At 34.1% G+C, this 56,974-nt stretch overlaps 5 protein-coding genes across 7 annotated transcripts in view; 2 read left to right on the top strand and 3 right to left on the bottom strand.

The window, feature by feature from the left end:
* Positions 1 to 13,906: 13,906 nt before the first annotated feature.
* LOC146911619 (BTB/POZ domain-containing protein POB1-like) lies at positions 13,907 to 16,728 on the bottom strand. Of its 2 annotated transcripts, none has more exons than XM_085725971.1 (5): positions 16,463 to 16,728; positions 15,073 to 15,155; positions 14,936 to 14,999; positions 14,566 to 14,845; positions 13,907 to 14,330 (listed from the first exon to the last, which is right to left on the bottom strand). In XM_085725971.1, the coding sequence occupies exons 1-5, from the start codon at positions 16,626 to 16,628 to the stop codon at positions 14,126 to 14,128; spliced, it is 798 nt and encodes a 265-aa protein (XP_085582097.1). In that variant the 5' UTR covers positions 16,629 to 16,728; the 3' UTR covers positions 13,907 to 14,125. The 2 variants fall into 2 exon arrangements, with proteins under 2 accessions (XP_085582097.1, XP_085582096.1); XM_085725970.1 differs by lacking the exon at positions 16,463 to 16,728 and adding an exon at positions 15,243 to 15,528.
* Positions 16,729 to 30,929: 14,201 nt separating this feature from the next.
* Positions 30,930 to 34,532, bottom strand: LOC146911618 (uncharacterized). The gene is made up of 2 exons (XM_085725969.1): positions 34,398 to 34,532; positions 30,930 to 33,047 (listed from the first exon to the last, which is right to left on the bottom strand). Exon 2 carries the CDS (start codon positions 32,910 to 32,912, stop codon positions 31,125 to 31,127), a length of 1,788 nt encoding a protein of 595 aa, XP_085582095.1. The 5' UTR covers positions 32,913 to 33,047; positions 34,398 to 34,532; the 3' UTR covers positions 30,930 to 31,124.
* A 10,554-nt stretch (positions 34,533 to 45,086) lies between these two features.
* Positions 45,087 to 48,599, top strand: LOC146911617 (putative serine/threonine-protein kinase PBL26). The gene is made up of 5 exons (XM_085725968.1): positions 45,087 to 45,480; positions 45,639 to 45,817; positions 45,938 to 46,127; positions 46,545 to 46,936; positions 47,292 to 48,599. The coding sequence occupies exons 1-5, from the start codon at positions 45,369 to 45,371 to the stop codon at positions 48,246 to 48,248; spliced, it is 1,830 nt and encodes a 609-aa protein (XP_085582094.1). The 5' UTR covers positions 45,087 to 45,368; the 3' UTR covers positions 48,249 to 48,599.
* Positions 48,600 to 49,245: 646 nt separating this feature from the next.
* LOC146911616 (putative serine/threonine-protein kinase PBL28) lies at positions 49,246 to 52,574 on the bottom strand. Of its 2 annotated transcripts, XM_085725966.1 has the most exons (7): positions 52,449 to 52,574; positions 51,612 to 52,208; positions 50,714 to 51,166; positions 50,494 to 50,609; positions 50,135 to 50,395; positions 49,839 to 50,039; positions 49,246 to 49,740 (listed from the first exon to the last, which is right to left on the bottom strand). In XM_085725966.1, exons 2-7 carry the CDS (start codon positions 52,165 to 52,167, stop codon positions 49,678 to 49,680), a joined length of 1,650 nt encoding a protein of 549 aa, XP_085582092.1. In that variant the 5' UTR covers positions 52,168 to 52,208; positions 52,449 to 52,574; the 3' UTR covers positions 49,246 to 49,677. The 2 variants fall into 2 exon arrangements, with proteins under 2 accessions (XP_085582092.1, XP_085582093.1); XM_085725967.1 differs by lacking the exon at positions 52,449 to 52,574 and having other exon boundaries at positions 51,612 to 52,238.
* A 3,649-nt stretch (positions 52,575 to 56,223) lies between these two features.
* The window catches only part of NPQ1 (non-photochemical quenching 1), a 4,056-nt gene continuing 3,305 nt past the window's right edge, over positions 56,224 to 56,974 (top strand). The window contains exons 1-3 of the mRNA XM_085725917.1: positions 56,224 to 56,313; positions 56,409 to 56,740; positions 56,859 to 56,974. The exon at positions 56,859 to 56,974 is cut by the window's right edge and continues 48 nt beyond it. Coding sequence (XP_085582043.1) covers positions 56,459 to 56,740; positions 56,859 to 56,974 — 398 coding nt within the window. The 5' untranslated portion in view covers positions 56,224 to 56,313; positions 56,409 to 56,458. The remainder of the gene's footprint in view (positions 56,314 to 56,408; positions 56,741 to 56,858) is intronic.

Below are 56,974 nucleotides of genomic sequence, written 5' to 3'. Positions count from 1 at the left end.
CATTAATTTTTATTCTCAATCCAGATAGTGTGATATTTGGTGCATATAATATAATATAACATAATAGAAAGAAACACTACCAAAAAAAACATAATAGAAAGAAAAAAAAAATGTTGATGTAAATGTTATTTGGTGTATTGTTTGTTGTACATGATATCTGGTGTATTGTTTTTTTTTTTTTGAGGATATATGGTATATTGTTGTCATTGTATCATGCATTTTTTTTTTTTTGGACTTGTCAGAATGATTTTTGTGTTGAATTGGCAGTTCTTTTTTGATTTCAAGTTTAAGGAGGAAAAGTTTCATATTCACATTCTGGTTATTGATCATGTTGACCATGGGAAGTCAACCATTGCTAATCATTTGATCAACAAGCTTGACAGAAACCCTATTAATCAAAAGGAAGCTTATGAAAAATTCACACTTATCGAGACGACTATGAAGTTTTAAGTGAGAAAGTGCATACAACTTTTAGCTGGCAAGGTCCATCCTCAACCACATTCCTCTTCTTCTTCACGTCGGACAATTCAGAATCGTAATCATAGCCACTGCCCTTCATCATGTTCATCATCATCTCTTAGGTATGGTAATCTAGCTCCTTCTGTTGTAAAATAATGACATAGAATCATCTCAAGTATTAATAACAAATAATCACAGCTAAAAGTAAATTAGAGAACAAGTGAAACTTATCGAATTTGGTTGCCGACACAGCTCCATCAAAATCTTCACAAATCAAATTGGAGGAAACCTGCAAAACACACACTGTTAAGTAACCTGAGGCGTGACATAGTCACTGTCCTTGAGGATTTTATCCGCCTCATAAGCGCATATCCTCCCAGGATACAACAGTTCTTCCCCGTTATGAATCATAACCGAAGGTGACAGAACAGCTCAAATTTATCTCAAAGATAACCGGAGATGTAACCCAGAAACTCAATATTTTGGATTAGAAAAAATAAGTTGTGTATCAGAAGCATAAAAAGTAAAGAGGGCCTTTTTCTATGTAAAAAGAAAACGTTGAACTACTAACTAATTAGCCTATTAAAGGAGATAATTGTTTTGTATTTATACTGCACAAAACCAAGTCAAAAACGTGTAACTCTCATTTAGTAGGTGAGTCAAAATTGTTTTGTAGGCAAACTGTAACTGCTGGGTTCAGAAAAATAATGCCTTAAAATTGGCAAATAAATAGGAACACGTTATAAATTGTGTTTGATTCAGTATGAAGCACATATATACAATTTCCTTTTGAAGAATTGTTAAATAAAATTACTGAAAATATTCTTTCATCAAAGCATATAATGGAAACGGTCAGCCACAATAAAATTGAGCAAAAACTCTTGATCTAAAATACTTTTGAAATATCCAATAATTACAACACCTTCTTCCCAAATCGGGAATGCTTTTTCACTTCTTCCTTTTGGCCCCCTTTGATAACCAAGTTGGTAAGTTACTGCTAGAGTCCAATGCATTGAAGCACTATGTAGCAAATCCAAGGTCATGACCACCCTTCTCCCTCCCCTTTTGAATTTATTTAACGTATCTCCTATATATATATATATATATATATATATATATATATATATATATATATATATATATATAAAAAGGCTGATTAGGTATGGCCTATTTTATTTCCTTATTGCTCTCCATATGCTGGTTACTCTAAAGAAATAACAAACACACTCCCACGGTTTCATCCTATTTTCTTTTAGTTTTTTACTTATGAAATCGCAGCAATGGAGGTTACCAAAACTTCTTCCTTACACAACCGTCCGCACAGAGGAAAGAGGGAAAACGATAGAAGAGGAGAGGAGCATATCATGTTGTGGCTGCATGACTCGCTTCACTGTACTTTTCTATTGATCCAAAATCTCAGTTTGTCATGTATCATAATCATAACACGAGAGGGAGATTTTTAAGAACTAATTAATTTCACAATTGTTGCAACTGGCAAAAGGAAATGTCGAAAATAAAAAGTAAGACGGAACATCGTTCCGATTTACTAAAAAGGTAAGACAGTGGACAAATAATCCAATTTTTCTGATTATGTCTACTAATTTCTATTTTCTTCTTTTTGGTATTTGTTGTGCTACGTACTTTGGCATTTAATATTGATTTTTTTTTGTTGTTGTTAAAGTGATGGAAATTTTTGGTGAGTCCTTCCTTCTTAGGTACTATCTCTATTTCTATTGTTCACTTACCCAGATGTCTCCGCTCTTACTTTTTGGTTGGTATCAGTTTATTACTTTTCAAGTGACTTTTTTTATTTTCTATATTTCCTATTAGTTTTCATAGTATGCGAGTGAAAATCAACTCACAAAGAATATTAAAGATAAATAATAGATAGAGTGTGGATTTGACAAATTTGAGAGATAACAACTTGCAATTGGTGGTTTTAAGTATCAAAAACACTAGAATCTTCCTAATTAATATTAGCTAGAATTGATGTAATAATACCTTTTTTACATCCTAATATCAGTTCTTTTTCGCTTGGTTCTGCACCGTCTTAAAAGTGGCATGGGGGATAAGGAAGAAATGTGTCTGATGCGGAAATTGATATGAAGTTAGGCAAACGGTATGAAGATTAGTCGAACACAGCATATGCATATATGTCATATGCAGAAATTTCAGATTCTTAGATGATGGTTGTGTTAGTGTTTATAGGCCTGGCACGATGGATTCAAACTCACAGAATCTGTACTCCAAAATGTTAGGACTGAACTTTGGTCAAACTACTATCTTTCAATTGTGTAAATAGATGTGGTAAAAGCAAGAGATATTGTGAAACTAAAAGCCTTGGAGAAGAAAGCATGTGATAGTGGAAGAGGGAGAAATTTATGGCAAGAAGAACATATGGGATGCTTAGCAACTATAGGGATTGCTCATTGTTTATTTCTAAATGGCTTAGTTTGAACGTTCTAGTTGTAATTTTCAGTTAGATTTAGTTTTGTATTATCATCAAATCAATAGTCCTTTTAATATACAATTCATTCTTATTCTTGACTGCAAATTTTTCTGCTATTCTTGAATCACTGCATATAACTTAACAGCAACAGAAAAACATTGTAAAGAGAAATTGGTGTGCTTTTCTTCAGGTTTTGGTAAGTGATAATGGTGACTGACAGAGGATTTTGGAGTCTTATGTAGTGTGTTTTGTCTCAGCTTATATTATGTAACTTCGATTTACTAAATGAAAACTTTTAATTTAACAGTCACATTGGTTAATTTTGCATTATACGAAAAGTTCAAGGTGTAAGCATGCCAAATTTGAAACTTTATTATTCTTTTGTACATACACTTCTCATTTTCTTCTTCTAAGAGCTAGTGTTTATGTTATAGCAAGAGCAGTGATGATTTTTTTCGATTGGCAAGAGCAGTGATGATTAAGACCATAAAGGAATTCATATGATATCTCCAAAATTAGATTCTTTCTTCTTGATTAAAACTGATGGGCAACGAGTAGAAAACAGACATCTGTCACATATGTGGTGTAACGTCCGTCTTAATTATTCGATTATTTAAAAATATATTTATATATATGATTTACGTGATTTTCATGATTGATATGTGTGAATTTTATGATTCATGAAGTTGAGTGGGTTACATGATTTATAACTGCATAATGTGGAGTATTTTGTTGTGGTGAAGTTGCTAGGTTGTTATGACTTATTTTATTATTAAATAAAATAAGATTTGACAAATAAAATAAAAATATTAAAAATTGGGCTGTGTGGTGAGATGAGCAATTAGTAGTGATAAGAGTAATTAGGAAAGATAAATAGACAGACATAAGAAAAGTAGTACGTACGTTTTTGGAGAAAAAGTCAGAAAGAGAGAAGAACCAAGGAGAGCTGCGATTCTGCTATTATCAGGTAAGGGTGAGACTAATTTTCAATATTATTAAGGGTATAATTCTATAGGATGAATTTAGCATGATTAGGTTAAGTTTTGGTGAGAATTGAGAATTAGGTTTAGGATCAATTTTGATGAATGAATCAAGAACAGATGTTAGATTGATGCAAAATTAGTGTACAGACCTTAGATATGACTTAAGATGATAATTAGATGCTATTTGGATGAAGGAATCATGAATATAGGTGAAAAGTTGTGATTTTTAGGTTTCTGGCCGTACTGACATTCATCGCTCGCACCTGCGAGCAAGAACACTCGCATCTGCGAGCTAGAACCCAGAACTCGCAACTGCGAGCAACACAACTCGCAACTGCGAGTGACCTGTGAGCTCGCAACTGCGAGCAGAATAACTCGCCACTGTGAGTAAATACGTAGGAACCCAGAATGCACACTTTGCTCGCCATTGCGAGTGAAGTTACTCGCAACTGCGAGTTAGGCTGTTAGTTGCCCAAAATTGTCCCGATGCGATCCTTTCGCACGTATAGTCTTGAGCTGACCTTAGAAGTAAGAATGGGGGTGATTTAGAATGTTTCCAGATGTTACAGAAGTCTGTTTATATGACTGAAATGATTAGTAATGTTGCATGAATAATGTTATGATGTTTTTATGATATTATGTTGATGTAATCCATTCCTTAAATGATGTTGAGATATTCCAACACTGTTATATGTTGTAAATCTGTTGCTGTTCATTGCTGCTGACCTTTAATGTCTTGAGATTGCATGAGTCGGTCTATGTTGCAAGAAATTAAGAAGTTGTCCATGATTATGAGTCGTATGAGTCGTTCATGATGTCGTCTAAGTTGCTGGAAGTTTGAGTCCATTGCATACTCATTAAAGTTGGGGGCTTTAGGCCCGGCAGCCTTGTGCTCATTAAAGTTGGGGGCTTTAGGCCCGGCAGCCTTTGTGCTCATTAAAGTTGGGGGCTTTAGGCCCGGCAGCCTTTGTGCTCATTAAAGTTGGGGGCTTTAGGCCCGGCAGCCTTTGTGCTCACACGTTGAAGAGCCTATTATGCTCATTTGTTGTTGATTGGTACCACATGCATTTGCATATCAAGAAGTTCATGATGTTAAGTTGTCAAGTTGTTGTTGAGTTGATAGAGTTGCATGGTCTAAGATGAGTTGTGTTGTCGAGTTGTTGTTGAGTTGATAGAGTTGCATGGTCAAAGATGAGTTGTGTTGTCGAGTTGTTGTTGAGTTGATAGAGTTGCATGGTCAAAGATGAGTTGTGTCGTCAAGCTGAGTGTTAAGTTGATTATGATTGTGATGAAAATTAGTAATGATATTTGATGATTGTATTTGTTATGAAATGAAATATATACTGATTGTTAATTGTTGACATGTTATTAATGTTTAAGTTGTTAAATGCATTTTATTGGATTATATGCTTAATGTATTGACTATGAAATCTCACCCCTTCTGCGTATATGTTGCCTCGACCGTGGGTAATGTGCAGGTAATAAAGATTAGAGGCGTTCATGAGTGGACTCTCAGTTGGTGTCTAGGTGCTCTGATACGTAACGGAATGGGGGCTTGCTTTTACTTCTATTCCTTACGTGTCTCTTTTATGAACTAATTTATGAGATTTTCCAATAAGGCCTGCGTGCCAAGACTTTTAGATGTTGAACTATTTTCCGCTGCAACAATTTTAAGATTTTCATGATGTTGAATTGAAAAGATAATTATTATTATCCGTTTTATGATTTAAATGAAGTATGTGACATTCCGTTGTGATCAAAATACTCTGATTTTAAATGAAATTTTTATGTTCGGAAAACGGGGTGTTACAATTGGTATCAGAGCAGGTCGGTCCGTCCGGCCAAGTAGTGAGTCGAGTTGTGTCCTTAGCAGTTGGAATACCACTATTATGATATTCTAAACGTTGTGTGTTGTGCAGAGAAGAGACCTGGAGGCTGCGAATCTTATTTGCTATAAGAGGACTAGAATGGCTGGAAGAAATGATGCTGCGATTGCTGCTGCTTTGGAAGCTGTAGCCCAAGCTGTGGGACAACATCCAAATGCTGGTGCTGGTGCGAATGCTGATGTGAGAATGTTGGAGACCTTTCTGAGAAATCATCCTCCTACCTTCAAAGGAAGGTACGACCCTGATGGAGCACAGACGTGGCTCAAGGAGGTTGAGAGAATTTTCAGAGTTATGCAATGTACTGATGATCAGAAGGTGCGTTTTGGAACGCATATGCTGGCTGAGGAAGCTGATGACTGGTGGGTGAGCCTCCAACCTACCCTAGAGCAGGATGATGCAGTTATTACTTGGGTTGTGTTCAAGAGAGAATTCCTAAACAGATACTTTCCTGAGGATGTTCGCGGGAGAAAAGAGATCGAGTTCCTTGAGCTAAAGCAAGGAAATATGTCGGTGACAGAGTATGCAGCAAAGTTTGTGGAGCTGGCTCAGTTCTATCCACACTACACGGGGGACAATGCTGAGTTCTCCAAGTGTATCAAGTTTGAGAATGGTTTGCGTGCTGATATTAAGCGAGCCATTGGTTACCAACAGATCCGTGACTTTTCTGCTTTGGTGAGCAGATGCAGAATCTATGAAGATGACAGCAAAGCTCATTATAAGATTATGAGTGAGAAGAGGGGTAAGGGCCAACAAAGTCGCCCAAAGCCTTACAGTGCTCCTGCTGACAAGGGAAAAGGAAGAGCTAATGATGAGAGGAGGTCTAATAAGAAGGATGCTGGTGCTGAGGTTGTTTGTTACACTTGTGGCGAGAAAGGCCATAAGAGTACTGCTTGTACTAAGGATATTAAACGGTGCTTTCGTTGTGGCAGTAAAGGACATACACTTGCAGAGTGTAAGCATGCGGACATTGTGTGTTTTAACTGCAAAGAAGAGGGTCATATTGGGTCTCAGTGTACGAATCCGAAGAAGACTCAGACTAGAGGGAAAGTGTTTGCTTTGACTGGTACTCAGACTGAAAATGAGGATCGTTTGATCAGAGGTACTTGTTATATTAACAATACTCCTTTAGTTGCTATTATTGATACTGGTGCTACACATTGTTTTGTTGCTTTTGATTGTGCTTCTAAGTTGGGTCTTGCTGTGTCTGATATGAGTGGAGAAATGGTCGTCGAAACTCCAGCTAAGGGTTCGGTGACTACTTCTCTTGTTTGCTTACGATGTCCTTTGTCTATGTTTGATCGTGATTTTGAGATTGATTTAGTTTGTCTGCCTCTGAGTGGAATGGATGTAATTCTTGGTATGAACTGGTTAGAGTACAACCATGTTCTCATTAACTGTTTTAGTAAAACGGTGCGTTTCTCTTCTGCCGAAGAGGAAAGTGGAGCAGAATTTTTGTCTACTAAGCAGCTGAAGCAATTAGAACGTGATGGGATCTTGATGTTTTCCTTGATGGCATCCTTATCATTGGAGAATCAAGCAGTGATTGATAAGTTGCAAGTGGTGTGTGATTTTCCTGAAGTTTTCCCTGATGAAATCCCTGATGTACCACCGGAAAGAGAAGTTGAATTTTCTATTGACCTTGTTCCGGGAACGAAGCCTGTGTCTATGACACCTTACCGTATGTCAGCTTCTGAGTTGGCTGAGTTGAAGAAACAGTTGGAGAATTTGCTAGAGAAGAAGTTCATTAGACCGAGTGTTTCACCTTGGGGAGCGCCGGTATTGTTGGTTAAGAAGAAAGATGGAAGTATGAGGTTGTGCATTGATTATCGACAACTGAATAAAGTGACTATAAAGAATAGATATCCACTTCCTAGAATTGATGATTTGATGGACCAGCTGGTGGGTGCACGTGTGTTCAGCAAGATTGATTTAAGGTCGGGTTATCATCAGATTAAAGTAAAAGATGAAGATATGCAGAAGACGGCCTTTAGGACGCGATATGGTCATTATGAATATAAGGTGATGCCTTTTGGTGTGAGTAATGCGCCTGGCGTGTTTATGGAGTATATGAATCGCATTTTCCATGCATTTTTGGATCGCTTTGTGGTTGTGTTCATCGATGATATTTTGATTTACTCTAAGACAGAAGAAGAACATGCAGAACATTTGAAAATCGTTCTGCAAGTGCTGAAGGAGAAGAAGTTGTATGCTAAATTGTCTAAGTGTGAATTCTGGTTGAACGAGGTAAGTTTTCTGGGCCATGTTATTTCTAGTAGTGGTATTGCGGTTGATCCATCTAAAGTTGAAGCAGTATCACAATGGGAGACTCCTAGGTCAGTTACAGAGATTAGAAGCTTTTTGGGTTTGGCAGGATACTATCGGAGATTTATAGAAGGATTTTCTAAGTTGGCACTTCCGTTAACACAGTTGACGTGTAAAGGTAAAACCTTTGTGTGGGATGTTCATTGTGAGAACAGTTTTAATGAATTGAAGAAGCGTTTGACGACGGCTCCAGTTTTGATTTTGCCAAAACCTGATGAACCTTTTGCAGTGTATTGTGATGCGTCCAAATTGGGCTTAGGCGGTGTACTTATGCAAGATGGTAAAGTTGTTGCTTATGCATCAAGACAGTTGAGAACTCATGAACGAAACTATCCTACTCATGACCTTGAGTTAGCTGCAGTCGTATTTGTCCTTAAGATTTGGAGATATTACTTGTATGGTTCGAGATTTGAGGTGTTTAGTGATCACAAGAGCTTGAAGTATTTGTTTGATCAGAAAGAATTGAATATGCGACAGCGGCGGTGGCTCGAATTGTTGAAAGATTATGACTTTAGCTTGAATTACCATCCGGGTAAAGCTAACGTTGTTGCGGATGCCTTAAGTAGGAAGAGTTTACGTATGTCTGCTATGATGGTGAAGGAATTTGAATTACTTGAACAATTTAGAGATATGAGCTTAGTTTGTGAAATGTCGTCTCGGAGCGTTAAGTTAGGAATGCTGAAAATTGATAACGATTTCTTGGAAAGTATTAGAGATGCACAGAAGGTTGATGTTAAGTTTGTGGACTTGTTGGTTGCTAGTAATCAAACTGAAGATGGTGACTTTAAAGTCGATGATCAAGGTGTGTTGAGGTTCCGAGGTAGGATTTGTATTCCAGACAATGATGAGATAAAAAGGATGATTCTGGAAGAGAGTCATAGGAGTAGCTTGAGCATTCATCCGGGAGCTACAAAGATGTATCATGATTTAAAGAAGCTGTTTTGGTGGTCAGGATTGAAACGTGATGTGGCACAATTTGTGTACTCTTGTTTGATTTGTCAGAAGTCGAAGGTAGAGCATCAGAAACCTGCTGGGTTGATGACACCGTTAGATGTACCAGAATGGAAATGGGATAGTATATCCATGGATTTTGTGACAAGTTTGCCGAATACTCCTAAGGGAAATGACGCTATTTGGGTGATTGTTGACAGATTGACGAAGTCGGCACATTTCCTTCCGATTAATATTAGTTTTCCTGTGGCTCAGTTGGCAGAGATTTATATTCGAGACATAGTGAAATTGCATGGTGTTCCTTCAAGCATCGTGTCAGATAGAGATCCACGATTTACTTCTAGATTTTGGAAGAGTTTGCAAGAGGCTTTAGGTTCTAAGTTGAGATTGAGTTCGGCTTATCATCCTCAGACAGATGGTCAGTCGGAAAGAACGATTCAGTCACTTGAGGATTTGTTGAGAGTATGTGTGCTTGAGCAAGGTGGAACTTGGGATAGTCATCTTCCGTTGATAGAGTTCACTTATAACAATAGCTATCATTCCAGTATTGGGATGGCACCTTTCGAGGCTTTGTATGGTCGGAGGTGTAGGACTCCGTTGTGTTGGTTTGAGACAGGTGAAAGTGTGGTTCTAGGACCAGAAATTGTTCAACAGACTACCGAGAAGGTGAAAATGATTCAAGAGAAGATGAAAGCGTCGCAGAGTCGACAGAAGAGTTACCATGATAAGCGTAAAAAAGACCTAGAGTTTCAAGAGGGAGACCATGTGTTCTTGAGAGTTACTCCAACGACCGGTGTTGGTCGTGCATTGAAGTCAAAGAAGTTGACTCCAAAGTTTATTGGTCCTTATCAGATATCTGAGAGAATTGGCACGGTGGCTTACAGAGTTGGCTTACCACCGCATTTATCAAATTTGCATGATGTATTCCATGTGTCGCAATTGAGGAAGTATGTTCCAGACCCGTCCCATGTGATTCAGAGTGATGATGTGCAAGTTAGAGACAACCTTACGGTGGAGACCTTACCCTTGAGGATTGATGATCGCAAGATGAAGACGTTGAGAGGCAAGGAGATACCTCTAGTGAGAGTTGTTTGGAGTGGAACGACTGGTGAAAGCCTGACATGGGAGCTAGAGAGTAAGATGATGGAGTCTTATCCAGAGTTGTTTGCTTGAGGTAAATTTTCGAGGACGAAAATTCTATAAGTTGGGGAGAGTTGTAACGCCCGTCTTAATTATTCGATTATTTAAAAATATATTTATATATATGATTTACGTGATTTTCATGATTGATATGTGTGAATTTTATGATTCATGAAGTTGAGTGGGTTACATGATTTATAACTGCATAATGTGGAGTATTTTGTTGTGGTGAAGTTGCTAGGTTGTTATGACTTATTTTATTATTAAATAAAATAAGATTTGACAAATAAAATAAAAATATTAAAAATTGGGCTGTGTGGTGAGATGAGCAATTAGTAGTGATAAGAGTAATTAGGAAAGATAAATAGACAGACATAAGAAAAGTAGTACGTACGTTTTTGGAGAAAAAGTCAGAAAGAGAGAAGAACCAAGGAGAGCTGCGATTCTGCTATTATCAGGTAAGGGTGAGACTAATTTTCAATATTATTAAGGGTATAATTCTATAGGATGAATTTAGCATGATTAGGTTAAGTTTTGGTGAGAATTGAGAATTAGGTTTAGGATCAATTTTGATGAATGAATCAAGAACAGATGTTAGATTGATGCAAAATTAGTGTACAGACCTTAGATATGACTTAAGATGATAATTAGATGCTATTTGGATGAAGGAATCATGAATATAGGTGAAAAGTTGTGATTTTTAGGTTTCTGGCCGTACTGACATTCATCGCTCGCACCTGCGAGCAAGAACACTCGCATCTGCGAGCTAGAACCCAGAACTCGCAACTGCGAGCAACACAACTCGCAACTGCAAGTGACCTGTGAGCTCGCAACTGCGAGCAGAATAACTCGCCACTGCGAGTAAATACGTAGGAACCCAGAATGCACACTTTGCTCGCCATTGCGAGTGAAGTTACTCGCAACTGCGAGTTAGGCTGTTAGTTGCCCAAAATTGTCCCGATGCGATCCTTTCGCACGTATAGTCTTGAGCTGACCTTAGAAGTAAGAATGGGGGTGATTTAGAATGTTTCCAGATGTTACAGAAGTCTATTTATATGACTGAAATGATTAGTAATGTTGCATGAATAATGTTATGATGTTTTTATGATATTATGTTGATGTAATCCATTCCTTAAATGATGTTGAGATATTCCAACACTGTTATATGTTGTAAATCTGTTGCTGTTCATTGCTGCTGACCTTTAATGTCTTGAGATTGCATGAGTCGGTCTATGTTGCAAGAAATTAAGAAGTTGTCCATGATTATGAGTCGTATGAGTCGTTCATGATGTCGTCTAAGTTGCTGGAAGTTTGAGTCCATTGCATACTCATTAAAGTTGGGGGCTTTAGGCCCGGCAGCCTTGTGCTCATTAAAGTTGGGGGCTTTAGGCCCGGCAGCCTTTGTGCTCATTAAAGTTGGGGGCTTTAGGCCCGGCAGCCTTTGTGCTCATTAAAGTTGGGGGCTTTAGGCCCGGCAGCCTTTGTGCTCACACGTTGAAGAGCCTATTATGCTCATTTGTTGTTGATTGGTACCACATGCATTTGCATATCAAGAAGTTCATGATGTTAAGTTGTCAAGTTGTTGTTGAGTTGATAGAGTTGCATGGTCTAAGATGAGTTGTGTTGTCGAGTTGTTGTTGAGTTGATAGAGTTGCATGGTCAAAGATGAGTTGTGTTGTCGAGTTGTTGTTGAGTTGATAGAGTTGCATGGTCAAAGATGAGTTGTGTCGTCAAGCTGAGTGTTAAGTTGATTATGATTGTGATGAAAATTAGTAATGATATTTGATGATTGTATTTGTTATGAAATGAAATATATACTGATTGTTAATTGTTGACATGTTATTAATGTTTAAGTTGTTAAATGCATTTTATTGGATTATATGCTTAATGTATTGACTATGAAATCTCACCCCTTCTGCGTATATGTTGCCTCGACCGTGGGTAATGTGCAGGTAATAAAGATTAGAGGCGTTCATGAGTGGACTCTCAGTTGGTGTCTAGGTGCTCTGATACGTAACGGGATGGGGGCTTGCTTTTACTTCTATTCCTTACGTGTCTCTTTTATGAACTAATTTATGAGATTTTCCAATAAGGCCTGCGTGCCAAGACTTTTAGATGTTGAACTATTTTCCGCTGCAACAATTTTAAGATTTTCATGATGTTGAATTGAAAAGATAATTATTATTATCCGTTTTATGATTTAAATGAAGTATGTGACATTCCGTTGTGATCAAAATACTCTGATTTTAAATGAAATTTTTATGTTGGGAAAACGGGGTGTTACATGTGGCCTCTTAGAAGTGCCTGCTTGTTAGGTTTGTTCGATTCAGACGCAAATTGGATTAATATTCGATCTTCTGCACCAAAAGCAGCGACATCATGAGAGATCATCAAAAGGTTCAATATTGCCTTGTTTATTCTCAATTTCTGTCAATTTATCATCCTTCATGACAGTTCCAGCCATACTCCTCATTAAGACATCACTTTCAAATGTCAACACTCAACACCAAACCATGGGGAAGAAAAGAGAAGAATGGCAGATAACTGAGATGTCAGGTTTAAAGAATTCCACAGTGGCATGTGGTGCCATGGCAAACATGAGAAGTTTGTGGCAAATAAAAAGAAGAGGCAGTAATACTGTAATGGGATTTTGCAAGGAAAGGTGTCAAGTGAGGTTTATGATTATTATGTTTAGCAAGATATATTATCAGTAGGATCCGTTTTTAAGTTAACAGTTGAGATTTGGTGTGTGTCAAATGACTTACACCTAGTGTCAACGGATATATACTAGCGTCAAGAGAAAATGAATTAATAATAATAGTAGAACAAGAACATGTATGACTTGCTCCTTTGACTGAATACCCTCTTGTTGTAGGTCATGTTTTCCAAACCAAGTGTCTGTCACAGAATCCTGCAAATTAATATTATCCAACACAGAGAAGAGCAACACTCCGCTTATTGTTCCTCCTCCCAACAAAAAGCCTCCTCCTTCATCTCCAACTCTAACCCTCAACCTAGTTTCCTCATCTCAGCCATTAAAATATTAGTATCTACCTATAATTCGAAAGGGCAGCTAAATCTAAAACGTAAATGTCCACAGTCTAACCAAGGATCAGTCTAAAATGAGGAACTTTCACCATCACCAAACCGCATAAATCTTTCCACCGTATAAAAATAGAACTCTCCGATCCGACCGCCATCTACCCCATATTCTGCTGACAAGACTTTAACCATAACCCTCATTCTCTCAATACACCTTATCCCAATGAATGCGATTAAGAACAATCACTAATATTCCTTTCAACCAAAAAAAGAAAAAAACAAGCACCAGTATTTGTTTCAGCCAAAGAAAAAAAAACAAGCACTAACAATAATAATTTTAGTCCTTTAAAAAATAATAATGATGATCTATACAATACTCCTCCTAAAAAAATTATATATATTTAGTACTCATAAAAAAATGATATATAATGGGGAAGTTTTCGCCGTTCCTCGTAGCATTATACATGTATGTACACATTAAAGTAAGTTAATAGCGATGATAACTATTAAAGATATCTGTTTCACTTCCTGTTTATGACCCTGGAGCACAAATATATATTTGTTTCTCTGTGTTAGGATCAATTTTACCTCTAAATATCCATTTAACCATAAGCCATCAAAAGTAACTTTAACATTATATTAAAAATTTACATTGAATTCAACATCGAAATTACTTTAAAACAATAAAACATCGAAAAAACTTTATTTCATTTCAAACTCAATTTTACAATATGAAATACATTCAACTATAGCCACCAAGTGCAATTTGCCAGTATATATTACAACAAAAGGAAATGAGAAACTATGCTACAAAAAAGTCACAAAGCTACCAACTAAAAAGACAACTCAATAAAGCAGATTCTGCAGCTAGTATCCGCCAGCGATGTGGTGCCTCAACCTTGAATGTGTGCGCAGCGGATGAAGCGGGCAAGCTTTGCTTCGAGGACTTCCCCCATCTCTTCCAGCTTTGGGTATTGGGCCCGTACCCACTTAAGCACAAAGTCGTGCACTGCATCCTCAGATGCAACCTGCAGCTCATCACCTGTGAGTATTGCCTTTACTCCAGCTAAAGGCATGTCCATCAGCTCCTCCTGATGCCTGGTCATTAATGAAACTTATTAGCATTCAAAGGTCAAAACGTCATTTGAGATTTAAACAAACTGAAGGCCTTGCATACAATGCAAAAATATTTTTTTGTTCAAAAAAAAAAATATTTTCTAAGTAGCACTTAAGCTTTTTCTCAAGTCATGTGATAATTTATTAAAAAAAACTGCATTAAGAAGATTATAACAAAAATCGTATCAGTAATTTAAATAAAGTGGAAAAAACTTACTTAGTTACATCTTTGTAACGGCCAGCAAGGTATTGCTTGGCTGCATCTATCAACGGCTTAACAGCATCAGCCATCAAGACACTGGAAGGAAGCTCTAGGTAGAGCAATGCAGTCTCCGGTGTCATGGGTATATTTTGCAATACCCTGCTGCAGTATGTCATGCACGACGCAACCTCGAATCTGTCTGCGGCCATCAAGACATCCAGCAATGCAATTGGTGAGGTCACGTTCAGAGTACCGTTGTACATAAAATTCAGAAGCTCCATGAGAGGAGCTTCCTCTGCAACATGCAAGAGAAACTGTAAGCAAACTATAGAGCAAACAAATCTGATTAGGCAAATAATTTAAAAAGTTATGTTTGTGTTTATACCAGATGCAGTGATTCTCACGGTCACATGTCTTTGCCCTGACTCCCTCATCCCATTAGAGAAAAGCTGCAACATATACATAACTAAGCAAACATTTTCAAAAGTATTCAAATCCAACCAATGAAGAAAAGACATCTACCTTATTAAAAAATGAGCTTTTCGCAGCCAGGATAGAAGAGCTAACATGCATAGTAATGTCTCTGACAGCTGCAGAGCCATCACCTGTACATTAATAATAACTCAAATCAAGACGTATTTCTTAAAATTCAAGAACAGATCACCAAAAAAGAAGCAATTATACATGACTACATGGGTAAACTGTTGGTGCTATAAAACTCCCGCCATAGCAGGGTTCAAGGAAAGATCGGATCCATTGTGAGTCCATTATGGAGAGCCCTGCATTTGTAAAACATCTGCGAGAAACTAACTCCACGACTTGAACTTGTGTCATTCTAATCACACAGCAACAACTCCGATCGTTGAGCCATGGCAAGATCAAATAACACATGACTATTGTTCAATGTACTTTCAGATTTGAAAGCGCCGCTAGGCCAAATTAAACAGGGGTTTTAAGAGAGAAAGATATGTGTATTACTTTGATGCCCCGGTTCTCCTCTTAAATACCCGAAATTGGGATGATTTGTCAATCATTTGTTGGTGGCAGATTTTTACAATAAATGTACAGGATCCGCTGCGCGCAACCAATGAATATTTGACAAATAATCAATTTACCGGATGGTCCGGTTCGGCAGCGTGTCACAAACAAGTGAATGTTTGACAACTAATCAATATACCGCTGAGTACGGTGTGGTATCCGTTGAAAAACCAGTTTAGTAATGTGTTACAAACAACAAACAAATACTTGACAACTAATCAACATACCATTTTGAAAAACTAATTCACATATTATTATGTTCGGTATGGTTTTCGTGAAAAAAAGGGCACCAGAGTAATCCAAAGCACTTCGGCACCTTTGAAAGACATATCTAAGTTTGATTGTGTTACATTTAACACAGAAAAATGTTCCTTTTCAGTTTGTGGAAACCTTAATACGGTTCATTTGATTTGAGTTTTACATTTCAACTCAATCTCATTTTTTCCCTCTATTTTCTAGAGAAAGTATCAAAGAAACAAAGAAGCCACACCAGATGAATCACAATAATTTTCTGTTTGATAAAAAAAAAAAAAACAAGTTTTGGTTTATGGCATACCTTATATCCCTAGAAAATGACATGAATATAAACAATTAAATGACAATTGACAATTCAGCCAAAAAAAATAAAAAATGACAAATGACATGAATACAAACAATCAAATGACAATAAAACACCATGTAAGGGTTTAGGAGAGAAACATGAGTGTATACCATAATGTCAAGTTATGGTATACCATTTTCATAAACACATAAAACAATGTAATGAACACCAATCAAGTTACATAATGTCTCACTTTTGAAAAGAAAAAATATATAATTTTTCCCTCTATTATCTCAAAAAACACAAAATGCAAGGGTCAGAATGAGTGTATACCATTTTCATTCTCGATGTCCTCTCTTATCCTCTTGTCGTGGCTAGCCCAATCTGCCCTTGTGGAACCATCCTCGGCGTTAGAATGAGTTTCAATTGAATCGTCAATGACTTCAATTTGAAGTATTCTATCCGAGAATGGATAGATACTGGTGTGAAGATTCTTCATTCTCTTCCTATAATAATTTATACACGCAAAGGAGATAAATGAACTCTTTTGTTATGCAAAGAGACTAAGAGAGATGATGGGAAAGAGATACTTCAACTCTATACAAAATTGTTGAGCACAATGCATCTCTATTTATACTAACAACAAATTGTTGAGCAAGAAATTGTGAGCAATAAAAAAGTTAATTTTTGATCTTATCAAAATAAAGTTGTATTTATTTTATGTACTTAATTAATATGAAATTATAACATTATAGAGATTTTTCCAAAAAATAAAAATTGTAGAATTATTTTATTTCATTTATTTATAACCGTTATATCGATAATTATTTGAAATTAATCAAATTTAATTTTTTTGGTGCAATTAATCATATCTACTTTGTCAAAAAAAAAAAAAAATCTACTTGAAAATTAGTATAACATTGTTTGACTGTGTAAAAAAATCTTACATTGATAGTGTACCAAAATTAATCTCGTATTTTATTAGTACTAGCGTTCAAATGAACAGTTCATGTTCGTCTGCATTATTTTTTTATTGCGCTAATACATATATATTACGAACAATAATGTTAATGAAATTTTGGTTTTGTTAAGATGGTATAGATATTTTTCACTTTTATATTTTAACAAATTATGTTTATCTTTTTCAATGACCTCATCAATATAACAAATATAATATAAGTGATTATCTTTTTGAATGACACAAATAACAATATATTATTTTTATAGACAAATTTGTTTAAGAGCATAATTTGAAATTAAAAAGTCATTCAAAATCATGTATTATCTCTGTATATAGTATAGAAGAATAGATATTATTTTTTATTGTTGTTTGGTTTCTAATAAATTTTCTCCAGAAGTAATTATGGAACACTAAATATTGAAACTTCTCTCGGTCGGTTTGAAACTCAATTGGCTACTTCAATCATGTTGGTTTTGTTTTTTATTCTTAAATATTTGTTGTACAAATCGAACCTAAACCTAGGTTTGGCTCAAACATCAGTGTAACTTTTAACCAATATTTCTGTAAATTATATTTTTATTTTTTTAGACTGTAGCATGGATTTTACATTTTACATACACGTAATTTAAAAATTGAATCTCTAACCATATGCTTAAGAGACTTAGTTGAATAGAATCGGACCACACATATCTTATGTGTTATAATTTCTTCTTCTTCGTTTTTTTGAGAGATCTTATATGTCATAATTTCTTATTTAGAAATGATAATATATCATTATGATTTTTTAGAACCTAGAACATAGATGTAAGTTGAGGAGGCTTTAACGTTTTGGGCGTGTATAATTGGAGAAACAATAATATGGCTGGCGTGATGTCATTCACTTTGTCCTTTGTGGTTTGCATGTACAAATTCGTGCTAACTTTTGTTTTATTCATTCATATGTCGTGATGTTTTTATTAATGCTGAGAAATGAGAATGAGAAGATAACGTTTCTGTTATTTCTTTACTAAGGTGTATTATTTAGTAGATTAGTTTTTTTTTTTTTTAGGGAATTTAGTAGATTAGTTAGTGATCATTCAAGTGGTAAGTTTCTTTATTTTTTGACCTTTTTTTTTGCCAACAAAAACCTAGATTTGTTTGTTTTTTTTTTTTTTGGGAAACCTAGATTTGTTTTAGAAGTTGGTAGATATGTGGGTGCCTTAAAACTTAATGCATTTGTCTTGGTGCCTTTAAGAGTAATTAATAGGGGACGATCTATATCTTTGTTTTTTCGACAGAAGATCTATCTTCTAAATACAAGCAGTTGCTAATAATAGATGCTAGATTTGATGGTAATAATAATTTAGTAGTATGAAGATATTTTTCTTGACTCCAACACTACGCGAAAATATATACTAAAATTCATAATTCAGTTTTCTTTATTTTTCATAGGTTTTGTAGATATTCAATCATATTTGAGTCATGTTTTTTTTTTAAAAAAAAAAAATCATAATTGAGTCATGTTAGACTTTTTTTTTGTAGTGGTCGGGATTTGAACCCCGGATCTTACATATTTTATGCATTGTTCAAACCAACTGAGTTAAGCTCACGACGACAGTCATGTCAGACTTTAAATGTGGATAGATATCTCTGCGATGAAATTTAAATACTCCCTTCGTTTCAAAATACATGTCCAAGTCAACCACTTCACATATGTCAATGCACAATTTTGACCGGTAATAACTTTAATTATCTAAAGTAAAAAATTATAAAAATTTAATATTTTGAAAATATTTGTCGAGACAAATCAAACAACATCTTACATGCTAATATTTGTATTTATACATTAGTTAAAAAATATGGTCAAAGTAAGTCAAGTGAATAGTGCACATTGCAAAAATTGGACATGTATTTTGAAACGGAGGGAGTATTAATTTGTCACATTGCATGAGTTTTTTTTTTTGGTTACATCACATTGCATGAGTTTGTCTCTTCATTTAAACCCAAACTTTTGTTGTTTTAAAATTAATAATTCCCGGAATTCGATCGACATTATTATAAAAAGAAATTCAAACATTAATAATATATTGAAAAAAAATAAAACTTCTTTGATCTTAATATTTAAATTTTTTTTTTGTGCTATTTAGAATTTGAATTAAACTATTTTACTATAATAACTCTTTTTATAGGATATTAGCTGTTTTTTACAATAAGAATATTAGTTTTTATTTTTTGACATTGGATGATATTAGTTATTTTTCCCATTTTTATTAGTATGAATCGTTTGACTGTAATCAATATATACACAAATCTACGAAAAATTTATACGGAATATCTAGTACTTTTATTTTTTTTCTAATTTTGAAATTACCATTTTATATTTAAATTGCCGTAAATCAAGAATTTAAGAAATATTTCACATATAATACTATCAAATTATTAATTTTTAAAATAGTCAAAAATGAAAATAAGGTCAGATTTGATATTTTCCTAATAGTTAAATTACCTTTCTTTTTATAATACAATAAGGAAATTAGTTATTTTTCCTCGTTTTATCCGTTTGAATCCTTTGAATCTATACACCATTTTACAGATTTTTTTTTCCCCATTTCTACTAGTATGAATGGTTTGACTGTATTCACTATATACACAAATCTACGAAAAATTTATACCGAATATCTAATACTTTTAATATTTTTTCCTTCAACAAAAATACTTTTAATATTTTTCTAACTTTGAAATTACCATTTTATATTTAAATTGTCGTGAATTTAGAATTTAATAAATATTTCACATATAATACTGTCAAATTAATAATTCTTAAAATAGTAAAAAATTAAAATAAAATCACATTTTAAATTTTCCTAATAGTTAAATTACCTTTTTTAATTTTTTATGCTAGTTAGGATATTTTTAAACAGGATGTATGGAACTTGATATAAGTTTTGTCCTTATTTTATAATACAATATGGAAATTAGTTATTTTTCCTCTTTTCATCCATTTGAATCCTTTGAATTTATACACCAATTTACAGATTTTTTTTCTTCCCATTTTTATTGGTATGAATCGTTTGACTGTAATCAATATATATACACAAATGTACGAAAAATTTATACTGAATATCTACTACTTTTAATATTTTCCTTATTTTGAAATTACCGTTTTTATATTTAAATTGCCGTAAATTAAGAATTTAATAAATATTTCACCTATAACACTATCAAATTAATAATTCTTAAAATAGTAAAAATGAAAATAAAATCAGATTTGATAATTATTTAAAAACAAAATGATTTAAATTCTAAAAAAGAAAATAAAATTGGATTTGATATTTTCTAATATTTAATTTACCTTTTAATTTACCTTTTATCATAGTATTTATAATTGCTTTTCTTTTTTTAGAGAGAAAGGTATATTTTGCTTCTTTTCCCTTTCTATCAAATTTAATCTAGAAACACACCTTTCTTCAAAAAAAAAAATCTAGAAACTCATCTGCGAAAAAAAAAAAAATCTAGAAACTCATCTACAATACAATACAAATTTCTTTTTTTTTTTTTGGTAGTGGCCGGGGGTTTGAACCCCAGACCTTGCATATTTTATGCATTGTCTCAACCATCTGAGTTAAGCTCACGAAGACAATACAAATTTCTTTGACAATATATCTAAAATTCTCTCATGTAACCAAAAAAATTTCTTTGACAATAGATCTAAAATTATTTTGTCAAAATAAAATTTCTCTAGTAGTGCTATAAAACTTTTTCTAAGTATGAAACAATATTTTTGTTTAAAAAAAGAGCAATGTTATTTGAACATCCATTTCATGAGACAACTTGTAGGACAACCAAAATATACAAAGAAATGTAGGTTTTGGCACAAAAACCAAAGCTATAGATAGAGAAAATGAGAATATAATGTGAGTATGAGAGAAAAAATTGTCATAAAATAGTTATTCAAATATTATTTCTCTAAAAAAAATACCTCGTTGTTTTAAGTTATCTAGCATCTTCAAAAGAAAAAAAAACATTTTTGTTAGAAAAAAAATCTAGAATCATAAATATTGATATTTTAATTATCATTTTATTTAAGGAATTAACATATCTATTAGGTTAAATTACACCTGAGGTCCTTTAAGTTTGAGGTTTGTAACAGATTGGTCCTTTAAGTTATTTTTGTCACACATAAATCCTTTAAGTTTGAAGTTTGTAACAGATTGATCCCTTAAGTTATTTTGGTCATACATAAGTCCTTTAAATTTGAAAACCTTTTCAATTTAGTCCAAAAATATGATGTTGCAGAAGGACTAAATTGAAAACTATTACAAACTTAAAGGACTTCTGTGTGACCAAAATATGTTAAAGGGTCAATCTGTTACAAACATCAAACTTAAAGGACTATTACTTTTCCCACCCTATGAGGTACTCACGCGCCTTGTTGAATTTCCCAAAATGCCCTTTGGATTATAAAATCCGAAAAAATACGAAATGCACTTCGGATTATACAATCCGAACTACTGCGATATACATAAGGAAAATCACCCCTTCGCCAGTTTGGGTACATGCAGACCGTCCCCATATCTCCACATGATAGTGCACCTGTTGAGATGACATTAGGTGAGATCAGCTACCGGTATGCGCACCATCTTGATCATGTGCTGAGAGCTCTGGGTCAACCTGCTATTCAGGGTGTGGAGGCTTCGTCGGGATGCATCAGATGGTTTTATATCGTCTCTCATCCACAGATGATTCTTCCAAACCATGAGGTTCAGGTTTCGAGGCCACTAGAGCAGAAGGCTCTTGATGAGATTGCTGCTGAGGAGGATGGAGATTAGGGGTACTTGGAGTTGTCCGGCAGGCTGAGCCGTATCAGAGACCATGTGTATGATGTGATGTCAAGTGGTGTGATTGTGCAAGGGTCTTCTGATTGGGTTCATTTGGAAGAAGTCTTGAGAGAGGTTCATGGAAGACAATTTTACCGCCGTAGGCTTAATGTTGAGGGTGGCAGAGGCAGGGGCCTGATTTTATCTTATTGTGTTGTAACCTCTGGATAATTTCTATTTTTATTTTGGTGTCTTAACATTTGGTTTGTAACATTTGGAATATTTGTGTTTTTAATTTAATGTTTGAAATTTGTGTTTTATTGTTAATTTCTGTTTTGGATATAATTTTATGTTAGGACTTTTGATCAATGCATGTTTAACCTCGTTTAGAAGCAATTTAAAGCGCAAAATGCATGTTTCAGCAAAAATATATCACTTTTGTCTGTGTGCTGATGCAATTCGGATTATATAATCCGGAATGTTTATTAGACATTTTGGATTATATAATCCGAAACACCCTATTTTCCCTCCAATTGTTGAATTTTCATGGGTGTTTGACACGTTTCATATTTTATAAATCAAACTGCCTTAAATATTTTCAGAATATATGATCTGAACCTATCTTAAGCATTTTAACTTCAAGATTCTTCAGGATGCTCCAAGTTACAAAAGTTTCGTAAAAGTTTGGATTATTGATGATAGTCGTTCTTAGCATCAAACAAGATAAGTATTTTTGTATCGTCTTCACAGGGAATAGTGTGTTATCAATGACAGTTTAACATCAATTATCATTCCAAGTATTAAGAGTACTTGTTTGTTTGAATTGAAATGTATCTAGCTAAACTAATTGCAAAAAGTAAAAGTTGAGATAAATAAGGATTGAAACTTGTTAGGAATAGCGTTCCTTAACCAAGCGTCGCACGTAACCTAATGATCCATACGAATTCTAGCTTTATAAACAACATTATCACAATCAATTCTAAACTACCCTTCGTGTCCAAAGTGATATAATTATTTCTAAGTTATCGTTTAAACATTCGTGTCCAAATCCCTTAAACGATAACAAAGTCGATCGGATAACTTAATCGACCGTGTCCAGCCTGATTAAGCATCCGAAAGCATTAAACTCTTGATTATGGTGATTATCACAAGATTAACAAAGTTGTCAAAGAAGTTAACCTAAGATATATTGCTACTCTAGCTCTAGATTCAAGAGTTTGTGTCCAAATCATCTTGAATCTTATTGAAAGCATTAACACAAGAATAACAACAATATTGAATATAAATTGCTAGAATCATATATTGCAAGATCAAAAGGATTACATGTTTAGCAAGATCAAGTACCTCACATCCCAACAAAGGGTATTTAGCTACACATCATCATGGAAGCCTTGCAAGGATGGATTGAAAAGGAAGGATTCATTACACTTGTGATGTCTCAACAAAGAAATAAAGATCCAACTTCCAAAATCACTCTCACTCTATATGATCTACCTTATTTCTCCCTAAGAAATATCTACCTATGAAAACTATGAGAAAAACTAAGATAAGAACTAACTTCATATCTTGAAATGAGAGAAAATGAGCTTTTATACAAATCTGCAAAAGTCACATTTCGCCTGGCAGAATTAAGCTCGCCATGGCGAGCTCAGTCTTCTTCACCAATGGAATTCTGCCACGTCACCAAAAATTGATCAAACCGCCTAACTTTCGCCTTTCAGCTCGCCATTGGTTCGCCTGGCGAAATTTCTCGCCATGGCCATCTCAGTGGCGAATTGGCCTGGTGCTCTCTGGAAGTCCTCGCCATTTAGCTCGCCCTTGGCTCGCCATGGCGAGCTGGCCTTTGCCCAAATTTGTTGTTTTTGCACTTGCTTGATGTTTGGACACTCAATTCCTGCACAAATGGGTAGAGTAAGATGACTAAAGCGTAATAGGTCAAAATTTCACTTTTCTCTCGGCTTTTCCCTGGATAACTTGTGAAACAAGTAACAAACGTGCCATAAATAAACATTAAAAGTACTACTTCCTGGCACTTATCAAACTCTCCCCAACTTAACTCTTTGTTTATCCTCAAACAAAATATCAAAAACATAACAAGCTACGCCGAGACACAAGTAAGAAAGACTTTGAAAGCTTTTACAGATGAATGATTTGACAAATATGCGCGGGCAAGTCTGAAGCTTCCGACTTATCTGGCAATCCACTGCAAATGTGAAATGAGTTCTAAACACAAAGTACATGTCAAATAGTTCAAAACAATAATATATTTATTTACGAACCACACCTAACACACTTCTATGAAAGTAGATAAACAATTGAAATCAAATGAATGAGGGTTATGAACACACATCCGGCAATCAAGTTAACATTCCAGTCAATTTATGTGTCCATCCAAAAATCGTTTCAAAAGGCATAAAAACATGGATCAAAAGGTCTTTGAGGGTTATAACTTGGCTTGGCTACAAAAGAAATGTCATATGTGGGGCAATTGAAATCAAAAAGCCTATCAAAGAGGAACATTCCTTGTATCAACCATTAAAATTCACAATCTTTCCTACCAATCATTACAAACCCTTGGTGCTTAAACATGAAGCACTTTGATCTTGACAACTTATTTTCTTTTTGGATTTTTCTTTCTTTTTCTCTTTTTCTTTTTCTTTTCATGTACACATTGTTTTTCTTTTCTTTTTGTATTTACAACAACATGTTGTCTTGATCAAAGATAAATTTACACCATAGTACTTGACATAAAATTTACATCTACCTTCTCTCCCCAACTTGAATCAACAAATACCCTAATTAAATGTTCCTCTACTCTAAGGCAAAAGGGACAAATAACAATGAAATTTTAGGGTTCAACAATTAAAAACATACCAGAGTCCTAAAATGCGTCAAGAATGAACTGAATTTTGAAAAATTTAAAGGCAACTTCATCAAGCATTGTGCTTATGAATTGACAGTTCATAATTGATGACTCCGATTCATTTGGCTCAAGTGGGTTAGCAAGTACTCGCTCTTCTCACAAGGTAGGCTATTTGTGGTCAAGTAAGTTTCACTCATAAACAAAAAATGTGCCTTGATCACTTCCATGCCTTCACACAATTTAAAACAATTATTGGATTTAACATAAAACAACTGAGTTAAACAATGAGTACCGGTCTCCTTGCATATGTACAAACATTTGAGGTTTCCTCACTTTAGGCTAGTACTACGTGGTTCACAAACAAATATATTATTGCGAAGAACTAAATTACGTGAAATTTGTGCAAAGTACCCGTTTCACATTCAAGTAAAAATCTAGAAAAACCGGAAACTTGTACCTTGGCTAAGCGCTTTAATCACAACAATGAATCATTATCAATCATCTGAGATATGCTCACTTTGGCTATCTTTCAAGCACATTGCAATTTGAAGTTTTGAGCATTTTTTCAATTTCTTTCAAACAAGCAATAGTAATAACCAAAATAAACTTCCACAAATTTTTAAAAATAGCTCAAAATGAAGTACATCCACAAAAATAAAATAACACAATACGTTACTAAAACAATACTAACAACCCGTAATTAAACACATTGTCTTAACAAACATCACAATACAACATCCCATAGTACGGAACAATACATAATTCAAAACATCACTACTAAAGTCATACATAACAAAGTAAACATCAACAGAAGCAAATAGTTCAAAGAGTAACTAACAAAAAGCAATAAAAGATGAGTTCTAGAAATAAAGAATATTCTTGGCCTGGCGAAAATGACATTTTTTAGACCAAAATTTTTAAGTTGCTTCTGCTTTGGATTGGCTTTGTTATGCATATGACTCTAAACTTATTTATGCAATAAAACAATAAATGGACTTACAAAGTTGGGTTGCCTCCCAACAAGCGCTTGTTTAACGTCGTTAGCTCGACGCCTTTTTCGTTAGGGTGGCCAAAATGAAACGGATAGCACATCATCTTTCGAAACCCTACGTTTTGGTAGGAATTCCATGAACTTTAGGAACAGATGATTTGGAGTCCATGACCTCCCTAGCTTTGGTTTATTGAACAAGGTGCAAATTTCATCAATTACCCGATCGATTTCTACCTTGTTCACTTTCTTCCCTCTTGCTTCCATTAAATCTTCCTTGATTAGTAACCGTTCCTTTTTCTCAACCACCATAACTTCTTCAATATCAACAGTTGTAACTTCCTTATTTTGAACAACAACTTCTTCAACAATCTCTCCGACTCTCTCAAACATGTTTGGATTATTTTCTTGTTCTCCAAGAGTGGATTGATTGTTGGCTTGGTTATCCATGATTTGTGCTTGAATCAACTCAATTTGAAGTGATAAAGTCTTCAATCTTTGGTTGGTATCTTGCATGTTTATCATGGATTGTTGCATGAAGATGTTCAAAGTATCTTCTATCACCTTGTATCTCTCATCTTCATAAGAATGTTGTTGATACTGAGGATAGGATTCATACTCGGGTGGAGTATAGAAGTTGAAGTAACCATGATCAACCATGATTTTGGCTAGGTGGTGATCCTAAAACGGAAACAACTAACAAGAAACTTTTCTTTGTTTATCAACAAGGGGTTAGTACAAACAACTATCAAATAAAGAAAACTATTTACGGATTATATACAAATGCTTAAAACGATATATCAATCGTTCTATCTATGATAACTAAACACCATTCCCCGGCAACGGCGCCATTTTGTTGATAGTCGTTCTTAGCATCAAACAAGATAAGTATTTTTGTATCGTCTCCACAGGGAATAGTGCGTTATCAATGACAGTTTAACATCAATTATCATTCCAAGTATTAAGAGTACTTGTTTGTTTGAATTGAAATGTATCTAGCTAAACTAATTGCAAAAAGTAAAAGTTGAGATAAATAAGGATTGAAACTTGTTAGGAGTAGCGTTCCTTAACCAAGCGTCGCACGTAACCTAATGATCCATACGAATTCTAGCTTTATAAACAACATTATCACAATCAATTCTAAACTACCCTTTGTGTCCAAAGTGATATAATTATTTCTAAGTTATCGTTTAAACATTCGTGTCCAAATCCCTTAAACGATAACAAAGTCGATCGGATAACTTAATCGACCGTGTCCAGCCTGATTAAGCATCCGAAAGCATTAAACTCTTGATTATGGTGATTATCACAAGATTAACAAAGTTGTCAAAGAAGTTAACCTAAGATATATTGCTACTCTAGCTCTAGATTCAAGAGTTTGTGTCCAAATCATCTTGAATCTTATTGAAAGCATTAACACAAGAATAACAACAATATTGAATATAAATTGCTAGAATCATATATTGCAAGATCAAAAGGATTACATGTTTAGCAAGATCAAGTACCTCACATCCCAACAAAGGGTATTTAGCTACACATCATCATGGAAGCCTTGCAAGGATGGATTGAAAAGGAAGGCTTCATTACACTTGTGATGTCTCAACAAAGAAATAAAGATCCAACTTCCAAAATCACTCTCACTCTATATGATCTACCTTATTTCTCCCTAAGAAATATCTACCTATGAAAACTATGAGAAAAACTAAGATAAGAACTAACTTCATATCTTGAAATGAGAGAAAATGAGCTTTTATACAAATCTGCAAAAGTCACATTTCGCCTGGCAGAATTAAGCTCGCCATGGCGAGCTCAGTCTTCTTCACCAATGGAATTCTGCCACGTCACCAAAAATTGATCAAACCGCCTAACTTTCGCCTTTCAGCTCGCCATTGGTTCGCCTGGCGAAATTTCTCGCCATGGCCATCTCAGTGGCGAAGTGGCCTAGTGCTCTCTGGAAGTCCTCGCCATTTAGCTCGCCCTTGGCTCACCATGGCGAGCTGGCCTTTGCCTAAATTTGTTGTTTTTGCACTTGCTTGATGTTTGGACACTCAATTCCTGCACAAATGGGTAGAGTAAGATGACTAAAGCGTAATAAGTCAAAATTTCACTTTTCTCTCGGCTTTTCCCTGGATAACTTGTGAAACAAGTAACAAACGTGCCATAAATAAACATTAAAAGTACTACTTCCTGGCACTTATCAATTATATAATCCAAACGTAGCTCGGATTATATAATCCGAACAAAGGGTATTTTGGAAGAAAAAAATAGGGCGTGCGAGAATGGCATAGGGTGGGAAAAGTAATAGTCAACTTAAAGGACTTTGTGACCAAAATAACTTAAAGGACCAATCTATTACAAACTTCAAACTTAAAGGACCCATGATGTAATTTAGCCTATTTAATATTTTTAAGTAGTTATTCTTTTTTATTTGGTACATGTATTATTCTTTTGAACCCTTTGAATCTAGAAATAAATCTAGAAATTGTAATATTTACTTGAATTATTAACATCATGATTATAGTTGTTAAAATGAATATGATTTTCCTTTTTAAAAAAAATGAATATATTTATTGGGCCGGTCCAATTGGCCTATATTTTAATAGGGTTTTAATTTTTCCACTCTATGTTATTCTCGCACGTCTTATTTATTTTTTTTTTCCGAAAATACTCTTTGTTTGGATTCTAAAATCTGAAAAAGATTGTTAGGTATTAACGACCCACCATTTTCTCTGTTGTATTTGATGTCAAAGGTCTCTGCTGACCGTCGTAGAATCCCCGCATAAACAGCAAACCAATTGCAGGGATTCTATGAACAGTCAACAGTGACTATTTTTTGGTAGGTTTTCATGGCGAATGACATAGGAAATTTTTTGAAAAAGATACAAAAATTGTTGGGGGCATTTAAAGCAGCTTTGTATGGACTAACCCAGGGGAAATCGAACATGAGACCTTGAAAGGAATCTATTTCAAAATACCAAGTCAATACCACTGGACCAACCAAGATGACTTCCATTCTAAAAAGATTTTTTTTATATTGATCTGCCACTTTTACAATGATTTTTAATACTGACCCAGGATTTGCATTATCATGTGAATGTGAAACTTTTTTCTAAATGTAACATCTTGTTTGAATTCACTCATAAATTATTAGTATCACCCTCTTGGAAATATGGTTCATGTTAGCATTGTCAAGTCCTCCCATATTGCCTAAAATTAGACATAATTGAGTCTTTATAAACCTCAAATACATTGGTTAGTGTGCCCAGTTTGGTAGCGTCAACTTGTGATCGAATGCTGTTACAGCAGGAAATCTGCTTCCCTATGAATTCTGCATCAGGCTGTGTGCCATCAAGCCTATGATTAACCGGAAGCAGATTTCCTGCTGTAACAGCAGGATGCTGTAAGGCATGTGAGCCGTCCGATCATAAATAAGTGGTTGAGATCAAACTGTGTGAAAACTAGCAGAACAAATCTGAGCCGTTGGATCAATGTTTTATGGCTGAGATTTACCACAGCGTGAAACTGTGTGTTGCTGTTACAGCAGGGAATCCATGTCCGAATTCATAGAGCAGCGAACACCTTTTTTTTCCTAACAATGGAGTAATCATAGGCTACTACATTACCAACCCACAATTCCCCTTGAACCATCATTTTTTAACAACAAATTCATGCTGCAATTTGATTAGATGCAGTTACAACTGAAAACCTACAATATTATAACCAATCTCTCTTATAAAAGTTAAAACCTCAGTACTAGTAGTTGCTAACAAGTGGTCGTCCAATGCTCACATCACTCTTCTTTATGCCTATGTGGCACAAACTCTACTAACAATAAGCAAGCAGTTGAAGCAAATAATGAAGTCATAAGTTAATGTATATCCATTTTGACAACATGTTAAAACAACATTCTAATACAGCATGTGGTAGATTGCAATCATACAATCTGTATCGTTTCAATTTTACTTTTGGTACAATGTGCAACATCACATCATTCATGGTTTTTCCCCTGCAACTCCCAAATATACCACCGAGTTAGATCATTTGATTTGATTCAAGCAGAAAAAACCATCACATCAATCAACCCCAATAATTTTGGATTACACAGTGTCAAATTCCATTGCAACAGACCAAATTCCAACCTACTGAAGACCTCTTGGATCTATTGTTCATGCTTAGCATTGACAAGTCCCACCTTGGTCCTTGGCTAAGAATATGACACAAATGAGTCTTTATATACTTGTAACACATCTGTCAGTATGCCGAGCTGGCTAGCACCAATTTGTGACCCAAGTTGGGGGCACGAAGTTGATGGAACACGGCTTTGGCTTCCCAGGTTGGGTTGGTAGTGCACCATGTTGGGCAAACAACTCCGTCTCTCGACACCTGATCCAACATTTTTCTATTCTCTTTTGCCCATCACAGTAATTATTTGATAGTATTTAATAAATACTATCAAATTCATTTGAATTAGCCGTTCTCGACACCTCTTTAATAAATAGTATAATACTATTTATACTTGAATGTTAAAGATTACACCCACTTTCTCTGCTAAACAAAAGGTTGTACCCACTTTCTATGTTAAATTTGAATATATATGTAACACCACTATCTTCCCCTTATTTTGAAAAGCATGATCCTATTTACCAGGGCCTTAAGTTGGGTCTCAGTTTAAACTAATTAGTAGATGTAAATCACTGATCTGAATCGTTATTTTGTAATAAGTTATTTTTAAAAAGTTGACGACTTAAAAATATTTGACTTACGTTCAATTATTCATACAATAGGAATCAAAATGTGGAAAGAAGATAAATAAATATAAGCAGACTTTAAATACTAAAACCTGCATTGAAGAACAATGTATACTGATCCAATCTTCTGGCAATAACAACTTTGACACCTTTGATTCACCAATAATATCAGTGCCTGTACTGCAGTTCTCAAGTCTCCCTTTGAAAATGATTTCTGCGGTACTCTCATTTTCTATTGTCAGTTTCTGTGGTACCCTCGTTAAAGTTGGTAAAAAAAATTATCAAAGAAAAGCATATATTACTGACTACAAGTCATTATTTAGAGAACAAAAGTTGTAAGACTTGAAAACCATGGCCTCATTTGAGGAATGATGATATACCAATTCAAACAATTTTGCCCAGCTTCAAGTCATCATGAAATAGTGATACAATTTCCAGAGCAGAGACAAACCAATAAGACAGTTTTCTGACATTAACTATTTGTTTTGTGAGGCAAAATAAAAACAGATCATATGTATCTTTACTTTGCCACTAACTGGTTCAGCACAAGTTAGACTTAAATTTAAATTACAATACAAACACAACATACATTCTATTAGCTGTAATGTTGATGAAATTTTAATAAGTAAACTAATGCATTCAAATGGGCATTGTGCATTTCTTTTGAGAATGTCCTAACATATGGCAGCGACCACATTGGACAACCCTTTTGGGTCGCTTAAAGTTCTCTACTCTCAGAACCTTCTTTTTCGGCCTTCCAGGGGGACGGCGAATTTTTGGTGGGTGAATTACGATATCAACTCTTGCACCTCCTCCACCTTCTGCTCCTTCTCCATGTTCTCTCCATTGACTTTTGTCTGGAATGGGATTTATCATCTGTGAATAGGCCATTCTGTAACTTTGTACAGTGAAACATGGTTCAGCAAACATATGGGCATTATGTCCACAAGAAATAAGTGCAGCTGCAGCATGAGCACAAGGTAAACCATAAAGCTGCCATCGGCGACAAGAGCACTCACGACTTCTTATATCAACAATATTGGTTCTTTCAGTCGAGACAATTTCAAACTCAACTTCATTTGCCCGGAGTACTTGGTAGCAATGAGCATCAGCTATTGCCTCCGAAATTCGCTTCTCAGCAGATGGTACAAGAATTGAAGTCCACTCCATGCCCACTTCTCGCCGATCATTAAACCAAGATGTCATCTGCTGGCGGATGTATTCCATCATCTGCACTACAGGGAGCTCATGACATTCAAGGGCCCAGTTATACAACAATTCAGTTACCCCGAGGGTGAAATGGCCATATCGAACACCATCAAAGTATGCAACGGCCCAAAGAAAGGGAGGGAAGTGTTGAAACCATGATATAACATCCTGAGAAACCGCTATCATCTCAGTAATCTTGCTTTCAAATTCAGCAGCTGTAAGGGCATAGACAGCGTTCCAAAAGATGTTCACCAACTTTGTGTTTTTAAATGTATCGCGAAAACTTTCGCTAACATAACGCAGACAGAAACCATGTGAAGCACTGGGAAAATGTGTTTCTACTGCCTCCACCATGCCTCTTTGCCTTTCAGATAGTATTGTAAGTCTAGGCATGTTGTCGGTGTTTACTCCAAGAAGTTTCCGTAATTCTGACATAAACCACATCCAGTTTTCATCGCTTTCAGTATCAACAACAGCAATAGCCAAAGGAAACAAAGCATCATCAGCATCAACAGCTGCAGCACAAAGTATTGAACCAAGATATTTTCCTTTAAGATGTGCTCTGTCAAGCTCTAAAAGAGGCCTACAAGCATTTATAAACCCATAAATTGATGCGCGGTAAGAAATAAATAGGCGTTGAAAACAATTTTCTTGTCCAGTGGCACCAACAGATGCAATGCTACCAGGGTTTGTTTTCCTTATTTGCTCACAGTATGCAGGGAGAAGACGGTAACCTTCTTCAAATGTTCCATGAAGGGCAGCCATGCTTCGTTCCTTCCCTCGCCAAGCTTGCATGTAAGAAACAGCAACTCCGTGCTGATCACGAATATCTTGCAAAATTTCCCTTGGTTTGACTTGTGGATTATCTCGAATGCGTGATTCTACAGACCTTGCAACCCAACCTACTGACGCCTGCTGATGGTGAAGGTTGCGAACTCCTTCACAAGTGTGGTCTGCTTGCAGGGTTCTGATAGTAAAAGTCGGAACACCAGGACATTTGGCTACATGGACACGCCATGGGCACCCTTCTTTGGAGCACTTTGCAATAAAACGACTGCGATCTGATTTAACTATCCGAAGATCGAAATGCATAGCTATGGCAATATCTTTCAATGTTCTTCGACAGGTTTCCACATCTGGAAACTCTTGACCAATGACTAATGGTTGTTCTGCTATAGGAACAGAAGTATCATCTAAAACTAAAGAATGATTATCCATATATATCTCCAAAACAAGAAACCAGCAATTTCACGTGACTTTAAGGGTCTTCATCATATTCATGAATTATCAAGAACTGCCAAGGATAGGCATTGAAAAATGCCACCATATTAAACCTCCTCCCAATAATAGACTCTGCATTACATAAAAAAAATGGATGGTTAAATCCTACACAAGTACACATAGTTCAGAACAGAAAGCCACTTAAACAAAATAGAATACAGAGTTATCAAGCGGACAAGAAACATAAAGCTCTAAATAAAGTATCTGATAATCTATGTTGCCAATAGAGTGATAGTGGATCCTAAATAGTTGGATTATTCAAAATGTAAAAAATGAAAAAATTGCAGTGGAAGAAAATGAAACTCAAAAAAGTAAAAGGACCCCTCGGTAGACTTGCAATATAAATCTAAATCTACAAACTTAGACACGAAAATAAAAGTTTGTGAATAGATTATTGCTTGTTCATCCAAAACATTATACATAGTTCGGCCACCAGAAGGGAACTATGTTAAAAAAGAACATTCACCTCTTGCAAAAATTAATGCTTTGGATAAACATGTCCAAATTTTATAAGGAGCTCAAGAAACATCATTCGAGATAAGATATTTTTTATTTTCAAGGAAAATCCATTGCTTTGGTCAATCTAATTACACCAGCTATGATTTTGAATAAGCTACGAGTATAATACTATTTAGATACAGGAATCATATTTTTTAGAACTTGATCTAGTTCTTACTTCCTATGGAACTTGTCCAACTGCAATCCACAATCTACATTTACAGTTACACAGGTCTCTATAACCTACACATCACCATCTAATTTCTCATAGTTCATAGGAAATCATTAGCTACGAAAAATATGAGTTCACGAATAAGATTTTTGTAGCGTGCAATTGCCTAAACTACCCAGATGGTCTATTTATTAATCAGCCCTTTGCGCAAACTTACTACCTTCGAAGCAAGAAATGACATCACAGTAAATGCAAGCTAATTTTTTCATACAAAAACCTAAATAGTTAATCCCAATCAGTGTGCTCTCATATCCATTAAAACGACAAAAAAAAAAAAAAAATCATCTTTCTACCTATTTTGATCTAGAAACAGAGTTCAGGGTTCAATTTTCAAAAAGGAAAGCAAAAAAAACACAATATTAAATATTTTGATAAGATAATTGAGGAATTGATATTGAATGTTGAAATCATAGAGTGACATTGACATTGAGAGAACAAGAACAACATTGGTCACTTAGGTCAAACAACCTCTGCAACACAACAAGTGTTAAAACACAGTTCGGATCCAATAGAATTATTCCGAATCTGGAAATTTCAATTTCTGAATCTACAATTTAAATAATATTTGTAAACTACGAGGTCGGAATTTTCTCATGATTAAAATCGAAAAATCTAGAAGGTTATAGGAATAGAAAATTGGGGGGGTAAGATGCGGAAGAAGAGGGTTTGATCGAAAAAGAAAAAGAGTGTACCTTAGTTTAGACTACTAATTGTTGTCGTTGGTATTTGAATGTAATGTTTGACAGTAACGTTTTCTGCTACTGTTGTCGTTGTTTCTTGTTCTTTCTTCAGCTTCCGCTTCTGCAATTCCACGAGAGATGTAAACCAACTTTTTTATTTTTATTTTTTTATTTATGTAGATGAAAGACTTAATTTCTGGAAGAAAAAAAATAAAAATAAAAATTAGGCTGTGATATTTTATGAATTTATGTACTCCCTCCGGTCTCATATGTAAGAAAAGATTTTTTTTTTAGGTTCATTGAGTAATTAATGTACATAGTCTATATTATATGTAAGATACATTCATTAATCTATGAACCTAAAAAAAGAATATTTTCTTACATTTGAGACCGGAGGGAGTAGATGACAAATTAATTATGACTCATTATATTATTATGACTATTTTTAGTCAAACCCTCTTTTAAAAAAAAAAATAGTCAATAAATCTTAGTTACACCTTAAAATTAGGAGTGGCAAAATGGGTCTGATTCACCAGGCCAACCTGTTTAGCCTGGCATTTTAGGCGGGCTAGGCTGAGGTTTTGAGCTCATCTCTTATAGTTGTTCGGTCCCATTTAGCCTGCTGAAAAAACTACTAGCCCGCGGGCTCTTAAAAAATATTTATTGAATTTTTCGTACTAATAAATAGTAGAATTCTGCTCTTCCCCCAGCACAAAACACTCGCACCCTGCAGTCATGCCCAAAATGCCCCTGCGCTAGTTAAATAGCGCAAGTATAAACTAATGCGCAATTTAAGTTACGTTGCGCAAGTTAAGTGGCGCAAGGTGGAATTTTTTTTTATTTATTCACTATTTTCAAATTACGTTATTTACTTTATTCTAAATTATTTATTTTCTAAATTATTTGTTCAATTTATTCTAAATTATTTATTTATTTGCTATATTTTAATTTAGTTATTATTGTATTGTATGAATTCTATTAATAAAATAAGATGTTGTTATATGCCTCAATTTTGTTCATTCCTTTTTATTTTATATTTGCTTTTATTTTCTATTTTTGTATTTAATGAATAAATATTAATTTAGTTCATTTCCTATCAATTATTGTATTATATGAATTCTATTAATTAAATAAGATGTTGTTATATGCCTCAATTTTGTCCATTCCTTTTTATTTTATATTTGCTTTTATTTTCTAATTTTGTATTTAATGAATAAATATTAATTTAGTTCATTTCCTTTTATTTATATTTGTATTTATTTTAAGTGCGTTGATACAATAATTTATTGGAATTCACTAAATCTACTTATTTTCTCCCTCTTGGGGTAAAAAGTGACCAACCTTCTTGGGGTAAAATAGTGAGCAGCCTTTTTGGGGAAAATACATCATCAACCCTTGGGCTAAATTTAAATCTGGTTTTTTTTTACCCCAAGAAATTCTTTTTACCCACGGTAAAAAGTTTTTGGGGTTAAAAAAAGCAGATTTAAACTTATCCCAAGGGTTGATCACTTCCCCAAGTCGGCTACTCACTATTTTTCCCCGAAGAAGTTTGATCACTTTTGCCCCCAAAGAGACTATTGACAAAAAAAAAACAAAGAGAAATAGAGGGAGAGAGTGAGGAGGGAGGGAAAGTGATATGGTGTGAGGAAATAGGGAAGTATGGAGGGGTATTTATAGGTGGGAATGGTAGTATAGGTTGTAAATATCATTAATGTGGTAAAAAAAACGTGTATAATGGGTAAAAAAACGTGTAGATTGAATGTTGAAAAACTGACCAAAGACCAAAAAACGTTTGTTCTTCAGCTCTGACCACCGGCCAACGTACGTGAGTTAACTCGCGCACATGCCAGTGGTGCGTGAGTTAACTAGCGCACATGCCAGTGGTGCATGAGTTAAATCACGCAGCGTGACTTAACTCACGCAGGGGTATATTTGGCAACACTGCAGGGCGCGAGTGTTTTGTGCTGGGGGAGAGCAGAATTCTAAATAGTAAGTGATCCTCCATAACAAAAAAAAAAAGTAAGTGATCCAATTTTTAAGATTTTTTTCCCAAAATGTAATTGCACAATTCGTTATTAAATAATTGTTTTTCTCTTTACATGTGATTAGAATGAGAATAAAATAATTATGAGAATGTGATCAAAAAAAATTATGAGAAAATAAAAATGACTTTTTATAACGTCAACATACTTTTTTAATAACATTTGTCACATAAAAAGGATTTTGGAAAGAGAAAAAAAATGTTAGATGGGTCAGCCAGCCAACCCGTCAGTCTGCCTCTCGGTGGGACGAGATGTGTGTTTGAGCCCGCAACCTCAAGTTAGCCTGCCCCGCCTCATCCTGTTTTTGGCGGGCTAATATCAGACTGGGACTAAACAGAGAAGGTTGGCTTGCAATGTCATCCCTATTTAAAAATAACCAAAATACTCTTGACATAAAATAAATTTTCAATTGTATACGAAACATTTGTATACAAGGAAAACAAAGAAAAAAGAATCACGTTTACAAAAAGAAAAAAAAAATAGAAGGATGTTTTTTTTCCTTTGTGAAGTAACATGATAGCTAAAAATTTATCTCTTAAGATGAATGAATGAGATGTTTGATGTTCAAACCTTTACTCATATATATATATATATATATATGCTTCTGGTCAACTTATTAATTTGGACAAATCTGAAATCTCTTTTAGCCGAAATGTACCTGATGATCGTAAAATATTGTTCCAAGGTTGGATGCAAATTAAGGCTGTTGAGTGTCATTAAAAGTATCTGGGACTGCCTGCTTTTGTTGGTAGGTCTAAGAAACAGGTTTTCAATTTTGTCTAAGATAGGGTGTGGAAGAAGCTGAAAGGTTGGAAAGAAAAATTTCTATCAACTGCTGGGAGAGAAGTTTTGATCAAATCAGTGGTTCAAGCTATTCCTACGTATGTAATGAGCTGTTTTCTACTTCCGATGGGTTTATGTGAGCATATTGAAAGTATGATTAGTAAGTTCTGGTGGGGTAGCAAACAAGGTGAGCGTAAAATTCATTGGATTAAATGGGAGACATTATGTGATGAAAAAAAAGAAAGGTGGAATAGGTTTTCGAACATTTCATGAGTTTAACCTTGCAATGTTGTTGTCGCGTCATTTTTCGGAGATCAAGGCTATTTGATTAGCGTTTGACTCACTAGTTATTTCACGACTGAACATTTTAATTTTTAAGAAAAAGGGAAAAAAAAAAGTTCAAACTACCCCATTTTGAAAAGATGATTTAGGGTTCGGGGGTTACTTACACAAAGGGAAGGTGTTAGCACCCTTTATGTCCGTAGTACTCTACGGGAACCTCTTGGTTTTATTTAATTAGTGCGCTATAACTTGCTTATTTTTTTGAAAAAAAAGAAGGGAATTTAAAATGGAAGAGGGAGGACCTAATTATCTACATTTTATTGATTTGGAAGAACGAAGTCCTCTGCCTACGTACCCGTGAGGGATCAAAATCACATAGTTCGTGGTAAAAATTGATGTTTGATTGGTTGTGTGTTTTTTATTAGTTTGAAAAAGGTTTTAAAAGGGAAAAGCCAAATGGCAAAATGAATTTGTTTGTATTTTTTATATTAAAGAAAAATGACTTGAAATATGATTAAATTGATTGAAGTTTGATTAAGGAAAGAAAATAAAAAAAGACGTCACTTGATTTAAGATCAAGGTTTATTTAAAAAATATTTTTTGTGTTTTGTTATTTGCATGTTTTTGTTGTTTTTGAATAATTGGACTAAAATTAAACTAACGGAGCTGAAATGTAAAGCGTAGGTACCTTATGGTGATGTTGGACCACCACAAGGACCTTCTACCTAAACTAGCAAGTATAAAAAGTAAACATGCACACACACACACACACGCACCTAAACTATTACAAAGAACCTATTAATACATTCTATGGTCTGCGAGAAAATAAATATGCATGATTTACATTCTAAAATCCGTGTCATAAACTACAAACTAAGTTAGAATGCGAAATGCTAAAACTAAACTAGAAAATGCATAAATTATTTACATTCAAGCCTAATGTACAAACTAATTACTGGAAAATAAATAATGATAATTAAAATGCTAATAATAAAAATGAAATGTAACGAATGGATTAAAATGACCTAAAATGCGGTAAAATTAAAATGCCATAAAAGGAAAAAATGCATGAGAAAAATTAAACAAGATAAAAATAAAAATGAATGCAAGGGTGCCACCGGTTCTCTTTATGATGGACTCTTTGATTTGGAGAGCAGCCACGGCAACACTACTAAAGAGAGTAGCACGGCAATTCAAAGTGGTTGGAAGAGCCACGCTGCAGAAAATGACTATATATAGAATACGGCACAAGTTTGATAAATTGAAAATCAATAATAATAATAATAATAATAATAATAATAATAATAATAATAACAGCAGCCAATGAAATTATGTAACAGGGCAGCAAGCAACCAATTAACAAGATTACTAAAGTAGAATTAATGGTGCATCACAGAAACTGGACATAAATAAGTAGTATGTAAAGACATGGCAATAGTGTTCTCAAACAATTAAAATTGAATGCAATACCTATTGTAAAGACACGCAGCTATAGAGAAATAAAACGAGTGCAGCACCAACATAGAATAGCCAGTATAAACATGCAGCAATGGTGAAAAAGAATTGAATAGATACGACACAAGCAACAACAGCCACGCAGCAGTACATAACAACTCCAATAAGCAATTTCTTTGAGAATTTTACCACACAAACATAATTGAATGGATAGCAACAGCAACAACCGTGAAAATAAAAAGGAAGCTAAAACTAAAACATGGAATAATTAATAGCAGCGTGAATTCAAATGGAATTTGGAATGATTAATAACAATGAGGAAATGGCAATTGAAATAAGAAATAAAATAGAATAATCACTACTGAATTAAAAATGCAAGGTAACAAAGGTTTTTGTATCGGCAAGCTATGAATGAAAAAAAGAAGCTGAAAACTTGACTACGACAGACACCTAAACGTGAAAAGTAAAATGTTTTTAAATAATGGAATTTCTCTTTAAAAAGCTAGGTTTAGGCTGCGATGAATTTTTGGCCGTCCCTTTTCATTGTGCAGGTCTTACCTTTTATAGTGACATGGTTTGGGTTAGGGTTTGTTGAGAAGAAGCACAAAAGCTGTGTTTTTGGTTTGCGATGAAAGCAATCCGCGTTTCTGTTGTTGGCTTAGGGAAGGAGGAAAGTGTGCTTGTTCCTGAATTTGGGACTTGGATATTTATCATCTAATAATAAAAAATAAATAATAAAACAAAAAGATAATTATGCATATTTTTGGATTTGGACTCTTTTTTGGATATGGACAAATTTTGACTTATCACCTAATAATATAAACACAAGTAAATAAAATTAATAAAAGGATAAATGCTAAAATTAAATTAAAAGATAATGAATAACAATAATAAAAAATAAATAATGAAAGATGGAAATTAATAAAAATAAAAATTAAAAGGACTAATAATAATAATAATAAAAATGAGAAGAGGGTCCGACTCGGAACCCAAACATGAGGTATTTTAAAAAATACCTCTCTGCCGAATTTTTCACTGAAAAGTCAGAGACCGATCAGGATCGAAAGGCACGTGTCGGTGTAAGAATGTAGGATCCTTAGGTCAAAAATTGGGGTATGACAGTTGTCTAAACAAGGTTGGCGTATTATGCACAATGAACTTATTGATCTCACAATGTATGAAAGCAAGGTATTTTCCTAGAAGCAATTTCTTGAAAGCTTCAACTGGCTACTGCCCAAGTTATACATGGAGAAGTATTTTGCAAGCACGAGTGGATGTTATTGAGAAAGCTGGTATTTGGAGAGTAGGAGACAGGGAGTCTAATTAATGTATGGGAGGATAATTGGCTTCCTTATCAAAATGGGCACAAGATTTGGTCCCCCAAACCTACTAATTGTGATATTATGTTTGTCTCAGATATCATTCACCATGATGTTCGATGTTGGAATGCTCCTTTAATTAATGAAATTTTTCTCCCTTTTGAGGCTCAACAAATTCTTCAATTGCCAATTTCTTTCTCTCAATTGCAAGATGAATTTGTGTGGGGTGCTTCACGGTCAGCTATTTTTTCTATGAAGAGTTCATACCATTTCTTAAAGGCAAGGCGTGAAGCAGATGGCTCACATAGCTCAACGCAGGACAATAATCACCAAGTGTGGAAAAAATTATGGAAAATAAAAAGTATTCCGAGACACATCCACTTTTCTTGGAGGATTCTACATGAAAAACTACCAGTAAAAAATGATCTTTTTAAAAAAGGAATAAGTAGCGATCCATTGTGTGTTCTTTGTGGGGAACATAATGAGACAATTTCACACCTCTTTATGGAGTGTCAGTGGTCAAAGCAGATATGGTTTGCTTCCTCTTTAGGTGTGGTATTTAATTCACATGATTCTAGGTATGTTCCTTTTCATAAGTGGTTGGAGGAAAATATTATTGATACCGGTGAGGATATTATAGTCCATGTTTTGGCCTTGTGTTATGAGATATGGTGTGCCAGAAACAAGAAATGTTTTGAGGGGACTGATGTTGATATAGTTGTCACTGTTCAAAAGGCACAAAGATCTATTGTGAATTTTAAGAGTGTTAGTACGGTGTTGGTGGAGACACTAAGTGGAGGTCCAATTTTGCCAATATCTGATGTTCATTAGACACCTCCTTTTAGTGGCTTCTATAAGCTTAATGTTGATGGAGCAGGTCCGATAGAGAGTGATGGAGCAGGTCCGATAGAGAGTGATAAGTGGAGTATTGGTGCTGTGGTGAGAGATAATGAAGGTGTTGTTGTTGGTGCTAGTTGCTGGCAAGTCTTTTCGTTACCAGATTCAGAGGTTGCAGAAGCTTTAGCTATGCGGAAGGGTTTGGAATTTGCAAAAGACATGTGTTTTCTGAATCTTATAGCAGAATCAGATGCTTCTAGTGTGGTTTTAGCGTTGAATGCTCACCAACAATCTCCCAACTATGTTGGCTCAATTATTCGAGATTGTATTAGTTTGAATGGTAGCTTTCGTAGTTTAAATTTTTCGCATATTAGGCGTGAAGCCAACCAATCTGCTCATTATCTAGCAAAATATGCTCTTAAGAATTTAGATTGCATATGGATTGAAGAAACGCCGCCTTGTATTTCTGCAGTCTTGGCATTTGATTTATTGCCAGACTTTCATTAATAAAATTGTCTTTAACATCAAAATATATATATATATATATATTGCAATGTTCCTTTATAAACTGAACTACACTTACAAGGACAATGATGTCTCTTTTTTGTAACTTTAAAATTGATCTTTTGTGTTATTGATTAAGACATGATGCATTTTGATGTTATTTACAAGTTTTTTATATCACTTACAATTTAAATAAAAAAGATAGCCTCTTTTTGAGTTTTAGTACTTCTTTTTATTATGGATCCAATTTTTCAGAGTAGAATATGACTTCCAAATTATTTTTTTTTTTTTGACAGAATGACTTCCAAATTATTTGATTCTATGTTTAGTTATACGGTGGAGAGAATTAATTTTAACAAAGTAATTTTTTTTGAATTAATTTTTTTGAAGTAATTTTTATTATGTTGAGTTGAATGTGAAATTATTCATGTTTGCATACTTTCAAGTAAAACTGATTGTTGCTAAAAAAAAGTAAAATTGATTGTTATATATATATATATATATATATATATATATATATATATATATATATATATATATATATATATATATATATATATATATATAGGTTGTTTGGATCACTACCCGAAAAAATATGTTGTTTGGATAGTGTGGATAAAATTTACTTTTGAATTTGGAATTACCAAAAGAGTCACGATCTATTGAACAAATCTCAGCCGTCTATTTTGTTTAATCCAAATGTGCATAGTTTTTTTTTTTTTTCTTGACAAATCCAAATGTGCATAGTTATTTGTTAAATTAATATAGGGTTAAATATGTTTTTGGTCCCTATAAAATTGCGACCTTCTAAGTTTAGTCCTTACTTAATTTTAATAGCTTTTTTAATCCCTACAAAAAAAATTTACTTATAATTTTAGTCCCTGCTAAAATAAATTTTGTTTAATTATCCTTAAACTCTTAAATTTTTTAACGATTCTTTGTATACAAGTTTAGAACACTATGAAAGGTTCATTTACTAAAATCTATAATTTTTTAACATGAAATAAATTAAATATGAATTTTTTAAAATGACAAAAGTTTAAGATATAAGTAACAAAAATATGGACGTAGAAATCAAATTTTTGCGATATTTTTTTCGGAGGACCTTTTAATAACGTTCTTAACACGCCTGTAAAAAATTGTTGAAAAACTTAAGAGTTTAAGCATTTAAACAAATTTGGATTGAGTAAGGACTAATATTGAGTGTAGAAATTTTTTGTAGGGATTAAAAATGCTATTAAAATTAAGTAAGGACTAAACTTACAAGGTCGCAATTTTGTAGGGACCAAAAACATAATTAATCCATTAATATATTGCGATCTTTTCTCCCTAGACTCACACGATTGCATACTCGTTTTTCCATCGTCGTCAACACACAAGAGAGTTTGAATGACCAACGATGATTCATGTTTTTCAATATATTGCTACCACTGATCTCAAATTCTCAATTACAGTACAATCTCCTTATTCATACCTAAAGGGTGTGATCTTTTATTTAAAGGGATTTCTACGTGATCCATTGAAACCATTTTCTAAAATTCAATACAGTTGATATAAAATCCCATCAATCGAAGCAAACTCATCTACAATGCCCCAGATTACTAGCTTCATCTAATGTAATTGATCTTATGAATTTTAGATACATTGCATCGGTTTCAATCCATACGTGAAATGGTGGAGAACAATAAGTTTTCAAGAAGGAATGAATGAACATCATTACGATGACGGTGCCTTCAAATTGAGTATTTTTTGTTGAATGCTTATACATAGACACACATATATAGGTGACATACATCCCTTAAACCCCCACACATAAATGCAACATGTGGTAATGTGGGTCCAAAATAACTACATATTCTTTGTTGCACATTACCAAAATATAGGCATGGCAACAAAACCCATACATGTGGTTACCTGCCCGAACCAAATTCAATTTGACAGGTTTTCCCCGTTTTGACTGGGTTTGGGTATGAATTTGAGTATTCCCCAATTTCGAAACACGGGTATGAGACGGGTAACGGGTATATAGGTGTCCACCTCGAACCTATACCCAAACCCGTCCCGAATGCAGAAAATTATTTTATCTTTATATGCCATGTTATTTTGTTTGATAATTGTCGTGTTATAAAAACTGCTATTGATATTTAAAGGAGAAACTAAAACAATCGGTCTAAAAAATGTTAAAGTGAGCATATTGCTGAATAATGCATTACAATATTTCTCTAGGGGTTGCAAAAAAGCTTCTATTTTTTATTAAAAATATATATTCAATGCGGGGACGGGGATGGGGCGGGGATACCCGAACTCGTCGGGGATGGGAATGAGGTTCAATTTTTCATCCCGTTGGGTATGGGTAGGGTAACGAGTAAGTATATGAGAATCAGGTATAGGGACGGGGAATGTAAAATCCGTCCCCACCCCGCCCCATTGTCATGCCTACCAAAATACCCTTTGACATAGGGTGTGTACAAAAGTGGTATAGAAAAATGGTGTCTATGTATATTTTCCCGTTTTTATTATGAAACAAATTGAGCTAATCAAGTTCATAAAATTCAAAAATTATCAAGTTAGCACAAAAAATATAATTCGCAGCTTTACATATTGTTCATAAAATTCAAATTAGGTTCATTTAATTGACTAATCAAGTCGCAAATTATATTTGACTCAGTTCATTTCATTCTCAACATCATTTGTACCTTTAAATTTTGATTGTCAAATTCGCTTAATTCTATTTTAATTGGATGGATGAAAATAAAGTTTAAATATGATTTTAATCTTTGTAATTATTTGTTTTAATCCCTTTGAGTTGTTTTATTTGGATTCAACCATTTCAAGTTCAAAAACGGTTGTTTTTACTTTCTAACATCGATTTTTTGAGTCATATGACGTGATTTTATTTGGTCAACTACGATGTCATAGACTAAAAACAAAATTTTTTAATTTACATGATCTAAATCTAACCAAAAAATTATTATAAGATAAAATCATATTAAAAAATAAAATAAAATAAAAAAAGACAATGCTTCCAACTACCACGTACACGTTGTCTCCACTTCATCGTGAACGGCTGAATTGCATGTACTTGTATTAAGTTGTCTCAAACTGAACACCACAAGTATAATCTATCTATAGACTATATTGTACATGTAAATTGATGATGTTAGTTATAATAAGATGCTAACTCCAAAGTTGATTTATTGAAAGAAAAGTATAAGTCAAAATATAACCGTAATTAACCAAAAGAAAACAAAGGAAACGTTGGATCCATCCTAGAATGGAACACAAATACTGATAAAACATACAAAAACAACAACATATATGCCTGAAATCCACAAATGTCGGAATCCATGCATGTAAAAGGACATGCACGTACCTCATAATAATGTCCATCCAAATTCTCCCCCTTTTCTCTCCGATACAACCTCAACTTTTTTTTGCATTCCCATCATCATTGCATGCATGGCTTCCCCTTCCTTTCACCTTTTGTTCTTGATCATTCTCCTTCCATTTTTATAGCCTCTGCTTCCCTCTCTTGCATTGCGGGTTCCTTCAACCTCTTTTGAGGGAACCTTCCTTCACTCTTTTTCTTTTCATTTTTATTAACCAAAGAGTATAGAGAGATTTTGTTTTTTATTTTTATTTTTATTTTTTTTCATATAACTTTTTTTTGTTCTCATTGTTCTTGAATCAAAATATTTTTTTCGACATAAGCACACCAACAATAATCTTTTTTGAACGTTTTCTAGATCCTTAGAACAAGAATGAATTGCTTTCCTTGTTTTACCTCTCAAAAGAGTAAGAAAAGCAATAGCAGGAGGGAAAATGGGGTTGCACCACCTCAAGAAAATAATAACCTTATAACCAGAACACCAGGTAATTAAATTATCACAATGTTTAAAAAAAAAAAAAAAATTATGTTATTTGGCATTTTATATTCTTCATATAATCAATGGAAATAGCATTGAGAGATTTAATCAAATTGTTTTAAGCGATTTTGCTATTGACTTTGTCTCTCCAAATGTGACATGCAGATATCAAGAAACCAAAGCCAGCTGATGATCCAAACCAAGTTGACACATCAAATATTCAAGCACAAAATTTCACATTTCGCGAGTTAGCAATCGCAACAAAGAATTTTCGTCAAGAATGTTTGATGGGTGAAGGTGGTTTTGGTAGAGTTTACAAAGGAACAATTCCTGCTACAGGACAGGTCATAATATAATAATATCAATTGAGTTCTTAATTAGTATATAAACAAATACTTTTTTTAATATTGTTTTTACGCTTTTATTACATGTGTTTGAATGTGTGTTTTTTCTCCTCTCTTTAGGTGGTAGCAGTGAAGCAACTTGATCGAAATGGGATTCAAGGAAGTAAAGAATTTCTGGTTGAGGTTTTGATGTTGAGTCTCTTAAACCATGATAATCTTGTCAAACTCACTGGTTATTGTGCTGATGGTGATCAACGTCTTTTGGTCTATGAATTCATGTCAGGGGGCTCTCTAGAAAGTCGTCTTCTTGGTACTAACCCTTTCTTTATTCTTCAATTTTTTTAGTTATGCATATATTTCTATGTGCATGACAATGTCCAGTAAAATCATCATTTTGGATTTTTGGTCCTTAAATGTATGAGGCGTAGTTGCTCCTAACTGTATTGAAATTACAAAATCATAGATTAAACTGACTAATAGAAAACATATTTGATATTTTTTTTAATGGCAAATATGTTAGTATTTTCTCCCTTGTCAAGATTTGATGACCAAACTCACTAAAGAAAGACACGTTCATAGATGTTTTTGTAATTTTGATACATTCAAAGACTATAGTAACAACGTTTGACACATTCAAGGACCAAAATGAATGTTTACTAGACATAATCTTTTGCAATTTTAGTTATGTAAAAGTAATATAGAGCACATTTATTTGGTTTTGGCGCAGAGCGAAGAAATGATCAAGATCCATTAGATTGGTATAGCAGAATGAAAATAGCATCTAGTACTGCAAAAGGATTGTGGTACTTGCACGACAAGGCAAATCCTTCAATTATATACAGGGACTTGAAATCGTCGAACATTTTGCTTGATAAAGATCTTAATGCAAAATTATCTGATTACGGACTTGCCAAACTTGCTGGTAAAGATAAGGCTAACATTGTGCCTACAAGAGTCATGGGTACTTATGGTTATAGTGCCCCTGAGTATGTAAGAACAGGTAACCTCACCTTGAAATCAGATGTGTACAGTTTTGGAGTTGTCTTGCTAGAGCTCATTACCGGAAGACGAGCCGTTGACACCACAAGATCGCACGACGAGCAAAATCTAGTTTCATGGGTACACAAACTATAGCAATCTCTTTTCAACATTATTTTTTGTCCTATATAAAATAAAATAAAATACAATATGAGATGATTATGGTTTTTTTTTTGTGTCTTAACTCTCCAATTCCCATGGCAAGGGCCCTTGGTAATCTAGAGTTCAGTCGGAAGATAAGTAAACTCTGGCTAATTATTGATTCAACCAGGATTTGCCCTTAATAAGATAATAAAGAGTGTGAAAATTGTTTTGCACATTTTGGGAGCTTTCCTAAGTGCAATTTCTCCAATATGATATAAACTAATATTTTAAGCAATAGCTTTGATTCTCTTGTATCTGTTTTGATAATTTTGTACTTGTAACTGCTGAGCAGGCACAACCAATATTTAGAGATCCTAAAAGATATGGAGATATGGCAGATCCAAATCTGAATAAAAATTATCCAGAAAAGGATCTGAATCAAGTTGTTGCAATTGCAGCCATGTGCTTACAAGAGGAATCAGCAGCGCGTCCTTTGATGAGTGATGTTGTAACTGCTTTGAGTTTTCTTTCCACTTCTCCTCCTCCAGAACCTGTTCCTGCACCTCTTCCACCTCCCAATTCTACCTCCCAAAAGAGTGTTGCCACTGCCGATGAAAGTGAGAGCGAAAATGATAACGACAGCCATGGTTCCGATGAAGAGCGGTCTGTTCACGAGGATAACAAGTCTATTACAGCAGCTAGTGCAAAACACCAAGAGCATGATGATGTCTCTGATACTGAACGGGATTATTATGATAATGAAAACCAACATGATTATAGTTCACAAGATGCTAAAGAAACAAAGGAGTTCTACTCCAAGTCAAGCCGCAAAAGCAGCACCAAATCAAGGAAGGGGACCGTTTCTTCTGGCCGAAGGAACAACTCCAGTTCAGATTCAGAAAATGACCACAAAAGCAGTAGGAGAAAGCATGATGTGGATGGAAGTTTAACTCAAAAAAGCAGCAAAAAATCTGCTGCAAGAGATTTAAGCCAGAAGAGCAGTAAGAAATCTACGGTAACAAAGGATTTAAGCCAAAAGAACAGTAAAAAATCTTCTGCAAGTGTTGTAAGTCGATCATCTCATAGCAGCAGCGACGAGGAGTCACATGATGGAGGTGTTCTTCTCAAGCGCGGTGACAGTAGGCCATCACATGATGGAAATGGATATTCCTTTGGCCTAGTGAGCAGTGATAGCGAGGAAGGATCACATTTTGATCGCATGAGCACGGGGGGGTCTGAGGAGGGAAGCTTTCACCATTTCCAACATTCCAGCAGCAGAAAATCAGATGAGGGAAGTGTTCATTCATGATAGATTGCAATTGAACTTGCAGTCATCTATACACGCCGCACTTTGACACATCTTTGTATATTTCTGTCAAAGTCTTGTTTATACATCAATCAGTTTGGTTGAGCGAGAGAAGTATAACATATCCGTATACATATCCTCAATATATTAAAACTTGAAACTCGACCACCCGCACATATATATACACTTTGTTTTGTTTAGTAGACTTCAGCTAAATTCATGTATTTACCTTTAGTTCAAGAACAAGTGTGAAGATAACGGTGAATTTCCATAGGGGATTGTTGAAATTATTGAAAACAGTGACCCTTGTTTGTATTATATTAACTATTATGGCAATTCTAATGTTATTTCTTATTACTGTTGTTACAATCACAATTACATATAATCATCATACAGGAAACAAATCTTATATATTGTCCTATCCTATTGATCAGAAACTGAAATAGCTATTTTATTCTAGCAATTCAACTAGTTAGATAGATATACAACAAACCATTGGAAATTTGTTTGAGTAGTTATGATAGATTATATCGGTTTATTTTATCCAATATGATAAGTTTGTTTAGCAGCATCACTAGAAAGAAGGCTAATGCAAGATCATTGGCTCAAGTAATTTTCTCATGTTCACTTCTCTAACTTGCTGGAAAGATATGAAGAAATAAGTAGCATGAGACGTGTATCTTAAGGATTATTTCACTGTGGTGGAGGTAATTTTAATGATGTGAATATCCATTTGGACTCTTCTGCAATGAGCTCCAATGAATTTTTTTTGTTAACTCGTTGCTGTTTCTTCTGCATATATGAGGCTAATTATGAAATCATAAATATAATTATGGGCTTGATCTTCGTTTTTTGGTAGATGTTGTTCTTTTTTGCGTGCAGAAAGTTGCCTTGCCTCTCTATTCTACTGTCATTCTCTCTAGTTTATATTATTATAAGAAAATACAAGAGTTTCTTATGAACATGCATATCCATGTACCAGGAGATGGGTAGAGATCTGTACATTAGGACAATCAAACAGGTTATTCACTATTCAGTTCAATCTAATTGTATATCATAATATTATTATGAAATCTGAACTCAGCTATATATATAATTAAATAAAACAAAGACGGTAGCTACGATTCAAATTTCCATTGCTTCAAGTCTATAACGCGCTTCTGGATCGAAGATCTGAATGACTGCAAAAACATTTGTTTCTTTTGCTGTTCTATGGTTTTTTTATGGGGCCCAACACATTTTTTAGGTACACCTTAAGATCTGCGAGCGAGCGAAAGACAAGGGAACCATGTCAACTTTAATACGGTTGTGATAGTTGTATGCCGAAAAATTAATATTATATGTACTGTAATGTTCATATTCATCTTCCAATTTCCAGTTCCACTTCTTCAATGTTACTCATACACACATATATGACCACTTCGCCGAGGACTCAGTTAGAGCTAGATGTTGATGTTGATGTTGATGTAGTTGTTGATGTTGTTGGGGTTGCCTTCTGCATAAATAGAAAACTGCTGTCAGCTTGGTTGGCCCAAAACTACAATAAGCACTAATTAATGTGCTTGTGCAAATTATTATTAGTAGTACTAGTACCTTGCGCGCCTCAATGTCCCTATAGACTTTGTCCAATTCGTCAAAAACAACCTCAATTGGTGGCCGACCTGTGCTTGATTTGGCAACACAAAGTACTGCAATCTGTAAAATAGCTCCAAAGTCCTCCTTATCAACTTGTCCCTTTAGTCGCGAGTCTACAAAATCCGACAATGGACGCTTTCCCATACTCACATCTCTTGCCTACAAAAATTAATGTTGCATATATACTTGAGTTGAATTATATACAATATAATCGAATGTGATTTAATGTAATGTAAATGAATGAATTGTAGTACCTTTCTGGTGAGCTGATCTCTTGCATCAAGATCCAACTCTATGACTTTCTGTCCTGACAGAATTTGCAAAGCAACAATTCCAAAACTATATACATCACTGGCACAAGTTAACTTGGCATTACTCATGTACTCTGGATCCATGTAACCTATAGTTCCTCTAACATCAGTAAAAACCTTGCTCTCTTCCATCCCCATCATCCTTGACAATCCAAAATCCGACAGTTTGGCTTCGTATTTCTCAGTCAAAAGAATGTTTGTAAGCTAAACAATAAAATCAATGCAAGGCATTAAAAAAAACATTTTCTAATCATTCCCAGTTAAGTGCGGAATCCAATCCAGATTAACTTCATCACACTTACCTTGATATCTCTATGGACAACACAACCCTCTATATGATGATGGAGATACTTAAGCGCAAATGAACATTCTCTCAAAATCTTCACTCTTGCTTCCCATGTCAAATGGCTGTCTCTTCCTGAACATAGTCACACACACATAAATAAAATCATCGTTTACATTAACATTGGAATATAGTGAATGATTGATTGATCAAGGGTGGTGAAAAGTAGAGAGCATTACTCAAGAGATGTTGAGCAAGATTTCCATTGGCACAGAACTCGTAGACGAGATATCTTTCGCCATCTTCCATACAACAGCCAAACAAGCAAACAAGGTTTGGATGACGAAGTCTAGAAAGACCAGCAAGTTCTCGAGTGAAAGAATCAGAACTAGAGGTATTACTCTTTGTCAAATGCTTGATGGCCACAACTTGACCACTTGGCAAAACACCTCTAAACACTTCACCTGCACTCCCGCGTCCAAGGTTTATCTTTTCATTTTCAAAATTCATGGCATTTTCAATTTCAGTTTTTGTGAACCAGTACAGTCCAGACCAAGTAGCTATCTGTTTCAACTGGACGTGCTTCTTAACAGGCTTCTTCTTTGATACACATTTTACCAGAAAAGCAATAATCAATAATGCTAAGATAGCCATCACCAACATTGCCAACACAAGTTTCTTCATTGATGATTCTAGGTTCACAAAACAAAATTTGTTCAATTTCATTCTAGTTTATTTATTAGTGGTGTATGTTTTTCGTCAAAAAAATCATGAAAGACTGTTAAACAGACATACCAAAAAGTCAGACCAAACCTTAAAAATGAGCCTATGGCAGAGTAATAGGACAGACCGAAGCCTAACATTTTCAAAGTAAGACATGTTCAGCCTGGCAAAGTTTAACCTAGTCTATTTTCACCTATGTAGCACCGACAAATTCAATTGAAGGCGTGTGTAGTATCAGGCACGTGTCATGATCTGATACCAACACATATATTATATTCAATTATTCGCTTTTCTCAAATTATTTCCAGTGAGTGGAGACATGTTAGTGTCGTGTCCGTTGTCCCTATATTGTGTCAGTAGTTCATAGACTCTCATCCCTAAGTATGATTTATAACATTGGTATAATAATCTTACTCTTGTCATGTACTGCTGCTGGAGGTGGCAAGCAACGCAAGAATTTGTCAGCAAGGAAAGGATCATTTTGTTGCTCAAATGCAACAGCAACAAGAGCTGCTACTCCGCAAATGGCTCTCTCAATATCATTGCTGTCCGGCCCTGTTGCGTCATACAAACTATTTCTCAGATCCAATATTGCAGTTGTACAATCCTCACACGACTCATCAAACGAAAGGTCGAAGTGGCTGCATTGATTCAATGCATCTGAGTACTTTTGCGAGTTCTGAACAGCTAGTAAAGATAAATTGGAGCATTGAGAGCTACCAAAGTAAAAGTTATCAAAGCCACATGAAGAGAGTGACATCCCTGGTTGTGGATGAAATGATTGGTTGCAACTTTGCCATTGTTCTTGAGAAAGGAACATTTGTCCTTTTGTGTTACGGACTTGTGAGGCCATGGCATCTGACAAAATGGTCAGAGCATTTCTGCAGCAGAGAGTAGTTGGGAAACCATCACTGCCACTGCCCCATTTGGTTATATCCTCTTTTGCACCCCCACATTCACCAAATGGCATATATTCATTTTGGTATGCATTGAAATCCAATACACATGTACCTGCACCAAATTGAAAGAGAGATATGTTATTTTGACATACAAATTTGACATCAAGTTTCAAATAAATTATAAAGTTAACACAGTTTAAATATGTGTTAAATTAATGGTCAATGAATATATAAGATGTAGCAACTTATTAACCAATAACCATGTACTATTAGATACAATTAACAACGATTTTAAACGTGATCAATACTTTTATGTGTTCAAATATACTTTTATGCATGGAACAATTCTTACTTGGAGACAACCCAAATCAAATTTATTTTGGCACACACGTAAATGTAAAAAATCAAAAGAGAAATGATTTAATCACATCATTTAATTCTTTTCTCTTTTAATTTTTTTTTATTTATGAGTGTGTGCCCAAAAAAATTTGATTTGGGATTGTGCTCAAGTTAGAACTACTCTTATATACATGATATTCACTAACTACGATTTTTGTTCGGATCTACACTTAAAATTGTGTTGATGAGTTTAAAAATTGTGGTTAATTGTGTTAAGAGGATAGTTAATGACTTGCGGCACCTTGTTATATTCATTGATCATCCATTAAACTACGTTAACCACATATTTGAATCACGTTAACCATCTAATTTGTGTTATGATCCAAAACAGCATATGAAGAAATACACTTGCATATCATAATTGGTTGAGGCAAAGGGACATATGGCTAGTGATCCTAAAATAAAGGAAGATTGATTGTGCATAAATAGGAAAAGGACGAGCAACAATGAGTATTAAGAATATTGATGAAGTCTTTTCTCTCTACTTTTGGTACTCTCTAGTAGAGTAATGACTTAGTCTTAGGACTTAGTCTTCTTCTATCTTTTTATTTCTATCTTCTATGTACTAAGAACACCAAATCTAATTGGGTTCTCTTCTATCAATTTTATATTTCATTCAATAATTAAATTGCAATTATCCATTTGTTACATTGTCAATTTTGAGAACCCTTACAATTTATTACCCAATTTGTGTCATAATATCATTCCTTGGTTGAAAACTCATTCCATGTACCAAATGCTAAATCAAAAGGTATATGCATAAATTTATTAGTTTTTTTTTTTTTACAAAATTAATCTCTATTCAAATTATTTAATTTTAATCTATTTTTTACAAACTATTTAATTTTAATCATAAAAATATAAAAATAAAACATTTACATACTAATTAAATAAAAGATTAAGACTCCATAAAAACAAGGATTAAGAATATAAATTTAATTAAGAATTTAAACTATAGAAATGACATGTTCTTAAAGGCTAAAAATACAGTCGACCATATATTTTGTGTTGCTGGTTAAGTTTATGTTTGGAAACCCGTTGCAAATACCTCAAACGAGAAATGCTAACAGCACACATTTTATCATACATTTTTCAACACTTTCTTTGATTGGTTAAAATTCACATGAGACCCACCAAATTTATATGAGACATGCATGATTTGGTGGGACTCATGTGAATTTTAACCAATCAAAGACAGTGTGTTAAAAAATGTGTGTTAAAATGTGTGGTGCTAGCGTTCTTCCAAAACCTCTTCCTCAGACACATACACATTATAATTTTTACAGTGATATATAACGAAATTAAATTAAATTCACAATGATAATTGATTGGGTAAGATTGACACTAATAATATCGCTATAAAAGAGTAAGGAAATAGTAATAATAAAATAAAATAAAATAAAAAGAGTAAGGAAATTGAGTTGACCTTGTGTGTCATTGGGTGCAGAAGATAGAGAGTGTATAAAAATAGCAAAAATGATAAATGCAAAGACAAGGTGGCGAGCCATGGCCTTTGATTTGCATAATAGTTATATACTGTACAAAGAAAAGAGAAGCTTGTTGAGAAGCAGCGCAACGTAGAAATTGATGATGACAAGGTGGCCAAATTTTTTCCATTAGACAAGTTGAACTGAGTTGATATAGACTCATTTTTCATTGTGAATATCGATGGGAATATGGATATTCTAATTACAACACACGCTACTCACATCACAGCTTGTATTTTATACCTTGCAATTATCACCAAACTCTTGAAACATTTACATATATATAGTTTTTTTTAGAGGATATATAGTTTTTTTATAATGTATAAACTTTACATATTTCCCTTAAAAAAAAGTTATAAATTGACCACGGATTGAATCCATAAGGGTTAGACTCACACATCGTGCATCAATGTTTAAATCTCTAACCGAGAAGAGTGTTTCACATTTAGTTTTTGTTTTTGAAAGTGTCTTGAACAGAAGTGATATATTTATATTTAGTGTCTAATATTGTCTCAAATAGGATTGAAAGGGAAAAATACTTTCACATATTTATTCCTATTCTTTCGCCACTCTCTTTAAGATTTGTTTTATTAAAAAAAAAAAAAATTTCTATGGCACAGTAATAATTCTATGTAATAAAGATACGGTGTAGTTTGGTTTCACATAATTACTGGGAGTTGCCGCAATTTTATAAAAGCTAGTTTTACCACATTGACACTGCATCATACTATCAAACATACACCATAACATTTTGCTTATCAAACATTATCCTAACCTATTTTATATAACTTGGTTTTTTTGTTTTTTGTTTTATGATCCAGGTATTACCTCAGATTTAAATAATATACTGTTGCATATACTTTTGAGAGTAAATGAACAAAATGCATCGTCAATCATCGCCAAATGAGTTATCCATGAACGAAAGTTACAACAACACCAAAAAAAACATCCACTAATGATTGTTAAAAATATATGCTCTGAATGTTTATCTTCTTGTCATATTTTTTTGACAAAATCTTCTTGTAATTTTGCGTCATCTACTTTTATTTACACATATTAAGGGAAAATGCCAATGAGTATTTTTTTATAAGCACTTGTTAAAGAAATAAATATAAAAAGTGGTGTATTCACCTTTATGAAAGTTCAAAAATTATCATTTCAAATGTAAAATTTCTATATTTTGTTTTCTTAAGAGTATTTGTTAATATGACTCTACATTGAATACTTTTTTATCTATCAAGTGGGTTTGGTAAGACGGCAGATATTAGATTCTCATAATATCGTAAATCAATGTTTGAATCTCTTTTTTAAATAGCACTCACATTTAATTAATGTATGACACGCGTCAAATATGATTATCTTTGTAATTCTTTCTTTCCATCCATCCGATACAAAATACAAAATTGATTTTTATGTCCTTATCACATCATTGTCAAGAAATAAAAATTGACAACCAATAAACATATCTAATTTAGCTGTCATCATACTAGTGTCATGTTCTTTTACAGTTTTAACAAAAGAAATGTTCTTTTTACATAACTTTCTAATTCTTGGTGTGAAGTTTAGTGAGCGAAAAAACAAATTGAATTGCTTATAAACTTAATTAGGAGTAGATAGCGTCTAAATTTTTTTTTTTTTTTAAGGAGCGTCTAAACTTTTTATCACGTTGTATTGCCTTAATGTCATTTGATATTGAATGAAATGTGCTAATTTTGTTTTGCAAAAAATAATGTCAACCAACACTCAAAATAGATAAGAAAGTGTTTCTTAAATACAATTCAGATAATAATAGGCTGTGTAACATTTTGTATATTGGATCGAGGGTTCAAATCGACAATTCTTACTTCTCAGCATTAGTGCGTGTGAGAGAGAGTAAGAAAATAAAATATTAAAAATAAAGTTGAATTTTATATTTAGTTACTACTATGAACCCAATGGGCCATGAAAGAAGAAATGGGACGGAAATTGTTGTTTACACTAAATGATTTGCTATCACACACATGAAAATGATCAAGATTTCCAACGGTACTTAACTATTGTTCGCTTCAAAGGAGAAAATTAAGAAGTGACATGTAGTTAACTATAGTTGGAGGTATTGAATGTCATTTCCACATGTTTTTTAACAAATATTTATGTGGGAAAAGCAATTTTCAAATTGGACTTTTTGGATATTTGAAATAGAGTCCAGTCCAGTTTGTAGCAAAGTTCCCTAGGAAGTTGGAAGAGTCGACGTGTACAATTGTGGTGGCAGTGTGTTTGGAATGCAGTCCACACACACAAACACCATGCTCTTATTATTCTTATCTCATCTTCTTCTTCTAAATTTGCAAGGTGGCATTTCTCTCTTCTCTAATATTGTTCATTCTAAAATTGTTAATATATGTTTTTATTGATCTTGTTTGTTTATTGTTGTTCTGTATTTTCAGGTCACATTTGGATGTGAGGACTTGAATATATAATAATAATAATAATAATTATGTATATGGCAACTTTGGGTGCAAACTCAAATATTATCTTTAGAAGTGATGGAAGGTTTCATAGAACAACAACAACAGCAACAGCAAGGTTTCAATATTCTCCTACTAGTAGTAGTAGTAGTACTGTGGCAGTGTTCAAAGTTTTGTCTACAACTAGAAAACAACCTACACGATTGCATTTCTTAAGACATCATCGTAATTCTCGCGGTTCGGTATGCCAATGTCAACACCATCACAAAGGGAGAGGAGAATCTTCTCCCAATCCTTCAAACATCCCACCGGTAAGTAAGTAAGTAACTTTTATTTGCTCTACTTTCATTGTTTGTATTTACCATAGTGAAAAAAATGTAAAATTTGTTCTTACAACAAAAATTTTTTATCCAATTTTCATTTTGACAGGTATTACAAAATGGGGTGAATAGGATGCTTGTTGTTCTTGAAGATTGGAGAAATTCACGCATAATTCAAGTAGCTGCCATATTGGTTTCCATTTTAATGATTGTTCCATCAGCTGA

This window comes from Medicago sativa, chromosome 7, assembly GCF_051527215.1.
Source record: "Medicago sativa cultivar Bolivia chromosome 7, Bolivia_mono, whole genome shotgun sequence".
In the NCBI taxonomy this organism is placed as follows: Eukaryota; Viridiplantae; Streptophyta; class Magnoliopsida; order Fabales; family Fabaceae; genus Medicago; species Medicago sativa.
Note: the sequence above shows the minus strand (reverse complement) of the source record. Positions and strands in the feature narration are given on the sequence as shown.

Coding starts and splice junctions, on each gene's coding strand:
- LOC146911619 (XM_085725970.1), bottom strand. CDS start 15,441: ATGTGTTATTTGATCTTGCCATGGCTCAACGATCGGAGTTGTTGCTGT. Junction 15,156..15,242: donor AGCACCAACAGTTTACCCAT/GTAGTCATGTAT, acceptor ATTAATGTACAG/GTGATGGCTCTGCAGCTGTC. Junction 14,331..14,565: donor CGTTACAAAGATGTAACTAA/GTAAGTTTTTTC, acceptor ATTAATGACCAG/GCATCAGGAGGAGCTGATGG.
- LOC146911618 (XM_085725969.1), bottom strand. CDS start 32,912: ATGGATAATCATTCTTTAGTTTTAGATGATACTTCTGTTCCTATAGCA.
- LOC146911617 (XM_085725968.1), top strand. CDS start 45,369: ATGAATTGCTTTCCTTGTTTTACCTCTCAAAAGAGTAAGAAAAGCAAT. Junction 45,818..45,937: donor CAATTCCTGCTACAGGACAG/GTCATAATATAA, acceptor TCCTCTCTTTAG/GTGGTAGCAGTGAAGCAACT. Junction 46,128..46,544: donor TCTAGAAAGTCGTCTTCTTG/GTACTAACCCTT, acceptor GTTTTGGCGCAG/AGCGAAGAAATGATCAAGAT.
- LOC146911616 (XM_085725966.1), bottom strand. CDS start 52,167: ATGCCATTTGGTGAATGTGGGGGTGCAAAAGAGGATATAACCAAATGG. Junction 51,167..51,611: donor AGCAGCAGTACATGACAAGA/GTAAGATTATTA, acceptor TTGTGAACCTAG/AATCATCAATGAAGAAACTT. Junction 50,396..50,493: donor TTGTCCATAGAGATATCAAG/GTAAGTGTGATG, acceptor TTTATTGTTTAG/CTTACAAACATTCTTTTGAC.